Source organism: Excalfactoria chinensis, chromosome 2 (assembly GCF_039878825.1).
Source record: "Excalfactoria chinensis isolate bCotChi1 chromosome 2, bCotChi1.hap2, whole genome shotgun sequence".
In the NCBI taxonomy this organism is placed as follows: domain Eukaryota; kingdom Metazoa; phylum Chordata; class Aves; order Galliformes; family Phasianidae; genus Excalfactoria; species Excalfactoria chinensis.
The window spans coordinates 74,263,159-74,335,247 of NC_092826.1; positions in this window are offsets into that span (position 1 = coordinate 74,263,159).

Consider the following 72,089-nt stretch of genomic DNA (forward strand, 5'->3'; position numbering starts at 1 on the left):
GGAAGATTTTTGTTAACTCTAACAGATGTGACGAGCCTTTATTTAGTTTTATTTTATTTTTTGCTTACAGAAAAGAAATGAACCCAAACAATTACAATTCACCAAGTAATGTGAAAACTACAACATAGTGTTAACTATAATTGTATTTAACATTATTAAATGAAAACTGAGACACTTGTTACTTGGGGTCATGTAAATTTTGAGGATACTTTTTAGGAAAACTGAGGTGCTTAGACAGAATTCAATTTAATTCAGAGTTTCCAAACTATACCTTATTTTCCCCGGTATTTGAAAACAGAAATAAATTAATTCATTATTCTTTTTTCTACTAGTTTGTTCACCAAGTCGGTTCACTAGAGTGTTGAATGACACCTACAAATAAAGAGCCAAACTTTCGCCAGCCTGTGAGTGGGTTGGACTCAGCAGGCAGTGAACTTGTGAGTTCTCTGACACCATTTCTTTTTTAGTCAGGAAGAAATGAAAATGAATATCAGGGACTAGAGTACTGTCACCAGTGTTAATCTATTCAGAAATCTTCAGATGAGATTTTGATTTAAATTACTACCATCATTTTCAGTGGCTCCGTAGCATACATTTATGATCTTGCATGGATAATGACCTCACATCTTCTCTATGATGTAACTGTCTCGTAATTAAATATTTAAACCATATGCTTCAAATATGCTAGATATTGGTTAAAAGGAGACAAAATATACTTCTTGGAAACAATCTAGATTTCTGTGTTTACAGTTTCTCAGTGAATTTAGCTAATGGTTTTTTTGTTTGGGTTTTAAGTTTCTCTGTCTCTTAGTGCTGCCTAAGCAGAATTTGGGATGGTTTTTTTTTTGTTTGTTTGTTTGTTTTTGCTTTGCAAATTAATAATTTCTTTTGCCTAAAGTTTTTTCTATGTCTCACAGTAGAACTCAAAGTAGAAAGTAGTAAAGGCAATGTGAACAAATTTGGCTTATCATTTGGAGAAAAAAAAAAAAAAAAAAAAGGTTTTACTTTTGATTTGTTTTTCTCCTACACCATCTTACCCTGTATATACCCTGTATAAATTATCTCCAATAATTAAGGTTTCTCTAGATAGTATTGTTTTGTTGTTGTTGTTGTTTGCTTATTTTGTTTTGTTTTTGTTCTGATGAACAAACTGAGATCACAAATAGAAAGTAGCCACACAATAACATAAATACTATATCTACATTATATTAGGCTATGTACATCTTTCCAAATAACTTATTGACACCATTTTACAATTTTTTCAGGTGCTTACTGTTTGGATTCTTTTCAACCAAGCAAAAGCTCTAATACAGAAATCTCTGCAATGTTACATTTGGTCTCCCCATATCCAAATTATACCTTTTCAATATTCTATACCTAATCTTAGAAAAACTAGGCATCCATCCTATCAAATTTTGAGCATCATCCACTTCCTCTACAGTGAAAAGAGTGCCTCTCTCAATATCCAGTCTGACATGTCAGCTTTCAGACATACAACTGCTTCTGTCCTAACTCAACTAAAGTACTGAAAACTTCCAGTCAGCTCTTCTACAAAGTGCATCAACATTTGCTACATGGTCTTCATATGCCTGCACTCACCCAAATGCTTTTGTCAGATGTTCTTCAGTTTCAATAAAACAATTAAGAAAAAAAAAAGATCCATTGCATTTGCCCAAGCATTTATGCTCATGTACATATTTGACTATGTATATATATATATATACACATACACACACACACACACACATATATATGTTTCAGTGCAGTTTCAATACTGTTATTGACATTATAAAATCTAATTTGTTTCCAGTATTAGGTTCTTATGGCAGAGAAAATCTCCTGGCTTGCTTTTGTTAAAAATATCTAAAACCTCACAGAATAATAGCTGTTACAAAACTCCTTTGATTTTACATTTTCCTTTTCACAGTCTGTTGCTGTACTCTATTTCACAGGGCAATGCTCTGCTGAAAGCTGTCACTCTAAGAAGCAATATGATAGTTGTCAGTGATATCCAAAGAAGACTGAATAACATATACATATCTCACTTTTAATGTGTCCTTAACACATTGACTTTCCTGGCTGTAGGAGCTAGTAAAGAGAGTATCAGCATAAGGTAAAGCATAGCTCCTGCTGGGTGACCAAACTGCATGAAATCTCATGCTTCACTAATGATGCTTTGCATACCAGCTGGCCAATGGATCATGAAAATGAATCAGAAATACAACAGGGATTTATTTTTTATTTTATTTTATTTTTTTTCAGTTGTAAAATTCATAAAGAATTAAGAGCTACTAGCTCCTATGCTTTCAATAGATAGTAGTTTCACTGCTTTGCTTTAGCTATAAAAGAAACAGTATAATGTTTATGCCACAGAGAATGCACCAGCTATCTATTTAATCAAAATATCTCTTACTTTAGGTAAGATATTTACTCTGTCTTCTTCGTAATGTGGATGTGGCATTCTATATGATAATATCAAAATAAAATTCTTCCAGTCATATCCCACTGTGAAGCTTTCACCTCTTCACAAACTTAAGTCAATGATTTATGGTATCTCTCTGGTTTTCTTTTTAAAGAAAAGGAGAGGAAAGCATTAGAAAACCTGGGGTTTTAAAAGGAGAGTTCTTGCCACCTGCCAAAAATCAGAGTTGTCAGGTATTTAAAATTAATCACCTCAAGAACAGGTTGCTCACTGATTCCCTTTGAAACTTTTGATGTGGTGAGTTGACCTTGGCTGGTTGCCAGGTGCCCACCAAACTGCTCTCTCACTGCCACTCCTCATCAAGTCAGGGGAAGATAATCCAGTGAAAAATCTAATGGGTTGAGATAAAGACAGGGAAATCAGTCATCAGTTACCATTATAGGAAAAATAAACTCAACCCAAGGAAGAAGAATTTAATTTATTGCTAATTAATAAAAGAATAGGATAGAGAGAAAAAAAAGCAAGCTAAAAGCACCTTCCCACCTCCCTGCATCTTCTCAAACTAATCACTACTTCTGATCCCTCTACCTCCTTCCCACTCCATGCAGGTGCAGATGGATGGGGAACAGAAGCCGCAGACAGTCCATAATCTCTACTGTTCCTACATGGTCACTCTATCCTTGCTCCAGTGTGAGTATCTCCTGTGAAATGCCATCCTTCTGAAACTGAACCTTCACAGGCTTCCCATGGGCTGCAGCTCTTCAAGCACTGCTTCAGCATCACTCTATATACCACAGGGACTGCCTTTCAGGAGTGAAATTCTCCATATGGCTCTCCATGGGTGGCAGCTACCCTAGCCCTCCCACCCCACTGCAGATTCCTCCCCATGGGCTGTAGCTCCAGCCTGTGATACTCCTGAGAGGGCACCCACAGGCTGTGCTTCCTTCAGGCCTCATCCACTGCCGTACTGCTGGCTCCTCTGTAGCCAAACATGGAGATTTCCTCCACACAGTGACTGTGTGCTGCATGGAACAATCTGCTCCTGGGAGGCAGGGAACTTCTGCTCCATGCCTGGAGCAACTTTTCCCTTCTGCACCGACCTCAGAGTGTAGAGAATTGCTTCTTTCAGCATTTTCTTAGTCCTCTCTCTCATAGCTGTAGCACAGCTTCTTTTTACCCACTCTTAAATACATGCAACCAATGTCAGTAATTGCTCACTGGCTCAGTGGCTGCTCACTGGCTCAGCTCTGGGGCAACTTCTGGTCTCTGCTCACAGAGATCACTCATGCAGACCCCTCTCACCTACCCCTCGCTACCAAAACTTTACAATGCAAGTGAGTTACAAATGTACACATCAAAATCTGCTGCCAGTTTGCTGCACGCAAAGAATAGACCCACTGTAGCTGTTTGATGAAGTTTCAGTTCCTCATCTGTGAGTTCTTAGGCACTGGAATGAGCTGCCCAGGGAGGTGGTGGAGTCATCAACCCTGAAGTTATTCAAGGGACATTTGGATGTTGTGTTGGGGAACATAGTTTAGTGAGAGCTATTGGTGATTGGTGGGTGGTTGGACTGGGTGATCCTGTGGGTCTTTTCCAACCTTGGTGATTCTATGATTCTATGACTGCAGTCCAGAGAAGGGTATTATTCACAGCCCTTGGGAAGAGAAGGGAAATTCATTTTTTCCTACATAATCTATATACTATTTACCTGTGCGATGTCATAGTTTTACATTCTTAGATTGATGCCGCTGTATTTATTTCCTTTTTTCCCTTCTTCCGTGCAGCGGCCCCCTGCAGGCTTTGTCCCCCTGTCACAGGCACAGGTAGATTTTAGGTTAACCTGTGACAGCGCAAGTATGTTTGACTATATGTTAGAACTTAACAAAATCACAAAAAAATACAGAAACCATCATCTCCTCTCCATTTTTCATTGGAAGGTGTGTACTGTCAAGCAACAGCTGATTTGTGCCAGTTATGTTTGTCTTGACTATGAACAAAAGTTCTCAAAATTAGGATAGGAAGTCTTAAGAAAAAAACAAGATATGAAATATATATAAATATATATATATATTCTATATAAATATAGAACAATATAGGATTGCCACACAGATCTCAACAATTTACTTTCATTTTTCCTTCATCCCTTACTCAATGTTCTCATGAAACTAGAATCATGTCCTTGACAATTCTCAGGTCAGATCTGGATAAGTTGCTTTCCAACATCATTGTTTTCTCAACTGCCCAGAGTTTCTGATCAGTTAAACTTCTCAGGGAAAGAACAGTCTGAGAAACTTTACAGATTCCTTTAGTTGCATCAGATCCTTTTTTTTTTTTTTTTTTTTTTTTTTTTTTTTTTTTTTTTTCTGGCATTCAAATGAATTGAGTCACTAAAAAATAAAATAAAATAAAATAAAATAAAATAAAATAAAATAAAATAAAATAAAATAAAATAAAATAAAATGGGCAGAGCTGGGCAGAGCTTGTTTTTTCTTTCTGGGAAAAGGAGAGAGTAATCAACTTAGAAATGTTTTAAACATCAACCAGTTGTTTTTGTCTTTGTTTTTCCTTTTGGTGAACTTGTTTCAGTCCTGTTAATCCTCTAGGGCTTTGGGAAATAGAATTTTGGAATAGGATTCAAAGTTTCAGATACTACAATATTTTCTTGCCTAAAATCAGGAAAGGAAATATTCCTGCCATAAAAAGGAAGAAAAAGTAGTCTTTACAGAAATTTGCTTTGCTTAACGTCGGCTATGTATATATAAGGATGATAAGCACCACATAATCTGTGCTATTATTCTTTATTTCTCTCCTCTGCACCCTTAAACCTGCAGTAAACATTATAGCTGGGCTTCTGCGAATGTATGTCTATCAATCTACATTGTATTTAGACTAACACTGATGCGCCTTTTTTTTTTTTTTTTTTTTTTTTTTTTTCCTATTTGATTTGGTTTGGAATGTAAGAAAGAGAGATGTAGAACCCACTTTTTGTTTGTTTGTTTGTTTTTGTTTATTTGTTTTTGTTTTTGTTTTTTTTTTTCCCTTTGTTTTTCCTCTGTGAGAATCTGAATCTGAGCATTTACATTTCATATTAAAATAATAGCTATTTGCTTTTCAGTGTAGCTATCCAATACATGAAAGGATATTCAGAGTTCTTTTCTGTGTCTTATCTGAGGTGTAAAACTATACAACTATAAGCTAAGTACACTGTTCACACTTAATACTTGTCAGGAACTACCCTTCCATCCATTCAGAACTGGATAACAATGAAAGTATCAGTTAATGTAATTTTCTGTTCTTCTGTTCTTATTGTGAACAAAGAATTAAAAACCAATACGCTCCCAAAAAACAAATTGTCAAGGATCAGCATAATTTTTTCTGTCCTGCTTATAAGAAACAGAAAATCAACCTTTTAATTTTTTTTTCTTTCTTTTTTTTTTTTTTTTTTTTTTGATCACAGAGACTTATGAGGCTCTTCCCCCTGCTCTGATGTTACTGCCCAAGAACACTAATGAAACAGCTTCATTCTTTGAGTAGAGGTAATATTTTCAAACACATCTAAATAACTAAGAAATAAGATTAAATTTCAATTACACTAGTAAACTAAAGACATTTTGCAGATGTTTAGATGTTTTAGGCACACAAGGGAATATAAAAGTCTCAGAGCCCCAAGGGGATAAATCTTTAGAGTCCCTCTTAATATTCAACAGCATACTACAGTGATTTTAAAGATATCATAGTATCATAGTATCGTGCGAGTTGAAAGGGATCTTAGAGATCATCGAGTCCAACTCCCGGGTTTCGAGCCCCCTGTGTAGCAAAGCGGCACTTCTACCCCTGCGCCACTGGGGACACACAGATATATATATTTTTTCCCTTCTGGGATAATTTATATTTTTTTTAAAAACGTAAGTCTAAGCTGTTCACTATTTTTGTACATGCCTTTCCAACTGAAAAATCAAACATGATCTTAGTTTGTTTTAGTGAATGTTTCTTCCCATCCAAAAAAAAAAAAAAAAAAAAAGAAAGAAAAAAAATCTAGTGGAAAAATATTACTGATGTTTTGCAATTTAAATGTATATTATGTTATTTTGGAATGATGGGAGCATGACCAACCTGTTTCTGACTGTTCTGACAATTTGCTGTCAGTGTCTTGAAGTTCTGTATGACCAATGTTTAATTTGGCTATTAAGGCTATATTTAACCTATGCAAATGATAGGATAATAGTGTTTTTGAGAAGCTGCACCTCTCTTTGAATGTTTCACACCTTTTCAAAACAACTTGAGATGTAAGCCAAATATATATATATATATATATATATATATATATATATATATATATTAACTAGCTTGTAATTAATCTTTGCAATGCTGGCAGTATTAAATGGTGTCTGTACTTTTAAAATTGAATTATTTTTCTTAGAAAATATTTCCAAACTGATTTGGGGTGAATAAGAAATGTTCTTTCTAAATATAGCACCCACAGAGTACAGTGTTCTAGAAACATCTCTGGCAGTGTTACTTCAGGTTAGATATGCTATTGAGTATTTTGAGTTAGGACTCTTCTATCACTGCTGTCTTTCAATGTGAAGGACACTTCTTATTTTCTGCCATTGTTTTTAAACAATTACATTTTTAAAAACTTGACTTAAAATATTGATAGTTTTTGTATCTCGGAAATTTAAATTATATGGCAAGATCTGCTCTTGATCCTTTCTTTCAGCAAGTAGTCCTGCTGGAGTTGATTTAAAGTCAAATGCTTACTTCAATATTGTAAAACTTAGTTTTTCCCTTTCTTGTCAAAATGTCTTAACATCTAATTTTAATCCAGCCTGCAGTAACTTTAGTCAGTCTGATGGTAGTTTAGCTACTGGGGCCATGAGAGTTACCTGCACTCGTGTCCTGAGCAGCTAAATCAGTTAAAAATTGGCGTAAAATTCACAGCATTCTTGGAAAAGCCTAAAGGAATACATTTAAGCACTTTGTAGGTTTTGAACATGCATGAAAGAAAAAATCTACAGGAAAACTACAAGAAATATCCATTTTCAAATAGGTTATGTTGAAGACATTGAAATAACTACATTCATAAACAATGAAATGTCAACTTCATACAAGGTGACAGCCTATTTGTGGACAGCACTTAATGAAGCTTTGTCATTTATGCTTGATTATGCCTGATAGTTCCATCCTCCTTAGCACAGATTTACATTCCTAGACTGGAACTGTGAGTCTACAAATGAAGTTGTAATCCGAACTTTAGGAGAAGCTGAACTTGATGATCCTTATGAATCTCTTTCAACACATGATATTCTTCAATTTTATGATTTACAAAGCAGCTGGAAAAATGTTATGATTAATAACACATAGAACTTAATGTTGTAGTTCTTTCAGAGATGGAAACAGTAACCAAGGATAGTGCTATGACAGTACCACTGGAAATAATTGTTAGTAATACTAAAACCAGTAATGATAGTTAAGTAATTATAAAAATAGGAAGGAGATATACAAGTTAAGACAACTCATTGTTTGTTTAGGACTGGCTTAGATGAGTTTATCTGAAAAATGATTTATCTGAATTCATGATTTGCTTTAAAGTGCTACGCTGCAGAGGAAAATGAATGTAGTGTACAACATAACACATGATGTAATATGGTGAACTTGCTTGACTTTCTTTTTTTTACAAGCATCCCCAACTTCTTTTTATATTCTGATCTGCACTTAAGCAAATCAAAATAATTAACATCACATATATGTTCTTTTACACCCTCACTGTTAAGAAGTGTTAGATTTTTATTTATGTTATACTATCACAGTCTTCATTCCATTTTGCTATTCACATTTCAGGTAAGATAGACACTAATATAATGGTTGTATTATTTATCTCTGTCACTGGTATAATAACAGCCTTAATAAAAATTACAAAAAGGATAAAAACTTGGACGCTAATAATTACTCCAGTCACATTTAACTCACAACACAATATAATTCAATGCATCTTTATGCTATGTCCTTCATGTATTCATATCACAGAGAGAAATACACAGAGCTGTCAGTAAGCATAAGTCAAGCTGAACGAATGGGTTTTTAATTTTGACTGGAAAATACTGTCAACCCACTGCTCATGATCTCATGCAGAAGGACATTGCAAAGGCATACAGTAGTTGAAAGCCTTTGAACCAATGGAATCAAACTGGCTGGGAGGAAGAGATTTGAAGATGAAGCAATGCTATCACTATATAATGAGAATAGGCTATATTAATCTGCAATAAAGTGAATAGAAATGAATAGAACAAAATAAACCTCAGAGGCCAAGTTAATGAAATGACTGAAATGCCCAAGATGACGTTTTGGGGGATATAGAAAAATCTGAATAGCAGCTGGTTATATCAATTAATGAGTGAAAGCTGAAGACAAGAGGATCAAAATGCTGAAGTTGTGAATAATGGAACTTGTATCTTTGTGACAAATGATTATAGAAAATTACCAATGTGGGAAGAATAAAGAAAAAAGATCTTTCTTCAGAATTTAATAACTTGGTAGGTTTCATGTACACCTATTACATACTATTTATACCGACTCTTGACATTGTTTAAGTAGAGCAGCATTTCTCCATGATGATCAAATCTACGTTACATAGGACTTCTACAATATGTAAGGTAATATAGAAATCCATCAATTTTCTCTACTGTTGTTTTCATTTTATGTACTTTATCTTCCTACAGGATTGCTGAATTCTAGAAGAGACAACAGATTGAAGTGTCATTTCTAAACACCTGGTTTATGATGCTTTTGTAAAAGGGATGAAATTTCAGTCCCACTGAAATTAATGATAAATTGGACGCTGCATTCAGAGGGGTACAGATTTTATCCATAACAGCCTTAACAGAATACATACACAAGCTTAAATTAATTCTCTCATTAGGAATGGATGAACTACCGCAGGCTGTGATTTGCTTCAGATAAGCATCCGAAAAATTTGGCTGGTTTTCCAACTATCCGTATTAATTGGGAAATGTGTAGGAAATCTCAGGAGAACTGGCTCCCTTAGGAAATTTTCTAGCAATTACTGCATCTGTTTAAGTGAGAAGAGCTATCTGAATTTTGGCAGTTTCACTCCAGTATTTGTCAGAATCCAGAAGAATAGTTGCCAAACAAATATTTATTTTAACAGGAAAATATTGAGAATACGTCTCTAAGTACAATATTAATCTGTATCATTTAGATATTGAGGTGTTCACATTGATTTTTTATGTCTCTGAATTGATTTTTAAACTCAAATCTCCTGGGAGAATTATTTGCTTAAAGCTCATAAAAATTGCATAGAACACTTTTACTTTGTTTTCCGTAGGTGATTCAAAAATTATATACTAATTTCTAAGATGTAAGACTTATTAAGTCTAATTATTAAGATTCAACTTAGATTCATCAACCTCAAGCCCCCGAAAAAATAATGAGTAACTTTCCAAGAGATGCAGAAGCCCAGAAATTGCCAATGTTAAAGCTACCTTCAAAATCTGGATACATCTAAACAACCCAAAACAATTAATTTAAATTGAAAACATCTTCATATATCAAGAATGATATAATACACTGGGATCTTGTTTTACAGTACTGAGATAAGCTGGATCACTTGCAGCTCCTTTTTCAGTTCTCTATAAACAAAATAAATTCTCATGTTATGAGGAAACTCCAGCCATAGGAAACCAGGTATGATCATTTCACTTCAAGTAGAATCCTCTCAGTATTTCACAAAAGTGACGATTTTCCCTCAAACTGATCCTTTACATATGGTTAAGGAGAACCAATGTTAACTTTTAGTGGTGGACAGATTCTGATGTAGCAAACAAGTACTTGGTTATAGCCACCTCCTTCCAAACTGTAATTTACACATTGATTAGTTTGTTGTAGTATATCAGCTTCTGCTTATCACAATGAAGTATCACATCTACTGACTTAAATATGAAGCTGAAACTTTAAGAACTGTCAATCAAAATGCATGGGATAAACAAAAAAACAAATAATAATTAAAAAAAAAAACAAAAAACAAAAAAAAAACCACCCAGTTTCTTCAGTTTAAATCCATTGTATAAAATCTTATAAGCTAGTCACCAAAATGTAACAAACAGTGCTGCTACTACAAAGACAAATAATAATGAGTTTTTCTCTATCTCTGACCCCTTGGCATGAAGGTGATATTGAAGTATATGAAAAAAAACAAACAAACAAACAACAACAACAAAAAAAAAAAAAAACAAACAGAAAAAAGACATCTTATTCTACTAGTTTACAAACCAAATCATGAATAGAAGAAGCAAGGAATTATATCCATCAGATTTGTTCTTCTTTGTGTGACTCAACTATACATAAATGATTAACAAGACTTAGGCTTGATAGAGCTACAGGAATCTGGAATAGTTACTAGATAACCAGCATTTTTTTTTTTCTTTTTACATTTACAGACTGTCACTCAGCTCAATACACACACACAAAACAAATAAACAAACAACCAACAACAACAACAACAAAAAAAAAACAGTCAAATTATTACACCATTTGCTCAGATAATTCAGACAAATAGGCCAATGAGACTAGCAAAGTCAATGAAAATGAACGCTTAGTGTCAGGCACAAAATTCTTCAAAGTGTTTAAACCTCTATCCAGTTTTCATAAAACATAGACTAGAATTTCAAATAAAACCAGAACTTTTAGCTAAAGAGAATCTGATGTTTGTAGAGTAGCATAGCTTATTTAGTTATACATTCCCATAGAAACCATATTGTTCCAGCTTTGCCAAAGATGTGAAGCAACTTCACCATCACTTCTTGTCAAAGATTACCACACTTTCCACTCATATGTTCTTACAGTAGCAATAAATAAATAACTTTTTCAATATTAAGATCATTGTCTCAAGGTAACAAAAAATTAACAATGATGATAATACCACATTCAAGACTGAAGCAGTGTTCCTGTGTTTGGATTAATGCATAATATATCTTCTTGCTTGAAAAAATGAAATGTTTTGCTTAGAGTTGAATGAAGAATGTTACTGAACCTGAAACATAGGCTTTTTTTTTTTTTTTTTTTCTCCTGGGAAAGCTAAACCTTATTTTTGTCACTATTTCAGTTCAGTCAGCAAAATGAAAGGAATGCAACTATTCCAAGACAAGTATTTTGGAAATAAACAGAAGATTTCTGTTTATTATTTATTTTTAAATACTTAAGTACTAAAAGTGATAAGGCTTTTATCTCCATGCTCAGGCATTTAGTTATTATCTGTTTGTAAAATGTACCACCATGTTTATAACTTTATTCTTGGCAATAACTTTGTGATTTGGAAGTCTGTTGACAGAAAACGCAAGCAAGAAGTCTGAGTATTGAAAGGTTTAGATAGAGGGATACATGTATTAAAGGGTGTTCAGAGGGAATTAATCAGTCATAGATCTAAGCAGTGAGACTCTTTTCTCCCATGTGATGAAAAGTAGGTTTGGTCACATACTTCAGTAGGCATGGGGTGCTGTACAAATATTTGCTCATCTTCTTTGAGATCAATTTTTGCGGTCAGTGTGCATTTTTGAATTAGTCTTCTAGTTCTGCAGTGATAAGATTTCAATATTTCATGAAAAGTTGCCTTTAGTGCCATTTTTCAGTGTCCATGCTATTGATCAATAACATCACGAGATCCAGCACCCTGATGCTGATTTTAACGGTGCACTCTGTTGGGTATGTTACTGATACTTTAATCTGGTTATCTTGATCTGGAATTAGTAACGTATTTTTACAAAGAGATGACTTTTAAATGGTTATTAACCTGCTTTTGAATCAGCCAAAAGTTATGCTGTGTGAGATCTCCAGCCTACCTGTTTCATATCATTGAACGTGTTTGCATTCTTACATGCAGCTCACACTTGAAGTTAAAACTTTATCAGATAATACTGTTCTTGTTAAAACTATTTGTTAAATCCACTGAGAGCAGTGAGGTTCCAGTAGAACCACTCTTCTTTTTAGAGCAAGATCCTTCTCCTTTTTGTGGTGGTGTTGAAGATACACACAGAAATTCTGACAGCAAACACCTCAGGAGGAAGTCTCACAAGTGAAAAACCACCTCTATGTGAGATAAATATATTCCTAGAAATATATATATATATATATATATATATATAAGGGATTAATACCTTTCAAGAAATAGGAATCTCTTTAGCACAAGTTTCTCCTACATCTCAGATGACATACATTTCTGACTGCTCTCCATTTGAACAGAACAAGAAGCCTTCTTTGTCACAGAGTTTAATAATAAGATTAGTTACTCCCTGAGAACACAGCCCCTTGTTCTAGTAGATAGGGATGGACAACAGAATAGGCCATGCATAATCCATGATGAGATGGTTTTGGACCTACTCTGAAAGTTGAATGCTCAAAGGTCTGTGGGGCCAGATGGATTGCACCCTAGAGTGCTGAGGCAGTTGGCCTTTTAAAAGTTTGGTTTGATTTTTATCATCCATGGTTTATTATAAAATAATTTTATTTGCACTATAGGTTCCTTATTTGTGTAATACATATACTTACATGAATTGCACATGAAAGATACAGCAAGGTTAATGAAGACCTTTAGAGCTAAGTCCTCCATTCTCAGGAATTAAAAATTGACAGAAATTAGTATTACATTTACCAATATGAATTGCAAAACCAGAAAACTATTTTGAAGAGGATTCTCTCCTTGTAGTTATTTTCTCAACAAGTTGACTATTTTTTTATTTTATTTTTTCCTTTGAAACCACATGAGCAATGTTTGAAAGACTCTATGAAAATCTGTGTGCTGTGTTGTGGGCTAACATTGTTGTGGGCCTTTGCATAGCATGGCAGTATGACTAATCCAGACAACAAGCTTATTCTCACTTGACCTCTATCTCTTCTGCTCTTGAGATATAAGCTGAAATATTGATTAATTGATCTGGTAGTGATGGCATATAACAGCTGGCATAGAATTCTCTGGTTTGTGCAGCTTGTAACATGATGTGCACATGTGAGGAGCTTGTTGCTACCACAGCTCTTTATTCAACTTTGTTTAAACTGGATCTGTCCTCAAAAAATTTCCACTAGTCTGGCCAAAGGCCAAAGAGAAGCTGGAGGATATCAGTAAATCTTTTTTTTTTTTTTTTTTTTCCTTTTCTTTTTGTAAATTGCTTACTTACCATGTGTACATGTGTGCCTTATTTACCATGTGTACACCCATTAAGAAGCATTTCTTATGTCAGGATACACTTTACTGTGTGGGGTGAGTGACAGACTTCCCTGGTACAGAGGTCCCTGGAAAGGTTGTGAGATATTTCCTCCCAAGATCTACAAAAGCCACCTATATTTTGTCCTGTGCAACTTGCTCTAGGGGTCTCTGCTTGAGCTGGGGTAGGACCATATAACATCCACTGTTTGTGAAGGACCTGGCACACTTTTTTTTTTTTTTTTTTTTTTTTTTTTTTTTTTTTTTTTTTTTTTTTTCTTTTTCTTTAGAGCACTATCCTGCAAATAGAAGTGAATATTTTTGACAGATGATTTTATTCTAAGTAATTATTTTAACAATAAAAAGGCACTTCAGAATATTTTGATAGAGATAATTGGACACACATACATCCCAGCACGCAAATGAAAGCTTAAAAGGATTTGCCTTCTAATTGAAGTATTGCTTCCTTTCTGGAGGTTTCTGTTTTGGCAGCATGATTTAGCTATGAGTCACAGTAGTATAACACACAGTCTGCTGCTTGCATCTCTGAAACATCTGGACCCAGGCAGAAGGAGTTTCTTGTTAATCCTGAATAGCTTGTTTAATAAATTACCAGAATATTCTCATTTTAGTGTGTTGTTCTGGCATGCATAATTTAGACAGAAAGGCACATTTAACTGAGAAATATCTTGTAAAATATTGGAGACTTTTGGATTATTGGCCAACGTTCTAGAGAAGATGAATTAGCAAGATATCAACTGTGCTTTATTTTCTATGTTAGCATCTTCATCACATTTGTTCAGAGTGTTGACAAAACAGCCTAGAGTAGCCACAGTAACTACCTAATACAATGTAATTGCACTTGGATAACAACAAAGGTGAAACTTTCAAGAGAAGGTTATTAAATAACTAAAAAAAACTGGTTCCTTTCAACATGCATACATAGTAACTGGCATATTTTATAAGTGTTGCTAATAATTCTGCACTTTAAAAGTCTTGTTGGGCTTACGGTTTTGAGATGTACTTTGCTAAAAAGACAAAGATTATATTGTAAATACAAATCATTTAAGGAAAAAGTATTAAAGCTGAAATGGATTTAAGGACATGTCTGAGCAAAGATCTGGTTAAAATTTAAGTATCTGCATATTCACTTCTACCACCAATTTGAAAAACAAGGAAGGTTATGAATTCATAAAGGTTCTCACTAGGCTTGCTTTAATTGGTTACAAGATTCTGGTACAAGTCTTTGAGGAATAGAAGATTCTTATATATCATAATGGAAATTGTTTAAAACAAAACAAAAACAAACAAGCAAACATTTTTATTTTAATTTACAAGTCAAAATTAAACGAAATTTTCAACTGCAACTAATTGAATGAATTTCTAGGTTTTCCTGTTTTATAATCAAAAACAGGTTCCTCTGTTTTTGATTATAAATATATTAACATATTCAGAAAAGTCTTTCATGAAGAATCACCACTGGAAAAACAAAACCTAATGTGATTTATGAGCTTGAAATAGATTTCATTTACTTTCAGCACACCTATCAGGTCTTCATTTATGAGAGCCCAAATATTTCTGGCATGTCTATATTGCTGAAAAAAAAAAAAAAAAAAAAAAAAAAAAGAAAGCCTTGACCTTAATGCCAAGGTCACCAAGATGTTGGCATCCGCCTTTCTCCATCAGGAACAGACTAGCTATTTCCAGAGAAGTCTTTAGCTGTGGATCTCAAGTGGGCTTCCTTCCTTCCTTCCTTCCTTCCTTCCTTCCTTCCTTCCTTCCTTCCTTCCTTCCTTCCTTCCTTCCTTCCTTCCTTCCTTCCTTCCTTCCTTCCTTCCTTCCTTCCTTCCTTCCTTCCTTCCTTCCTTCCTTCCTTCCTTCCTTCCTTCCTTCCTTCCTTCCTTCCTTCCTTCCTTCCTTCCTTCCTTCCTTCCTTCCTTCCCTTCCTTCCCTTCCTTCCCTTCCTTCCCTTCCTTCCCTTCCTTCCCTTCCTTCCCTTCCTTCCCTTCCTTCCCTTCCTTCCTTCCACCAGCAGAAAATGTAAGCTAAGGAGAAAAAAACAGTGAAGCCAAATAGGCTGAAATTGCAGATGTGAATATCCCAATTGGTATGCAAATAAATTCAGTGTTAAAAAACAAGGAAGAAAAAATGCACACAGTTGGAGACTAAATGCTTAATTCAACATATTAGTTTTAGACTGATGTGATGTTTTTTATTTCAGTGGTTTCATGCTGCCATGAAAGCACAATAATGAAGGTTAAACCTCAAGCCTGAAATTTGTCTGTGACGAAGGAATCCTGGAAAGTCTATTGTAATGCTTGAAAATAGTCCCATTTTCAAAAGCCCCCAAGTTATTAAGGGGACTGATCCTATTTGTTTTAAGGAAGTTTAGATTGGCTGTAATATGAATGACAGTCTCAATCTATTCTGACACTGATCATGTATATTGAAATTAATGTATTGTGAATTCAGATTATTTTCTTTAATTTCCAAAGTAGGTTTTTTTTGTTTTTGTTTTTGTTTTTTTTGTTTGTTTGTTTTCTTTTTTCTTTTTTCTTTTTAGGCTGAGCTCAGGTGAGGAGTTGAGTGCTTAATTTTCGAAAAAATGTTTTGGAAGGCAAATTAATGTCTGTCTTCCATATTTACACAATTTTTTTATTTTATTTATTTTTTTTTTTTTCCTACTTAAGTTACAATGACAGACTATACAATACAATGATTTTGCGATACAGTTCAGAGGGTTGTTGTCATAGCACAGTGTATGGCTGGAGGCCTGTAATTAGCAGTGTTCTGCATGTGTCGGTGCTGTGATGAGTCTCATTTTACATCTTCATCAAGATGGAGTCCTCCCTTAATAAGTATACTGATGATACAAAGCTGAGAGGACTGTCTGACACACCATAATGTTCTGCTGACATTCAATAACACCTGGACAGACTGAAGAGTTAGACAGGGATGATCTGGATGAGATTTAACAAGAGCAAGTGTAGAGACTTACACCTGAGGAGAAATAATCATATGCACCAGGACAGGTTAGGTGATGACCTGCTGGAGTGGAGCTCTTCAGAGAAGGACATGGGGGCACTGGTAGATGACATGTTGGCCATGAGCAAGCAGTATCGGTTTGTGATCAAGAAGGACAATGGTATCCTGAGGTGCAATAAAAAGAGCATTGCCAGTATGTCAGTGGAGGTGATCCTCTTCCCCTCTGCTCTGCATTCGTGAGGCCACATTTGGAATATTGTGTCCAGTTCTGGGCTCCCCACTACAAATAAATAAATTAATTAAAATAAATTAAAAAATAATAATAATAATAATAAAAAATACAGGGATCTCCTAGATGGAGTCCAGCAGAGGGCCACAAAGATGACAAAAATATTTCCTTTATGAGGAAGGACTGAGTAACCTGGGCTTGCTGAGCCTGATGAAAAGACCAAGAGGGGATCTCATCAGTGTTTGTAAATATTTTAAGGGAGGTAGGAGGTAAATGGATGAGGCCAGACTTTTCTCAGCTGTGCTTAGTAATAGGACAAGGAGTAAAGGCCTAAAACTTGAACATATGAAGTTCCTTACCAACGTGTGCAAGAAATTACTCCTTTATGGTAAGGATGACAGAGCACTGAAACTGGTTGACCAGAGAGGCTGTGGAGTCTCATTCTATGGAAATATTCAAGACTTGTTTGGATGCCTACCTGTGTGATCTACTGTAGAGAACCAACATTAACAGGGGAGCTGGACATGATGACCTCTTGAGATCCTTTCCAGAGCCTGTGATTCTGTAATTTCTAAACTTCTATTTATCGTTTTTGGGTGTACAGATTATGAGCAACTTGTATGCAGTATCTTCCCACACAAAGGGTATACTATAAAAGATAATATATCTTTCTGCCTTTGCATTCCTATGGTTGTCACTATGACTTTCACAGTTTTCAGTATGCTTGCTAACTCTGAACATACTTGAGGGCAGGGAGTTCAGAGGATAATCAGCTAAGATCTCTGGAATCAGTTAAAAAGGCAGACTCATGCAAAGCACAATTTGACTAGAGCCTAATGATTTTGCTTTCATGCATTAAATTCAAGATATTTAAATTATAGCATTTCTAGGAAGATAAATTTATTATTTCTTTCATCATAAATTTGTTGTGTGCTTCTGCTTAATGTCTGAAAAAAAAATCTTTAATTATATTAAATATGACCTATATATTTAATTATGAAATTAAAAATGCTTCAAAATGCTCTGTGACTATGCTGCAACATTAATAGGAAGATAAGACCATCTTATAGCCCTATGAGCATTTCTCTAGGTGGATTTCAGTTTTAGTAACTAAGGCTGACTTCAGTGGAGTTTCATTTCAGTATGTTAGGCTTTATCTGGCAATAATGTATATATATGTATATGCACTGTTGGTGTGTACAGTAATAAACTCTGTGGATTAAATGCACAGGTGAAGAAGCAGATAAAATTATCAGACAGAATCACTGTAATATGTTGCAATTAAAAAATTACTGTTACTGTAACAAATGATGTTTGACGAGTTTTTAAATTTGCTTTTCTAGTTTTTGGTTACAGTAGCAAAAAAAAAAAAAGAAAGAAAAAAGATACAGGTTTGTTTTTGTTTGTTTGTTTGTTTTGTGTGTTTTTTTTTTTTCTGAAAAACTTAATATTTCTTTACTAAGCATTTCAGAAGAGGACAGAAGTAAGTATCCAATCTTAACTTGAGTAACAATAAAGATAAAAGATTAAGATCTTGTATTTATGTCATGAGTGTTTGTTATTTCAGAAATTTCAACTGAATTCTCTAAAAGACCAGTCACTTGGGTACTGCTAGAGTAAAATGACATTCTGTAACAAACATGGAATATCTTCATTAGTTTGATATGGAAGGCTTTATTGAAAAATAATTTGGTTATTGAATTTCCAGTCTTTCAAGGACTAAATGGCTAGAAATATAAATTATATAACAGAAAGATAATGAAGTATTCACTGTAATTAGGAATGTACAGATATATTTAGAAGTGATGATCAATCAGAATAATTTATATTGTCTAGTATACATGTGGCTTACTTGTTATGGTATCTGATTACAAATTCTACATTAAGATATTAGAAAATACTTGAGTCAATTTATATTACTTTAAGTCTACCTTAAAATAAAATTTCTACTCCTCCTTGATACACAAATTTCATTAACTGAGATTCTCTTGCATGTGGGTAAAGAAAATCTAAGACAATTTATGCAACTATCTGAGTTTCTGACTTACTTATACTACTTTAAGCTCCATAGGTATGTTTGTGTCTAAAAAACGTTAAAAATACAGAAATCACGCAAATGTTTGTAAAAGGCACAGAAAGATCAACAGAGAATATATGCTCTCTGAATATCAGCAAACAAGACACATGCTTAAGTCTTATGTTCGTTTTCATCTTCATGGTATGAGAAAAAATACTGATGTTAGTTGAACAGAAAAAGTTGTCAGTGTACTTGTACATTGGTAGCCACCATTAAGATAACTTGTCAAGAAAAAGGTAGATGATAAACTGACATAACTAACATTTGTTTTTAATTAGTTTCATTGTTGCCATTAAGAAAAATGAAGGCCTGGAGAGAGTTCAAGCAGTGATGAGCTATCCCACTGTAATTACCACAGCTCCCAGCAGGGTCCTTCTCATGTGATTAACACCACAGCAGTACAGCTGTCCTAGCATGTGTCTATTTGCCAGAGTCACTGAAATAAGGTAAAGGTGCTGACTGAGAAACACAAAAGTTTCCATTAACACTTAAAATACTTTATTTTTACAGCTATATTTCATAACTTCATGCATACTAATTGCTGAAATATGCTGGGAAAAAGTACTAAGGAAGAGAAAGAAAGTCTGCAAATGATAAATCTATGCAATATAAAAACAATTTTCTGGAGAAAAAAAAAAATATTTCACTTAGAAAGCAGAACAAACATAGTAAGTTGTAGAAATAAGTCTAATTTTTAAGAACTTAAATTGCTTACTATTCCTGCATTTAAATAAAAGATAAGTTTTGTTCATGTGTAAGTTGGTACTGGATGGACATCAGACAATAACAACTTCACTAGTAACTTCTTTAGATGGCTGAGGCTATGAATAATTTACTGTGTTAAGGAAGGCTTGACTTCTCACCCAGTGATTATTAAGTGAGATCTTCAAAGCTACTCAATCACTTTCAAGTTTTCTTCTGTACAGGGTTATTTAAGATTTACTTCACCCAACTCTAACCTACTTTTCAGAAAGTGTTTCCTTTCCACAGTCTCTCTGGTGCAAAAGTAGTTCCTTTTCTGTTGGTTTTAAGTCTGATTTGACAAAGGTGAACAAAACTTTTACCTATCATCTTTGATATTCTGTGTATCATGAAGCCTGATACTCATTCAGGAGACTCCACAATGACCTACAGTATCCAAAGCAGTGTCTTAGTAAAACTGCAACATACCCAGCATCTAATAAACTCATCACATACTCTGATGACAGTACAATTTTTTTTACATGATGTTAAAAATAATCCTCATAACTTTGTTATCTCAGAACTTTTTAACAGGTTATTGATTCCTCTTCAAGGAATTAATTAACTAAAATTTATGAACAAGCATCTGTATTTGTTATTTTGTCAATAAAATGTAATATACTTTAATTCTGAAATTGAAATTAACTTTTTATAATTGGCACATACTATAAGTTTCATTCCAATATAATCTGATAGAACATTATTTCATTAGGTCTTTAGTTAAAATGAGGTTATGTAACCTCAAGGAGTGTTTTGCAAATATCTGTCTACTGTGATAGAGTTTAAGAACTGAAGTGTCAAAAGCATTTGATATATTTTCAGCACTGAAAAGTTTTCAGTGTCTGTTGTAGCTATTCATGTTCCACTTGGTCTGAGTTGATGGATTTTTAGAAAAGGAAAGAAAAGGAACCTTCATTTGTCAGAATTGTTTGGCTGAGATCTTTCTTTAAGGAAAATGACTGAAAAAAGTACTCTCTTAAGAGTACGAACCAATCGAAAGTAAGAGGTTAAGAGATTGTGTTCCTCCTTAGAAATGACAAAAAATAAGTATTCCATTTTCCTTCCATTTTTTGTTTCAGTTTTCTTGGATTCCCTTTTCTGTGCAATTCTGAACTATGTCCCGATAAGATGATCAATACTCTCTGTGAAACTATTAAAGTGAATTATGTAAATATATTTATGGTTATCCTCTGTCTAAGAGTATTCCTAGTCTGGCATATTAGTGTCTTTCTAGTTCCAGTGATCTGCTTTCAGGGCTTGAAAACTGCTCTCCATGAAAATACAGATAGTGTTACACTAATGGAATGAGGGGCACAGCTGAGAGGCAGTGGTAGACAGCAAAAAACAAAAACAAACAAACAAAACAAACAAACAAAAAACCAAAACAAACAAAACAAACAAACAAACAAAAATTATCTGATCAGTAACTAGAAATATGTAAGGCAAGGGATACAAAGGGATGAGACCAGACTCTTCAGAGATGTATGCCATAGGACAAATGGAAATGACCACAAACTGAAGCATAGGAAGTTCCGCACAAATATGTGTAAGAACTTCTTCACAGTAAGGGTGATGGAGCACTGGATCAGGCTTTTCAGAGACGGTGTGGAATCTCCTTCTCTGGAGACATTCAAGACCCACCTGTATGCCTACCTGTGAAACCTGAACTAGGGTGCCTGCTTTGGCAGGGAGTTGGACTAGATGATATCTAGAGGTCCCTTTCAGATCCTATAATTCTGTGATTCTGTGAAAAGTTGGAACACATATTTGTGTCAGTTTCTATCAAAATCCAGCCTAAAATTCACTCTCAAGAATTAATAATCACCTAGTTTCCCTGCACAGTGGAGAGTTAGTTCATGTTTTCATGGATAAACTTGGTTATCTCAAGTATTGTCCCCCCAAACACACAAGTAATGAGCTTGATATTGGCACCTTTTGACACATACACAAGAGTTTTGATTTCAAATAACTGAGAAATATTTCAAGGTAAAATAATTACAATTTTTCTACAAACTGAATATATAACCTGAAAAGAGAAAATATTCCATCTGGATCAGAAGTGAGCTACTGTTTTTTCTCACCTCACCAAAACATGCCACATACACTGTAAATGGTGCTGGCACAGGTGTGCAGCAGATGAATAACAAACTGATTGGAGAGTATAGCACTTCTGTTTCTGTAATTCATTCAGCCATTACTGCTCATCTTGCATATTTATTGGAAAATTATGCAGGTTTCTACTGACAGATTAGCTTCAGAGGTATTTAAGGACAAAATATACCTCCAATTACCCTTCTGCAGTCTCCTGAAGTCAGTGAGCCTGGTTTAGCTTTGTTGATGAAACAGCATCCAGAACTTGGTCCAGCCTCATTATATTTGGCATAGAAGAGTTACAGTTGAAGCTTCAAGCTCATTTCATGTTCAGCTTTTGTTTCAGTAGTTTGTGTTTGAATTCTCTAACTGACTGACAATTTAAAGCAGAGAGACAGAAATCTTGTCTCACGGAAGAACATGACAAAACACATACTGATTAAAATTAGTCAGAGGTCGCATCCTAACATTAATCTATCTTGCTAAACCAAAAACTATACTTTATTAAGAGAAGGAGGAAGAATGTTCTGTAAGCCAGTTACTCCACTGATTTTTTTCTAATATTGATTATTTATTTATTCATTTATTGTAGGTCATTGGATAAACTCTCATATGATAGGTTATCACACCACAAATGATTGGCTAAATGTCTTACTTTAACTTTCAGAATAAATTCACTAAATATTAAAAGTTTTTTTTTGTTGTTTTGTTTTGTTTTGTTTTTCTTTTCTTTTGTTGTTGTTGTTGTTTTTGTTTTTTTTTTTAAAAAAAGTTCTGTGTCTTCTGCTTGGGTCTACACTAATCATGCTAAGCTAACTAGTTTAAACAAACAAACAACAACAACAACAAAAACCTTAAAAAAAATAACACAAAAATGTAAAAGGATTAAAAAGGGTCTAAGATCATTTTCTCTGGCCGCTGGGGACTTTGTGAGAGGACAGAATAATCTGACAGTCTTTCTGCATTTTCAAATTAGTGGTGATGGAATGAACTGTAGATTGATGATCATGTCTTTGAGCAGAACACTTTATATTTAATTCTTTCATCAGTTTGTACTAGCTAATTATGTGTGAGGAGTTTTATTCTTTGCTTTCAAAGACTTGTCAATGTGTGGGATGACAGTATTGAGGGATAGAACAGTTCTTTTTAATTGCTCCCAGCACTGAACATTCCTTTGGGCATGGCTGGGATCTGTGATAATTTGATTCTCATTGCCCCTGACTACGCACTCACAGGAAACTGAAAGATCCCAGTCAACCCACCATGCTGTTTTGCACAAAACTTTCAAGATAATGCTTCTGTTTTAAAAACAGAGGTACTGATAAATTGCTGGCAATTTTGTCATCTATGTTACAGCACATGGCAATCAGTAGGCAGCAAAAAACTGACCTCCAAATGTTTCCTGAACTCCATTACCTTGGGGCCATGATCTCTGCCCTGAGGAGCATTTTCAGCCTGTCCTAGTAGGAAAGGTGTTCCATCCTTCGGGTCATTATTGCAGCCCTCCTCTGAGCATGCACCAGCAGGTCTATGTTTCTCCTGTACTGAGGAATCCATATCTGGATGCAGATGTAGAGGGGCAGGATCACCTACTGGCCACACTTCTTCGCCCAGGATACAGTTGGCTTTCTGGTCTGTGAGGGCACATTGCTGGCTCATGTCTAGTTTCCCATCCACCAGTACCCCTTGTCCTTTTTTGCAGGGCTGTACTCAGTCTTTCATGTCCCAGCCTGGATTGGTGTCATGGGTTAACTTAAAATCTACCTGCACCCGCGACAGGGGGGGCATTCGGCCTGCAGGCCACTGGCCCAGAAGGAAAAGAGAACAGGGAAAAAGAAAATAAGTACAGCGGCAACAATCTAAGGGGGCACACTTATTTACTAAATACTATATCAGAATACAGAACAACACAATATAATACAATATAATTGGAATTAAGGCTAACGAATCAAGTAAAATAGGAGAGAGTGAGTCCCAAAACTGAGAGGCCTACTGTAACTCTAGGCAAAATGGCTGGAATGCTCCCACACGGCTCCCCCCTGGCTGGCAAGGTCCAAGAAAGTAAGTCCAGCACTGAAGTGAGATTATATAGAGTCCTCGTCATATGACTGACCGTGATGTTCTCTGGGACATTCAGTCTTCTTTCTGTGAGCAGCACATTCGTCAAAATTATCTATGCTTAACATGATGTTATGATGTGGAATACTGATAGCAAAATTACAAAATTGCAAAACCATGACAATTGGTAATGGATGTTACCTCAACCCAGGTACAAGACCTTGCACCTTGGATAGGTTGAACCTCATAAGATCCCCTGGACCCACTACTTGGGCCCATCTATGTCCATCTGGGTGGCATTTCATCCCTCTGGTGTGTCAGCTGCATCCCACAGCTTGTCATCAGCAAATTTGCTGAGGGTGTACTTGATCCCACTGTCAATTTCATTGATGAAGACACTGAAGAATATTAATCCCAGTGCTGACCCATTGTGACCACTTGTCACTGATCTCCATCCAGACTTTGAGCCATGGGTTACTGCTCCCCAGACTCAATCCTGCAGCCTGTTCTCTGCCCATTAAACAGTCCACCCATCAAAATCATATATTTCCAGTTTGCAGAGAGAAATGTTGTGGGGTACTATACTATGTCAAAAACCTTACCAAAGTTCAGAAAGATGACATCGGTGGCTCTTCTCTTGTCCACTGATGCAGTAATACTATCATAAAAGGTCACCAGATCAGTCAAGCAGAATTTGACCTTGATGAAGCCATCTGGCTCTCCCCTATCACCTCCTTATCTTCCAAGTGCCTTAGCATAGCTTCCCAGAGGATCTACTCCACTGTTTTTGCTAGCACAGAGGTGAGATTGGCAGACTGGTAGTTCCCAGGGTAGTTCCTTTTAACCCTTCTTATAAATGAGTTTGTTGTTGCCTTTTTTTCCTCTCACCAGGGATTTCATCTGGTTGCCATTACTTTTCAAATATCATTGGGAGTGGCTTGGCAACTACATCAGAGTTCCTTCAGGACTCTGGGATGCAAAACATCAGGACCTATGGATGTTAGGTTCCTCACGTGGTCACAAACCTGATCTTCACTTACAGTGGGAAGAATATTGCTTTTATAATCCTTTCCTATCAAACCAAACATTTGAGGGCTGTTTGACAAGTAGTTATCAGAGAAGATCAAGGCAAAAAAGTTGTTGATTTCCACATCATTCTCCTTGTCTGTTTTTACCAACTTGCCTGTGTCAGTCACTCAGGGGGGGGGGGGTTTACACCCTCTTGGACTTTCCTTTTCTGGTTAAGGTATCTCTCTAGAATAAGACTTCCTTGTTGTTGTCAAGTTTAGTTCAAGCTGGGCCTTGGTTTTTCTATCTCTACACAGCCCAGCAACTTCCTTGTACTCTTCCCATCACACCTGTCCCTGTTTCCATTGCCTGCACATTTTCTTCTTGTTCTTCAGTTTGACCAACAGGTCCTGATTCAGCCATGTCTATCTCTTGTCTTTCTTTCCTGACTTGCTGCACCTGGGAATGGATAGCCCTTGTGCCTCTAAAGCATGTATTTCACATTATCTATCACATACTGTGAAAAAATTAAGTTCTTCCCATGAGTTATGTCTATAGCAGGGTGTTTTTTTTTTTTTTTTTTTTGTTTTTGTTTGTTTGTTTGTTTGTTTTGTTTTTTGTTTTTTTGTTTTGTTGGTGGTGGGTTTTTTTGAATTCAAATTTTGGAATTTTTTGCTGAATTCAGAAGACTAAAGCTCCCAGTAATTTTGAGCCTCACAGTATAATCTCCAGTTTGTAATGACTACGGTGAACATCAAAAATTGTCAGTGTCCAAAGAATTGTCTATTATTTAAATGTTATTTTAACATCTGTTATTTCTCTTGCTAAAGAAGATAATTATTCCATGCAAAAGGGAATAAAGTAAATGGGTGAATAAATAATTGAAAAAGCCTAACATTTTGTAAGCAACGCACTTTTTCAAAGTACAGAATATTAAGACTTTGGTTCTTTTGAACAAAAAGAGAGATTGCATTTGCTGGCAAACTTATAGGATAAGAAAAGACCAAGGCCACATCACCAGTATCTATTTTTCATATTGTTTAGCATCCTACTGATATTTCAAAGGAAATGCAGAGACCAGTGACGAGTCACTTTCCCAAGTGGAGAGCTTTTAGAAATTTGTTTAGGAAGAACACAGAAAGATTGAATTATCTGGTCAGCAGGAGAGACTGATGAAGGGCTTTACATGGATTAGAGATACTGAAATGGACCTAGCAATTGTCTTAAGGGTACACATTTTGTATGCAAGAAGAGGAAGAAAGGAGCTGATGGTATGAATTTCTCTTACAACTTCTTCAAAATCTTCCACCAAGTCAGCGTTTCTGCTAACAGCTTTTAAGCAGTTAGGAGGAACTTTTGAATCATTATTCTAACCTGGAGCACCTTGGTGATGACAAGTACCTGCAAACTGCTACTATGTTATGCTGAAGGCTGTTAGCTGTGTATCAAGCATTCTGAGGTGTTCTTATCTGAACCTACACAATTGCTTTCTTACTGACTTTTACCAAAGCCAAAAGAAATGTTGATTGTTCCATACACAACAATTTACTGAAAATATCACATTTAAAGTTCATTTTATGGACAATCATGTATAACTACAGTATCTTCAGTTTCAGGCAGGGAGGAAAACTAAAGGAGGTGGTGGGGAAATAAATGAGCAAATAGCAAACAGAGCTCTTTCAAAAAAAGATTTTCCCACTAGAAAATGAGAAAAAGACTCTCTTACTCACTCTTGTACTTTTGGTATAGGATAGTTCATCACTGCAGTTTGAAGAGCTGAGATGTAAAATAGATTGAAATGCTGTTTGCCCAAGAACTAGTATTAAAGGTTATTTAAGCTTGCTTTCATTCATTCCCTAGAGACTTTGCCTTTTTTTTTTTTTTTTCCAATACCTGAGTTTGTACTTGTGTCATTTAATTACGTAGCAAATACTGGTGTTGTACTACAAGTAACTCAGGAAAATCTGCAATCTCAAAGCACGTCTCTGTTCTTTATTGGTGATATCATGTCAGGGTATTGCAGGGGCCAGTGGCTCTCTAAGGACAGAAGGTATACCCTAATGGGCCAGGTAGGGCCAAGCTTGCAGAATCTGTCCTAGTGCTGCACTAGGAGCGGAGTACATTGGGCACTGGGGCAGCCCCAGTCCCCATGAATTTAGCCTTGCATGAAGCATAGTGAATTATCCTTACATGATTCTCTGATTCACCAGTGTAGACTTGATTACTGCATAAATGAAGGTATTGCTTATTTTGAAAGTGAAATTTTATTTAAAGAGAATCAGTGCATTGTGGTTCTTTTTTTTTTTTTTTTTTTTTTTTTTTTTTTTTTTTTTTAAAAAAAAAAAAAAAAGATGTTTAATTTGACACCTGCAAGACAGTCACATAACACCCTGGAGTTTTCCATATCATTCAGTGTGATTAAACTATGGATTAATTTGTTCCACAGTCCTCTTATCAGTGTATTCACAGTAAAACTTCCGGCTTCCATGCTTGTGTTCTGGCTTTTGTAGCCCCTCTGGGTTTCCTCTGGGGCTGTGGAAGCTTCATCATTGATGTGTTTTGTGTTTATAGATAAAAACCTATTTGCAATTCTTTGTTATCACAGCTCCTGTCTTGTTATCGCAGTTCTTGTCTTGACAGGAGAATGCAACAAGTGACTGACCAAGTGCTGTTCTCTTTCCTCTTCACACAATACGCCAATTTTCAGAGGAAAAAGGGTAGTATGTTCACATAGATCCCTAACACTTTCAGAAAAAAATCTGAAAGCTGTATGTTTGGTAAATTCCTCAGCTGTTATTTCTGTTCATCTGTACCTTTTTACATTATGTGGAACAGTGAGTTAGACACATCTTGAATGGAGAAAGCTCTATGTAGTATTTACATATTGCTCCAAAACTAAAGCCTCCTATTTATTTCCATGGAAAATACAACAGATAAAAGGAGCACGACCATACTATTTGTTAGAGCAAATTCTAAGATAAGAAACTCTATTTTTCAACAGATTCACTGCTATTATGTATGCATTTTCATTAGTCATGAATAAGAACCTGCATGCCACACTTGTAAAAAATAGCACCCAAAAGAAGACCTACTGTAAGTGTCACCACTGCTGAAATGCATCACTCACCATCTCACTGTGCTCACATCCACTGTTTGGTCTCCACAAACATTCAGCAAGCATCAATGAATGTCAATGGATTCAATTTCTTCTGCATGGAAAAATTCAAAGATACACCTTTGATTCATATGCGTTACCATGTCAGACACTATTTTGTCAGATTGCATCTCTTCTGCTGTCACTCTCATGGCTACATAATATAATGGGATATTAGGGGGAAGGTTCATCCTGTGCTGCCATACCACCACCATCTGCCTCTGATGACATGGGCCAAGATAATAAGAGGTATTACTTTTGGAGCAGTCCTCATACAGTTTGCACCAGCTGGGAATCTTCCTCCACATGTTTTACCATTTAATAGAAAAAGAAGCAGTTTGAACTGTATTTGCTTACATAAGCTTCTTCACTTACCTCAGATGTTTACGTTTTGGGCAATTGAATTAATTGCCTGGAAAAGACCACTCTCAAAACACACACAGCAGGTGATTCGTCAGCTTAGTTTACATTAATTGCTTTCTTTGCTGCTTCAAGAGTCAGCAACACACAATTTTTTACAATTAACTTGTCTTGTCACAATGATTACTAAGTGAATCTTTTTTGTCTGGGATTCCAGAGCCAGCTGATGTGTTTGGTTTTGGAACTTAGGAAGTGATCTCAGACATACGTGAGTCTATCTGATCAAAACCCATGCTAAATAAACATTGACTGGACTGGTGTTTCCTTCAGCTAACAGAATGAAAAGGACTATGCTTAGTGAAAAGGTCCAGATGATCACAACTGCAGTAGGGTATTTTAGATGAGGTCCATATTCAAACAAAATGTCTAGGTTTATTTTGGTTTGTTTGTTTGTTGTATTGCTTGTTGTTTTATGGCTTAGCTCATTGGCTAAGCAGTACAATTCAGCATGTATCAGGATGCAGATGTCCACAGCTGTGACTGGGCTGTGCATGCTCTTTCAGATTCTGCAACTCACTCTACAAAATATAACCAATAATAATAATAATAATAAATATATATATATATGTATATATGTAAACAAAAACACACACACACAAAACAAAGAAAAATAAAACAAAAACCAACCAACCAAACAACAACAACAACAAACAATTAAAAAAAACACACAGGTACATAAAAATGGAAGCAGTAGAAATGAAATACTTGCCTGAAGTGATGTTTTTTTTATAAACAAAAGGTATGTTCTAGTATTATACACCTTCAAGAGATTATCCAATACAGAGATTAATTTCAAGAAAGTATCTGACCAGTAACTTTCCATACAAGTGTTTCATCTTCTTGACCTCAGTGAGATGCAACCATACATTTGAAATGCAGATATATCTGACTGCTTTGCTGAAGAAAAATGCACACACAATTTAATGTAGGTCTTAGTCTGAAATTAACATTTGATCTTTATTATTTCTTGAAATAGTGCTCAACAGAATGGCTGTTTAAGGATATCCAAAGGTCTGTATAATGAGATTTGTGGTTACTTTCGACTGTACACTTCAACTATGATTATTCAATATTTTATTTCTCTAGCAGTTTTGGTGATATGAAGTGTAAATGAAGAACTGTTCTGATAGGGAATAATGTGTAAGTTTTTAAAAGTCTTCATGTTGGTATATCTGGCTCAGCTTCATCAGATCTGTATAGCAGGTATTTTGTAAAAATACATAGATAAGAAAGAAACAAAAACAAATGAGCAAAACTTTTCTAAAATAGTTTCATTATAGTTGTACTTGCGAATTAATGGAATAGAAAAACGTCTACTTTCCTCCCCAAAATAGTTATTTGAAATGTAAACTATCATTTTAAAGCTCATCATTGTAAGCTCATAAAGACAAATATCCCTCCTGCCAAATCTTTGATGTTAATGTATCCCCAAACAAACAAACAAAGAAGAAAAACAAACAGCCAAAAAATAAACCAAACAATCAAAACCAATATGAATTAGTCACTTTGCATTATTTCTGTTGTTTCCAGTTCTCTGATATATACATGTAAAAATCCTAATGGAATTCAAATTAAAGTAATTTCCCAGTCATGGAGAAACTTTTCTGTGTTCATGTGCCTATTGGAAGTTAGTCTTTCCAAGCTAAATAATTGTTTACAATGATGTATTTATAGATTTATAGGAAAAAAAAGAAAAAACCAAACACAAACAAAAAACAAACCAAAAACTAAAAAAACATATACTATCCAACAGTTATAACATATATTTAACATTGACATTCATTGTGAGAAGAGATGAATTGCTAATGAGCACCACTGCTTCCCACGATAGCTCTCATAATGGCAAAATCATCTCCCTGCAAAAATAAAGCATTTTCTAACCACTACAGTTAATTAGAATAAAATATAACCATATTAATATATTTCATTTCCAGAAGTACTACCTTTTTAGGAAGGAGCTATTTCAATTCTGAAATATATAGCCACCAGGAGTCCACAATATTGTACCAACTATTTTTTCATACTTTTATTTAAATAAGCAGGTTGAACAACTTTGATTCAAAATAGTTTAATTATTCTGAAGCACTTCTGGAAACAGAACAAATGGTAGTTGAAGTTCTTTGCAGGTTGATCTGGCTCTGCTGGAAGTTGTAATTAGTAAATCTGCAAAAAGTGTTGTTAAATTTATTTTCTTCATCTTCGATATACTACAGTTTATTACTGAACCTATTATTTATGCACTCCCTTGGGCCATTTAACATTTGCTTCAGTTAATGAGAATCTTCATCTTAATTAACAATACTGAAATGCCCTCTTCCACCCTCCAACTGGAAAATGAATCAAGCCCTCAGAAACGTACCCCATTTTGGAGCTATTAAAAGCAAAGATTTTCCATTGCATCATTTTGTGTTATCATCAAAGCTTCATGAGAGACACAGTGAAATTTTATATATTGTTCATATCTTAATTAAAAGCATGAGCTAATATTACAAATCACTATGTGATTCAAAGTGAAGTCCATTTGAATGTTTTAAATGAATGATAATGAATTTTTGAGATTTATAGAAATCCAGAATTGTATTTCACAGTATCGAGGTCAAAGTTCCAGAAGAAACAGTTTCAGATCACCTTTGTGTAATCATCAGGAACTGTGACCAGATTATGCATGAATGTAACCCTTTAGTTCAGTTCAATTGAACCATGTCTTCTCAACAAGATTCTAGTGAAGTGAAAACAAGAGTTTAGCTTCCCAGCCAGAAGCATACAGTAACCTTTTGACCAAAATCAGTTCAACCAGAAATCTATTAAATGTATAGTCATTTTTATTTAGAGAGAGAAAGCAATGTTACAGAAGATAAAAACCTTAAAGAATTATCAAGTACTTTATTATTATTTGTAATTTATTGAGAAAAACGAGGAGGGGCCATCTGAAGAGCTGTAAGAAGTACGTGGGTTTTTTCAGTTTTTTCTGCTTTTCCCCAATATACTGTGGCACCTGCCACTATCTGTGTAGTTATGTGATATGCACAACAATCACACCAGGGATGAAATAATAGAGTCGTGTCTAGAGATGGCTCCTGAGGGGAAAGTGGCTTTATCTTATGGTAAAGGGTAGGTTCAGTGCCTCCTTTACATGTGTCAGACTTAACAGATCTGCTGTGTAAATATGTCTGAGTTGTGACCTTTTGTCCAGTAAAGAAATTCCAAACAAGTACATTGTGCCAGACAGCTGACATATTGCAGCATTGTACCAATCAATTTTTACTATTGCATTTGTTCAGGATTTTATGTGGTGGAACATTTTGTTTCTACCTTAGGGAATTGTGGTACACAGTGGAAAACGGATGTAGCTTTATTTGTGTAACCTAAGAGGAAGGTAATAATGCGCACATATAGTTGCTTTTAATAAGAAATATGTTTTTTAAAGGTAAATACAGAGATACGCAGAAAGGGAAAAACAGGAGTCTGATAAATAATTTCTCCATGTAAATTACAGCTGTAAATACTGTTGCTCTGCAAACTGAATCAAATTGTTTAATTTGTTTATGGTTTTGAACATTAAGGAGTCTACTCTGTGGAGAATGACTTCAGGATTCTGATGTTTATCAGAAAGCCGGTGTGTCCTATGCTGCATCAAAAGTGAGGTGACCAGTAGGGACAGATACATGATTTCCCCCCTCTACTCTGCCCTCATGAGGCCCCATCTGGAGTACCGCCTCTGGGTCTGTCTATTTCTACAACTATGTCTGGTTTTGTTTGTTTGGTTTGGTCTGGCTTGTATAATGTTGGGGAGGGGTTGCATTTCTCGTTTGGTCTCATGTGGAGTTCTTCAGTTCTTCACCCATTAATACCTCAAAAACTTCAAAGAACAATTACTTTGTCCTTTGGGACAGTTTCCTCTCTCCAGTAAATAATTGAGACTTTGCTAAGTACATACTACAAGTCTTACTGAAGGGGGAGATCTTTGCATTTATCCATGCTTAAAAGAAATAACAGTGTAACCTCAAATATCTTGTAAAAAAAACAAGATTTCTGACTAAGATAATATTCAAGGTGTATTCAAGCTACAAAATATTAAAAAAAAATAAAATAGAATGGGATTAAGTAATCAATTTTTTATCTACTCTCACATCGTAAATTCCTTATAAATATTCTTTAAAAACCTGTCATGGTTTTGCAATTTTGTAATTTTGCTATCAGTATTCCACATCATGACATCATGTAGAGCATGGATAATTTTGACGAATGTGCTGCTCACAGAAGAAGACTGAATGACCCAGAGAACATCACGGTCAGTCATATGACACAGACTCTATATTATAATCTCACTTCGGTGCTGGACTCCTGCACTTGGATCCTGACAGCCAGGGGGGAGCCATGTGGGAGCATTCCAGCCATTTTGCCTAGAGTTACAGTAGGCCTCTCAGTTTTGGGACTCACTCTCTCCTATTTTACTTGATTCGTTAGCCTTAATTCCAATTATATTGTATTATATTGTGCTATCCTGTATTCCGATATAGTATTTAATAATAATAAGTGTGCCTCCTTAGATCGTTGCCACTGTATTTATTTTCCCTTTTCCCTTTTTTCCCTTTCCTTCCGTGCAGCGGCCCTACGGGCCCTGCCCCCCTGTCACGGGAGCAGGTAGATTTTCGGTTAACCCGTGACAAAACCTCAATGCCATTAAGAAAAATAGTGGACCATATTTTTAGAATTAGTAAGATATGTTTTACACTTCATCACTTTGTTTGTGTCATTAAAAGTCATGTTTTTGTGCATGGAAACCAGTGTATTCCCATACACAAGAGAAATTGATGGATTAACGATCCTCAGTGTTTACCTGCAGTTTACCACCCATTACCCTCTTACCATGTCCTGAAAACCGAGCAGTTTCTATATTACATTACGTTCTTGTTCAGATGGCAGGGCAAGAGGAATCCGGCTTGATACTTTGAGTTGCATATTCAACAATTTTTTAATTTACTGTTCCTTGTCCCTTAGATTATTGCAAATACTTATTTGAGATTCTGTGATCTAAGGGAATTTTACATCTACTTTTTCTATTTATGTATGAAGTTTGAGTTACATTTCTATCTTCCATAATTAGCAGTATTTTTAAATAATATTTATCACTAATATTTATTTATTTACAACTTAAATACAAGTATTCTATTTAATGTTATTTCTTATAGTATTTTTTTTAATATGCAACCTGCTTTAAATTAGGATAAAGTAATTTTTATTTATACTGTATCTGATTAAAGATGTTCAGCATAAGGAATTTCCACTCACAGTTATTAAAAAAGGCCCTTTAAACACGCAGAAGGAAAAATGATATGGATTTACTCCCATTAAAAATAAAAAGAGTGTTCTCATTGATAAAAGAGGGATCTAAAAAGAGAAAGATAATTGTGTATCTTTAAAACTTACAATAAAACAATCTACTGCCTTCATAAGTTGGCAGTATTTGATTCATGTTAGGTTGTTTTATGATTATCTAAATGTGGAAGAAGTAGCATTAAAATTACATTACCCTAAATTTTCAGGGTAGGATATTCTCTTTATCTTTGAAAGTACTGACGACAACAAATCCACATTGTTCTACATTTAATTGGTCAAGTTGCCTTAAAATAGCTAGTCAGATAAGACCAAAATCTTGAAAGCTTTCCTCAACCATAGAATAAATGGGGGCTTTTTTTAAAGCCCTTTAGAGCTAAAACTATGGACTTCATTTGTTTTAACAGATTACAGATTTATACTGAAAACAAAGCAAGCTAAATTGAAATGGTGAAATTCCAAGGAGTCTTCTAAAACAGATCTACAGATTTATTGTACAGAACTTCTTTTATGCTGAGAAAATCATAATATGAAGTTCAGAAATGAGTTTGAAACAATCATTTCCATGCATTCCTTAAATGATTGTTATCTAAAACATAAAGGTATTTTTATGACAATGCAGCATACTGGGAAAAATACACTGATTTTCTTTTTTAATATTTGGATCCTGACTCAAGAAAAGTATTATTATTAATATTGTTATTATTATTATTATTATCATTATTATTATTTCTTAAGTTAGGGCACCGACAAACATAGGAAATTTCATAACTATGTTTAATCTTACAACTTGGAAAACTAATTAAACTGCCTTCAAAGGCGTAAATCATTCAGATAGGAATCCACTGTTATAGAATATATATCCCAAACATATTTGAATACCAAATCTTGTATATGCTAATATGAAATAATTAAATTCTAGCCCTGTGAGTCTGGACTGAAATTGTTAAGAAAAGAATTAGAATTTAATTAATTTCTAGTGTGATCGGAAATTGTTCAATATTTTTGGGAAATAGCTGTCATCTTGTAAGATCAACGCTAAATGAATAAACCAAACATAAAGATTCATATTAGTATCAGTTATCCAGTTCATATGAAATGCAAAATGTGAACTTCTGGAGAATTGCTACCAGGTTAAAGATAGGACAAGATCTGAATTCATTTAAAAAGGGCACATTAATTGTTCTCAATCATGACAGCACTCAAGAAGAATTTCTCAAATGTTGTGTCACTTTCCTTGGAGAGATTTTACATCTAATCTAAGTTCTGCTAGGTATTCTAAACTAGATAATATTGCTAAACTAAATGAAGTATAGCTTCTCTTAAATAATTTAAGTATACTGCAAATATAACATTTAATAAGGCTAATACATAATAACATTGAATAAGGTAAGAGAATAGAATTGTAGATTATTATTATTATTATTATTATTACTGTTTAACTTTTCATTTAGACTGATAAATTTTTATTCTTCTAAGAGTATAAGCATTAATTCATTGTATTTCTAAATCTAGTTAATTATTCTATTTTCTATATTTATAATGTAAAATAAAGGTTTATTTATAAAAAATATTGCTACTGTAAGTAGCTTACTAAACTGTAATATTCTCAGCTCCATTTTTATCAATTCTTTTACTTTCTGTATGATTACTGGAGCAGTCATTTTATATAACATAATTTCCCTTCATTTTCAGTATGACAAAACAAAGGAGATCAAAATAATTAAGATTCATTCCTGTAGTATAAGAAAATAAAGAAAGCATTTCCTGATTTCCAAACGTCATGCCTTGTTTGGACACAAAATAATTGTTTCTAACAGCAGCGACTGTTTCCTTTCTCAAATATATTGCAATCAGTCGTTTTCTTCTACATTTCAAATATTAATAGCAGCTTTGTTTCCCTCCTAGTGATAGTAACAATAACTGATCTTCTTAGAAATCAAGAACAAATCATAATATTGAAGAGGAAATTCTTTGTTAATTACGAGTTGCATGCAACGTGTATATAAATATATATATATTCTTTAATGGCTTCTGTCTCTTTTTAATTGACTGTATGGAAGTATTAGTTTTCTACCCTTTCCTCTTGCTTCTATATTATCAAGATTCTCAAAATAGGTGTTTTTTAGGTGTTTTCACTTCCTGTTAGTCTTCTTTACACACACACACACACATATATATATGCATGTTTGTACGTATATGTATATGTATACACATATATATCTAAATATAATACATGCCTTTGTATATTGGCGCATCTTTTCTATTCTCATCATCACTACACTTTCTGAGGAGCTTATTAAAAAGTGATTTCAGTAAGATTACAAAGGAAGAAATCTATATCAGAATTAGCTATTGAATCCTCATCTCCTGGTGGGATCACTGAGGACTATATCCAACAACAAACAATCCTACATTCATAATATTTATATATACAGTTTTATTTAATATTTGAAGTGCTTCATAATGTTTTTCTCACTGGTGTTAATGTGTCAGCTTATTATATATGAGAGGAAATTTTGATTGTCTCAGAAGATTACTTTATTAATAGTTCTAAGCCTATCACAAAGAAAAGTGTTCTGTAGTCTAGGTGATATCCTCATTTCTTGGCAGAAAAAAATGTTTGTTATCTGTCAAGTTGTCTGCTTAAAATCTAATGGCAGCATATCTCCTGGTTGTTTATCTTCATTCTCTACAGGTCCCCAGTTCTGTACCAAAAGTAAACAAGAGAAAAATATAAATCTTTCAAGAGAGATGTAGTCATGGTAGTACACAAATAAAACGTGCAGGAATTGTATTAGAAAAGTTATGAGAAAAAAGTTATGATGTTGGTTAACTCATAACTCTCCAAATTAAATTTAACAGAACTGAAGGTTGCTTGAATATCTGGTTTCTCAAATGAGGGCACTCTTTCAGTAACATTTATCATAAAGAAAATGAAGTTTCTGTAGCTGTTTGGAAATGGAAAGCTGAATATAGAAGGAAAAGAAAAGAATTACCTTAGAATTAGAAATAACAGACTGTATAAAAAGAAAATGCATGTTCTAACATAGTAATGAGCTCATATAGGATGACATTTGTTGCCTTTTGCTATACCATATGTTGCATGTAAAGACAGTTACTTTCCATCATCTCTCACACTGAAAGTGAAGAAAAGCTTTGTCAAATCAACAGATCTAAGGGCTGTGACAAACTTCACTGTCTATGTGCAAAAATGTTGGTTGCCCAAATGAATATCTTGAGTAGAATTTTAAATATATTCTATAAAGTTTTAGGATAATAAATGTAGGAAAATGCAAAGGGAAAGAACTGTTCCTTTTCCAAGCAGGACTGTATTTGACATCTTTGTTTTGAAGATATATTGCTCATCCATCACTGAGTATTGCCACAGTGATGATATATTAGTGCAATACATTATCAGAATAACAATATTCCTATGATGCATTGCTAGCTAGTACCAAGCTAGCTGGTATGATTTGGTTGTGAAGACTCAGCACTGTTCATGACATTAAAACAAATTAAAGACACTAAGTTGACTAACTGATTTGACATTGAATACAGAGTCAGCCTCTCACATGACAACAGCATAAAAGGTGAGCCTGGTTTATTAAAAATTAAAAACAGCATCAGAGCTTTTTTTTTTTTTTTTTTTTTTTTTTCTCTTTCTCTTACAGGCATATGTGATTTTTCACAATCTAGGCATGAGAGAAAAAAGTTTCTTCTTTGTGCAAGATCAATTGGGCAGATCTTTCTCAGTCAGAACAAGTTTCTCTGTAGCAAACTTCTTAACTTCTTAAGATGTTCTTTTTGTCTTAAAAGTTCTTTCTAAAGTAAAAAAAGAAAGAGAAATACAAGTGAAAACATTAAACAGAAACAAACAAACAAACAACAACAACAAAAACAACTAAGAAAGAAGGTAAATTATAACCCAGAAAATCCTAACTAGCCATAAACTGCATTAGTATGACCTAATGTCAGAACTGATATTGCTAAGGCTGATCTTAAACCATTTCTATCATATGTCAATGAGCATTTAGATTTTTATTTTTTTTTCATTTTTTCAATGGACAGTTTTATTAAAGAACACCAGTGATTCATAAAAGCAGTAAGATAAAAACAACACAATATCAAGTACTAACCAGTAGGTTTTGTAAGTTATGTATTCTACTATAGAGTCATATGGTCATTCTCCTTTCAAGAGAGGACCTTTCTCTGTCCAAGGAAGAAGGACAGAGAGTTAGGAGAGGAGAAAGAAAACTAAAAAAGCAAGATAACCAGTGTGTCTGAGCTTTACTGTATTAAAGCAAATTTTGCCAACAGTATTATGCCAGTATAAAAATGATCTGTTCTCATACAGTAAAGGGAAGGTAAAGCAGAACTTCTAAATTAGTTGAAAGAAGAAAAAAGGCTGGAAAACTAAAGGGACACCATGAAGAGCAAAGTGGTAAGAATTCCATTAATTCAAACTCAAAGGCCAGTCTAGATTCCTAATATTTAATAATTTAATTATCTTTTTTATTTCCTATATTTTCTGTTCTATAAATTTATATAAATGTATTATGTCCTATGTGTAATATAATTTTCATCAGTTGACTAAAATATTCTCTAGCTCCTATTACTCATATTTGATTTTTGCTTATCTGCTCTCACTTAGATGGTAGGTTCTTACTGCACTTGATGTTCATTTATATGAAGCACCAGAGCATGATCTTGTTTGAAGGAACTCCTGCAGTGGCAACAATGAAGAAATATTTGTTTTGGTAAGCTGAAAAACACACAGTTTGAAATTACCATTTTATCAAAAGTTGGAGGCCAAAATCAAATGAAAAAGCTAAAGTGCAAGGAATACAGATGGGTGGAATGTGACTTTTTGCTGGGAATTTATTCTGTATACCAGAAAGCATATATTTTCATTACAAACTTCACCATACTTACATGTTGCAATACAGGCAAAACTGCAAAATCTATTCAAATACATGCAGTTCAAGGGATACTACATATTGGAGCTGGCACTGAACTCTTTATCAATGTCAGCTTTGTGACAACCTTTGATACTGCACAGGGATTTCTTAAGTCACTTAGAGGTCAATATAAACTGCTCCTCTCTTTCAGAATGTAACTTCTGGTTGATTTCATTTCAGTGAAAACTGAGCAGCAAAAAGGCTGTGGTTTGTATTCCATTCCTTAGAAGATCAGAGGTTCCATGAAAACTTAATAAACTAAGTACAATAGTATTAAAGTTAGCCTAGATGTTATTGAGAAAATAAAATCAAGCCTGGTATCTCAGTGTTTGTCCAAACTTGCCTAATAACTTTGCTATTGATAGTTACAAAGTTTTTTCATAATCAGAACCAGAAATATCACACGATCCATTTTTGTATAAAATAATTCTTTACCAGCTTCTTTGGGAAATATGCTGTGACCAGAAGTACAATGAAATTATTTTTACTCTTCTAGGAGAGGAGACCCCACCTTTCTCTTAAGTTCATGATTAGTGACCCAAAAGTAAATTGCCAAAATTCTGTGTGTGTTGAGAAAAGTACAAACATGACAAAAACATATGTATATAAATATACTTTGGATCACATCTGTTGTGAGTTCGTAACATTATCCTAAAACATGTAGGAAGGGTTCTGGGAAAGGTCCTTTATCAGTAAGTTCTGTTTACAGATCCAGGAATTATTCTAAAATGCTGTCCATACAACAATCTAAATGTGTGATTCAGCTTTTGGGTAGTATATGTGTATTAGATTCAAAGTGCTCCAAACGTACGTAAGTATGCACAACAGCCTGGTGCTCAGATCACACTGACCAGATGCTGAGATACATTTGTAACTTTTTGTGTTACTTATATAGATTTGCTAGCCCAAATATGTTACTTGAGATGAAGTTGTGGCTTTGAATAGTTAGAAATACATGCCCACAAAATAGTAGTTCCAAAATGTAATGAGGGCATCTGTGGCTAAAGATGCAGGTAGCATGCTAGTAGTGTAGGCAGTGTGCTTAAAATGACATGACTTTTCAGTTTCTGAAAAGAATTTCCACTCTTGGAAGTTGAATAACTTTGCATTTTGAGCTTTCTGGGGAATAAGGTCAACAGGAGGATGGGCCAGAGTAAAGAACTGCTAAGACAACAACAGCCGTAGCAACTGAAGCAGAACCATGGAATGGGGATATGAAGAAGCATTTTGCCAGATGTCCCATGATGACATGATTTATGCAAGGGAGGACTCGGGGTGTGGGAAGGGTCGTGTGTGCATGCGGTTGCGTAGTGGGTGTACATGACACCTATGTGTGGAAGCCATGCTGGTATATAAGCTGTGTGATGCAGCAGTAAATTGTGAGAAGACCCCATGGCATCCATGGATGTGTCTCTTTTTTTGGACTGCCAAGGTTCGGGGATGGTCTGGTTATTTGATGGCAACGTCAAGTGGTGACCCTGATGTGATGGATGTAATAGTGTGAATGTGATTTGTGATTGTGGAATCTGATTGTGTTGTGATTGGAAAGAGCTAATGGTTTTAGGTCCAGGCAGAACAGACGGTTTGGGTCTGAAAAGAGTAGAAGGTTTCGGGTTCGGTGAATTCTATTTTTTATCATGTCAACAGGATTTGTTAGGGAGATGGTAAAAGTTTTAAAAGTGCTGTCGAGAAACACTGGAGGTGTCCTGCAGTAGCACAGAGGAGCTCATCCAGTGGATGATTCAAAAGGGGTTAATAGGCTCTGCTGTGCAGACAGTGGACTTGGAGAAAGTCCAGGCGGCAGGGGTGGAATTACTGTCTTCTGCTGGGACAGGGAGTAAGATGGTGTTCCAGCATATCCCAGCTGTTGGGGTTTTATGTTCTTGCCTTCAAAAGATCTGAGAGCTGCAGAGCTTTTGGGCAGCTGCAGCAGAGGCTGTGTGCGGATCCCCTAGGGGGCCATGTGCCAGCAAAGTAGACTTGGATGAGTTCAGTTTGGGGGGGGGGGGGGCGGGGCACAGGGAAGGGAGGAATCAGAGGACTTCCCTACTAGGTTACTAGCAGAACTGCCACACTTTTCAGTTAATTCTAAGAACTTGGCTGAAACTATGGAAAGAAGTGAGAGCACTCAGAGAGCTACTCGACAGACCTGATAGTCCATTGTCGGTTGATAATGAAAAACTGCGCTCTTGAAGGGGATGTGTTCTTAAGCCTGGCAGATGATGCTGAGCTGCTGATCTGTCCGGTGCCTCAAAACTGTCAGGGGACTGGATCCTATGTGGGATCCAGTACAATATGTTTGGTCTCATCTCAAGGCAAAAAAATAGTATCCAGCTTTAATAGTGACTGGGACTTTTTGCTTCTTACTTACTGGTATTGCTTTGTAACCTGTTATACTGCAGATAACAGTAATGTGAAATAGTGGGAGAATTTCCTGTGTTACAAATGCAGTCTCAAGAATTAGATTTATTAGGCATTATCCAGGCTGTTGTTATCTTAGCAGTTCTTTACTCAGGCCCATCCCATGGTTGACATTATTCCCCACCAGAGTTTATATATGAATCACTAAGACACAGTAAATATGACAGTTCTTTCTGTCATTTTTTGAGCTGCATTTTGGAAAAGCCTATCTTAGTAACTATGGAGAAATTACTTCCACAGAATAAGGAACTGCTATTGTGTGGTCAAAGTAAACAAACAAACAAACAAACAAACAAACAAAAAACCTGTAAATGATGTTTCTAAGTTTGAAGTTTCTTTTCTCTGTGAAACAGAGCAAACAGAAAGACATTTGGAACATTACATTGGGAAGTCAGAAGCTCACATTATTTGTCCATAGTGAGCAGTTATGGAATACGTTATCAGTAGAAAGTAAGTCCTGAAAGAATAACTGCTCAAGAACTCAAATGACTGGCATTTTAAAAATTGCTAATAGCAATGATGTCACTACTACTTGTTCAGCCATGTGGGACAAAGTTTTCCATCCCAGGATGATCAAAATGAAGAATATAAGTTAAAGTAGTTTTCATGACTGGACATTGATGAGGAGCAAAAGCCATACCTGTGTAAAATCACCTATTTACTTAGAGTTAGACCAAACACAGAACTGATAAACAGTGTGATATTACAAAGCATTTTAGCTCTTGATGCAAGGCAAAAAATACCTAAGGACTGACATCCTCATTAAGAAAGCTGCAGCGTTTGAGGCACGGACTCAGATGTGAACGATCCAAATCGTTTATTACAAGTTCTCACATCCCTTATATACCTTCACAAGTTGTTGTTTTCTAACTTTCCCGTCTGCCCTTACAACTTTCCCAACCACCTTTACATGTCAACAAAGCATTCTACAAAACACTTTTCAACTGTCCATGCAGGCACATATCCAGTCAGAGCTGTGAGACCCTTCTTCTCCTTCCAGAGGTGTCCTTGGTTCTCACGCTGTTTATCTTGCTCCACAGCTGCTGCTCTGAACAGCTTTTCTTGTATTCCCACAGAAAGCTATAGAGAATAGTAGAAATGAAAGTATAGATACATCAGACTGTATGGATAGAATGCAGAAACTCAAGTAATGAGAATAACTCCAGCTTCCTACTCTACGCTGTCAATATGTTTAAATAAGATATTCAGGAATCTTGGTGATTATCCACTCAATTACTTCCATTCACAATTATTTCATCAGTTTCCACTCCCAACTGTTTGACCCCATGCTCAACTCCTCTGAAAAAGAACATAGCAATTTAAGCTATTCACCATTTATTTGTTTGATTTGGTTTTGTTTTGTTTTTTTTTTTTTTTTTTTTTTTTTTGGTAATTGATTGACTGACTGATTGATTTGCCTAGCTGCATGCAAATTACCAAGACTGATGTAGCTTTGTATATATAAGATGCTATTTTACAGCATCAGGTACTAAATAACAGAAGAAGAAAGGGAAAAGCTGTGAGAAGATGTAGGTGAGATGTGCCCAAGGAGTTTTGTTGGAGTTTTTTGTGTGTTTTCTTTGTTGTTTTTGTTGTTCATTTGTTTATTTGTTTCCTCAGCTCCACCTGTTTTTAGAATTTTTTGTTAAGGGAAAGAATTCATTGGATTATTATTCTCTATTGCATATTTTAGAAACTTACTAGACATGGAGTTTTTATTAATTATATTTGAATTGATAGCATTTAGTAATATAACTTGTCTTCCTAGGATACTTTTTCTAAAGCATCTCATCCACAACAATAGAGGTCACACACAAGAATGATAGAATTTGGCAAAGAGTGATTCTCCTTAAAATTCCATTTTTGTTTATTTATTTATTTATTTTCTTTTGGCACATTCTATCCATACTAAGCTATTATTCTGAGAAAATAAGATGAACTTCTTTCTCTCTTTCACTCTCTCTTTCACCTTTCTTTCCTTCTCTTTCTCTCTCTCTTTCTCTCTTTGCCTATCTTTTAAAATAAAGCAAGAGAAAAGGTAAAATAAAACAGGCAATCTCTTCTAGTTTGATTTCTTTGAAGTTACTATGAGTTTTGTCCACTGCATTTGGTTACATCAGGAATACTATTCACAGTGTTTTAGAACAGTATTCTGTGGAGTATTAAGATCATTTACACAGAAATTCTTTACCTGCTGAAATGAAAAATTACCCCACAATTTTGCTGCCCCTCTTGCTGCATTGAAATGACATGAAATTGAACTTTTTTGCTATACATCATGTATTACTGCTTTCATATTATAAGTCGCAGAGACTTTGCCAAGTTTCTGATTTTTTTTTTTTTTTTTTTTTAAATCATTATTATTATTTTAGATTAGTCTCTTTCATTTATATATCTTAAAGTGTTTCTTTGGAGAAAAAGATTTACATTCGAAGGAAGGCATAAGATTTTTTCATCATTATTATAACATCTAATGTTATGACAGATAATCCAGCTACCTCAAAGTGGAGAAAAGAGTATTCAATGGAAGTGGTAGTTGGTGGCTGATTTGAGAGAAAGGAAGAGAAAAGACAATCTACCCCCAAAATGGAATACTTCATATTCCCTTGGGAAACTAACATCTAGTGAAAATGTTTCAGCATGAGAAAGTCTAAGTGGGAAGACAGAAGTTGATGTGCAGGAAATGGACATTTTCTTTGCTTAAAACTTCTATATGCACAAGTTCAGAATTGAATAAATCTGTCCTTTAGGGGACAGACTGCTGTCTGTTTTCTTCAAAACAAGACAAACTTAGATTTTATGTTGAACAGGAATGTTCACAAAAAGCAAAAAACAGACAAACAAACAAACAAACAAAAACCTGATATAATGAAAGTTTCCTTTTTCATATTATTTTATTTGAAATCCAGGATTTTGATTTTACTTGTGAAACATTACTCACAGTTCCCCAATTTGTCCAAAGTGAATGAAAACAGTCCTTTGTCATAGATCAGATGCTGGGAATCTATATGTGAAGTCACAGTATTCTGCTTTTTTGCATTATCTGCAAATGCAACTTCTCTAACAGAATTGATTTTCAATTGTCTTTCTTGTACTTAACATCAGTGCATATAAATCCAAATTTTAACTTTCTCTCCAAGTTTTTTGAGCCCATAGATGTGCTATTTAAAAGAGTCAGTGAAACTGCAGCACATAAACATATAAGTGCACACAGACACAGACATAGAAAATCTGGGAGAATAAAAATCACATCTCTCCTCAAGAGTGATGGAGCTGTTCTTATCTATTATTATTAATGACAGTTCTGCCAAGCTCAACATTAACCTCTCTTTTGTATTTTAGTACTGATGATCACTCTAGGGAAGTTCTAATTGGAAAGATGTGTGAAATATGGCTGGGTTCCTTCCTGTCAGAATGGAAACAAAATACACTAAAGTATATAAAATGTTTCTTTGAACTTCGTTTATTCAGTGGGTTCTAATACATCTTTTCATTACATAGATCTTATTGTGGATTGACAATAGATTAAAGATGCAATGTTTTCGATGTTAAAGTGCTTTCGACAGATAAAAAGAAGTATACGATTATGAAACTGTAATTGCTTTTCAGCTCTATGTGATAGAAATGACTGAAATGTCATCCTTTCACTCACTGAACTGCTGTCATCAGAGGTGGGAAGAGATTGTCCCAGTGTATTTCAATGACATGGAGAAGGTAATGGAATAGAACATGGAAACAAAATCAATCCACAAAAATTCAGTGCTAGTATGATAAAACCGGACTCTGCTGCATTCCTCTGTGTCTTCATTTTCCAAACAGTTTCAAGGGTGAAGTTATCCTCTGTACAGAAACCCTAAGCAAGATATATATCTCAGATAAAATTCACTTAATTCTATAGGCTCTTCAGAGCTTATGCTGATCTTCTTCGTGAAGAACAGACTTAGTCTTTCATGGACATTATTAATAGTAGGATTTACTTTGAAGCAGCATTGCTCATGTATCAACAAACAATCTAATGCTGAAATGTTTAGTTGACTTACAATGACTGTTCATTTTGAATCTTATACTTCATCTGATTTTTAATTAAATCTCTTATTTTTGTAGAACTGACTAAGCCCAAAAAGCCCACATGGCACTTACCACTAACATAAGTGAGTTCACAGTTATTACTGAAAAGTTTGCAAAAGCTTGAAGGGAGAATGTGGCTATTTGAAATAACAATTATTTCTGAGACATTTGCAAACTCTGAATTGAAAATAACTCCAAATATGTTTGTGTGTTGTTGTTGTTTTCCCTAATATGCAAGCAAGCTATGCAGTGAGAAAAGTTGCAGAAAATATGGCAAATAATGACTTTTGATTAAAGTATAAAAGAACAGTACCATGCCATATAGTATATGAAGAAATCTTGAAATTCCCTGAGCCATTTGCCTAAGTATTTGCTTCTTGAGCTAAAGCATAACAGACTAGGACACGAGTTTCTGTAAGAGAGGATTAATCTCATCTAACTTCAGCTGACTGAAGGGTACATAATCGTTCTAAGCTACCATTTAGGTTCTTTCTAAAGCCAATGAGAGAGAGAGACATATATATATATATATCTTCTGGGAATAACCTCTTTAAAAAGTCAGACTAAGACAAGTAGTGTGAACTATCTTTACACTGTACTCACTCTTCAGACTGCTGAGGTATTTTAGATAATAGCACGGATTAGAAGCTCAGTTCTCAGAAAGGTGAATTTTGATTATATCTACTCAGGTATAAGTTTTCTGCAGGCTATTTGCTCTTAGAATTGTCTTTAATAATCCTTTTGGCTTAAGTATTTGGTACTGAATTTGAATGGTGTTTGTAGGAATATCAGTCAAAACTATTTTCTTAATCTGTTTTCTTGATTTTTGCCTACCAAACAATGGGTATTACGTTCAATAAAAAGCAGGGAATTAATGTTAATTATCACACTGCACAACAAAAGAGAAACTTTTATAACACTTTTTTTTTTTTTTTTTTTTTTTTTACCGAATTCAACATTTTTCAACATTTAATAGCTGTAGCATTCATTCATATTATAATTCATTCTTTTTTAAACTCTTTCTTTTAAGCAATGCAAAAATAGACCATACTAGTTCTAAAAGAGACATTATCATCTGTTGTACAGATACTCAATTACAGGCTTTTAAATATACAAATTATGTAAATGCTTATTTGGGGAGTATTTACAAAATACATTATTGACCCAGTAAGCCATAACAGTTCCAATCTGTCAGAGAAATACATATTTAGGTCCTACTTAAAATGCAAATTATTGACCCAATAGACCGTAACGGCTTCTTCAGAACTGCTGCATTCTATCATGGAAATCCATGGCTGGGGACTTGCTGCCTAATGACTTTTGTGTGAAAGCTACCCTGGAAAATGTCCTTAAGAACACAAATTTCTCACATGATAGAACATAATGGCTCCTTTTCAACAGTTACTGAGTATAGAGTAGTATTGGGTTCTATTAGACAACTAGTTAGTTGTCAGATCTCATACAAAATTGCACAGATTTTATAAAAAAAATATCCATTGGCTTCAGATTCTTCTCTAATTTACTTTAAACAAGAGGTACCAATGCAGAGCAGCTATTTTCCTAAAAATGACTGCTCATTCCTCATGAGTATGTACATTAATTTTTTAATGAAGCAACTTACTGTAATACTGAATGCAGCTTGGAAAACCAAGTCAGAGACAAATATTCTAAAAGGATTATTATAAATCCTCATTAAGCTAAGCACTTTGAATGACCATCAAGAGGAAGTACATCTATGAAAGGACTAATTTACACACTTTTAAAGGTTGTACGTTGAATGATAGTAAAACCAGGCCAGATCTCCATTATGCAGCAGCCAACATATCAGTCTCAAAGAAGTCAGCAGGTTGCTGAGTAAACATCAGTCTGTATGGGAAAAAGTCTAAGAAACTGAGGACAGTGTCAGGAGTTTCTATTTCTGGGAAGGTATGGCGATTGTGCACCACGGCTCAGTTCTGCAAGTGTACAGTTAAAAGTACATTTTCCCCGTAAAGGTGATCTATTATCACCATTCTGAACTACTAAAGGAGTTGGAATACCTTAGTAACTCTTAGTTTACAGACTTTGAAATTCTCATTAAGAGATGTTGAATAGGAATTTATATTTGAAAAGGAGTATTCTACTTTTGAACAGTTCCTACATGTAACAAGTGTACTCTTTTCAACACTGGAAATACAATTGTTCTGAGGAGATCCTTTGTAGTTATTGATTCTTTCAAACTCTTAGATTTTGTTTCTTGGGTTTTTGTCTTAAAAGAGTACAAGCATCAACACAGTGGCAGAAAACAGGTAAGAGAATGAATGAGGCACAAGCTTTTATAATTAGTTATTAAAAAACTTAATTCTAAGGCTCAGTAAATGCAATTCAAGACAAGTAATGTCATCAAAACCAAACCAAACCAAAGCAACAAAGCAACAACAACAAAAAATAAAAACACTTCTCAAATCTTAGATAATTTATTTAATTCTTAGATGTAATAAATGTTGGCTTTAGTATTATTGTTATTTGTTACTACTACCTTTATTCTAATATCTTTATCCTGAAAGTCTTCATTGTTTAACTGCCATGTACCCATATGCTACATAACTTAATTAAAATTTTGCTATTTCTATTTATGGTAGTTGTCTTTGCAAATGCCCAGATTATATACAGCATCAGTAAGCAATTCACATTTTTTCTCCTGGAAATATATGTTTTGCTGAGTTTCATTTATTATGGATTGGTCCTCACAAATTAGTAAAGAAGTACAACATATTTGATCAGAAAAAAAAAAAAAACAAAACAAAAAAACAAACAAACAAACAAACAAAAAAAAACAAAAAAACAAACCAACACTGTAATATTTAATTATTTGATAAAAGTGAGAGTATTTTTGAATTCTCCTTATTTCAAGCTGTGACACAATAAGATAAATATTGCAGAAGCAATATAATTTTGTATTTCAACATCTGAAAGAATAAATTAGAATTTTCTTTATAATAAGGGGTTTTCACATTGATTTAAGTGGCAATAGACCTTGCATATGTAATAACTGAGGACATATTTGTGTATTTCACACTGAGCAGGCAAAGAATGAAGTGATAGAAGAGAATATATTATAATTAGAAAGTGGAGTATACCTTCAGTAAATTCCTACCCACTCAAATCATGTAATAACAGAAAAGATAACCCGGCTTTCAATCATATTTTAGATTTGATCATTGAGATAAGACAGAATCTGCTTCTAAAAGTGCATTTTTATTCTTCCACTCATTTCTTGAAGATCTTGGACAAATGGAAAGCACTGTAGCCCAAAGCTGCATCCCTTGTTAGAACTGTGATTGGATGTGTACCCAAAAACCAAGTAGGTGAACTGGTGACATTATCTTCTAGCCTTTCAAACAGATTAACAGAGCTGAAAAGAGCTAATGTTTAACTTCAAAACTGAGATTAAATATGGCACTGTGTGTCTCACTCCAATTTACAGAAGGGAGGCAAAGGTTCTTTTGATATATTATGCCCAGCGTGAGATTAAGAAGAAAACATTCAAATGTTGTTTCGACCAGTTTATTAGAAATAACAGTCAGTTGAGGGGATGGGGAAGGGAGACCGGCAAATACCAAAATCAGGGTGATGGGGATGGGAAAGTGGGCAATAGAAAAGGTAGAAAAAGGGCAAGAATTGCGCAAAAGCGGGGATAGTCACCATCTGGATTCAGCAGCGTCCCGTCGCATATCGTTTTGTTGGTCTGGGGCAAAACAGATGCAGGGGAGAGCAGCAGCAGAGTGGCAGGCCACAAGCAGCAGACCAGTGCAGCACAGAGCAGGCAGTGGAAGGAGCAGCGAGGTCTCACGGAGCAGAGTCTCGGGCAGCGTTTCAAGCAGCAAGCTCAGGACAGTCCGTTGGTAGCAGTAGGAAAACAATAGAGGAATCTGAGGCCAGATACCTACCTTGAAGTTCTTCAGCATGCAGGCATCTTCTTCAGCATGCAGGTGTCACATAGTGAGGCATCTGATGTCAGAAAACCTACTTGTTCATGTAGTGAGGCATCTGATCTCAGAAAGCCTAACTTCATGGTTTGTCCATGCCCTTTTTATCCTGCTTCTTTCCTGCCTACATGACATTCCTGGTGGCTAGGGTAAGAGTCAAGTGAGTACCCCTGGGGTGGCCATCTTCCTTGAGATAAGCCCTCACAAAAGACTACTTCACGGCCATTCATCTGCAGCTTATCTCTTTCTCTCATTGACCCTGGACTTGTCCATCTGTTTCTCTCAGACAAAGGATTTCTCATCTCCTGCTCAGGGCTTGTCTGGACTTGTCCATCTTCAGCAAACTTTTGAGGCAATAGTGTAAAAAGCATGGCCTCTTACACTGTGACGGAACAGTATGCTGGAAAACAAAGCATTCATGAAAAGCCTTTCACCTTGTAGACAGCAGCACAGCAAGGAACCAAGGGGCTACGCTTGGACATTCAACAATATAAAGCTCTAAGGAACCCGGTATAACCCCACGGTCAGCATTGCTTTGTGCAGGAAGAGAAATCTGGAGATGTCTGTTCTAATCTGAGTTATTCAGTTAATCTGTGCATGCAGATGATTCCATGAAATCATAGAATTCCAGTCTCCAGTTGGAGACTTGGACACAGCAAGTAAGTAAAATACAGTAATAAAATAACTAAAACTTCAATTCTAAATCTTTGCACTTTGATGACTCCTGTGCAAGATATTGCCTAAAACTGAAAAATTCCTTATTATGTGCGAAATAAAGAGAGTAACTTCGTTACAGTTATTCTTCAGTCTAGAGTGAAATTAGCAATTGGAGATAAAAGGTAAAAAGATTGCTCAGGTGAGAGAATGCATTACTGGACTCCATGTCCCAGTAGTAAATCATTACCTTAATGTCTGAATTCTAGGAGCATTATGTATATGCATACCACATGTATAATTTGTGTTAAAGTAGATTGCTGTATAGAATACAATATAGAGCAGTCTGCATCCACTGCGGTATTCTATACTGGTACAGGAAATGGCAATCTGATTCACAAACAAGTTTTCACAGACTGCATTCTTTCAGTGAACCAGACTTAAGCCAACTTATTTTTATTTTTCTTATTATTCTTATTTTGTAAATTTTCTTTCTCCTTTTTATTTTTTTCCGAGCTCTTCTGGAAACAAGAGATTTCTCACTACTAATTCCCTTTATGCATTTTCTCTCTCATCTCACCAGGTTGCTTCTCTTCCTTTTCTGTTTTTTGTTTGTTTGTTTGTTTGTTTGTTTTTTGTTTTTGCTTTTGTTTTTGTTTGTTTTTTTGTTGGTTTGTTTGTTGTTTTGTTTGTTTGTTTGTTTTTCATGCCAGCACGATCCCTTGTCATCATTTTAAAGGGAAAATAACGTTTAAACTATTTCATACGTCCTATTGCTCAGAGGAGGTAAAATTAACCTATGTGTTAGCAGCCTGTATAAGAACCTCCCTCTATCAAAGACAGAGGGTGTAGTTGTGTGAAATCCCACATCCCCCCCAAGGGAAGACAGAACACTTTGATCAAGACTTTGATATCAGTCTTGTAAGTGTTAGCTTGCAAGCAAGCTGAGAGGAAGCAAACAGGTTGGACTGCCTTATGCAGTCTTAAGGTGTCTTAGGTTTCTTCTTTTGAAAGAGAACTCTGCCTAATGTGTTAAGATATCACTTTAAAATGAGAAAAACTTGTTTTCAGCTGATACTTCTGTTCTACTTGACATGAACCAGAGACAGCTGACAGCTACTATATGCAATTTTCTGTACACTTCTGCACTGTGACATTTTAAGGAAATTGTATCAGACCTAGTAGCTGGCTGAAATGTCACTGAATGACTATAGCACCTACTTTCTGCAAAGTGGTTGGTGTGGCTAAATTTTATCTCCAAACTCTTCAAACCTAGTTTAGCAAATTTTACAGACAGATCTCTTTGCATACAGATGATTTTTTAATCAGCCAACAACTATGTATGGAAACAAAAATGAAATGTGTCAAAAGTGATCTAAAAAGAAAGGAGAGATGCACAAAGCTAAAGTATAAAAAAAAAAAACCAAAAAACAAAACAAAAAAAAAAATGGACACACAAAACCTGACAAAAACTGATTTATATAAGTTATATATAATCAGAAATAACTTCACAAATAAATATATTTGCCTTTTTAATGTAATAATAAATAATCACTAAGTTTCCCAAGGAAATTAATTTCCTTATGTTTTCTCTCTGAGTAAATGCTGCTTTAAAAACAAACAAACAAACAAACAAACAGGGCAAAATGATGCTAGCAAATGCAAGAACGAACATAAGTACGCTTATATCTTTTACCCTTAAATCAACAGATTTTGTCCAAGGTCATGCTGGAGCACCCCAGTCGTCTTTAGGTATCCCTGTTCATTGCAGGGAAGTTTGACTGTATAGCCTTCATAGGATTCTTAAAACTCAAAAGATTCTATGATTCTATGAAAGGAATTCAGGGACAGATATTACTGTTTTTCATCATTTAAGTGTCTGCTTTTGAGGTTTATTTTATATTCAATGAGTATACTATTGACATTTGAAAATTATGGCCACAGAATCATGGATATAAAAAGGATTTTTCTTAAGAGCAAATGCACGCACACACATAAAATAAAATAAAAAAATTCAAAAGTGTCATAATTCATAATACAAAACATTGTATGTGTTACAATTCCAGAGGACATTACTTCCTTTAAATATAGCATTTGCTAAAATATTTTATTAATATGTCTTCATTATTACCACAACTATTATTCTTAATTTTCAGTCTCATGACTTGGAGAGATTGTATTTCAAGATAAAGAATTATATTTAGAGCCACACATATTTTTCTGTTAATGTTAGCAAGATCACTTTGTTTTAAAGGGAGTTGATCGGACCCCATGACTGAGAAAAGTATTAAAATGCTGAAGGCACACTTCTTATCCCCAGATATTGGGCTAAAGCAAAAGTGTCTGACAAAATCTGCATTTGTCAGTTTTTCATTGCAAGAAAGTCTCCACTGTGTAATTGCAACCAGATTGCAGGTTGAGAGGCATCAACAAACTGGAAAGTCACAGGAGAATTTGTATGTCTCCTACATACACTTATGTGTGAACAATAAGAATTCAACCTTGAAGTTGAAGCGAATAGTAGAAAGCACTCAGAGCTTTTTAGTTTTGGCATCTAACAAATGCCGAGTTTGGGGAAAGATTTAGCTCAGAAGATACAGAACAAATGTTAATGCCCAGTCTATTTTGACAAAGGTACCTCTGTTGATCAGCGCTGCTAATCATTTCTCATAGATCTTAGTGCTAACCCAAAATTTGTGAAGGCAGAAAATTCATTTTAAAACTACTGTAAGAGATTTACATGAAAACAAACAAACAAACAAACCATACAGAATTCATTTATTTAAATGTAACTCATCTACTTGTTTTTCTAATGCCTCAGGGAAGACAAAAGTAAACCCTTTTGGATATAAAAAAACAAGTATTTATATGCAGCATCTGAAAGAGTTAATTGAGTTATCTCAAGCCTAAATTTTTAAGATTAGAGGAAAATTGTCATCCTGAATTCCTTAATAGACTTCTTGCTTTTAAAACCTGCTTCTGATAGACTGTGTTTCAAGTATCCTGATAGATCAGTACTATAAATCCTTAAATATATTATTAATAAGATCTTTTCAATGGGCACAAAATAGCTAGAATAGAACTTTCATCTGAGGTGTTTGGAAAGATTTCAAAACCTCTGAAAATTGTGCTTAACAAAAATGGAATGTGCTTAACAGAAAAAATATGTGTGGCTCTAAATATAATTTTTTATCTTGAGATACAATCTCTCCAAGTCATGAGGCTGAAAATTAAGAATAATAGTTGTGGCAATAATGAAGACTTATTAATAAAATATTTTAGCGAAGGAAGGAAGGAAGGAAGGAAGGAAGGAAGGAAGGAAGGAAGGAAGGAAGGAAGGAAGGAAGGAAGGAAGGAAGGAAGGAAGGAAGGAAGGAAGGAAGGAACTTTACCTTTTATGACTAACAGGAGCATCAATAATTATTATTATTCAATGGAACAATGTTGTAAACTTTGTGGAAAATATGTGGCCTACTGATTGTGCCAAGATCACTGTAGCATATTCTGCAGGATAACGAGTAGTTGTCATTTGGCAGATTTGATTTCTAGTAGTAATACAAGTGAAAGCCAGTGAATCAGTGAAAGCTTATTTTCTTTACCTTTCTATCTTGATTAAAAATTACACATTTATATATATATAATAATATATACATATATATATTTCAGGAACATATTGCTGTGGTCATAGATTTTTTTTTTTTTTTTTTATTGTTTTTTATTTGAGACTTCATGAATTTCAGGAGCAGTTGTGGGAAAGAAATCCACCCCGGCCTGATCTGGATGCTGGGGTTTGCATCTCCCAGACTTCATCTCCATACAGCTCTCTGACCTCCAGAGCCTACCTCCTCTGTCAGGATCTTCTCTCCATCCAGAATCATTATCTCTATCTTTCAGGAATTATTTCTACTTTTTGAAATTCTTTTCCTTCCAGGCCCCAGTTTTCTAAGCAAAATAGCCAGCAGAAGCATGGTGCTTGATATGCCTCCTGTTTAGCTCTTCTGTCTCATTTCCATCTATTAGCTGGAGTATTCAGGATGTACCATTTTTGTTTAATTGAGATAGCAATATTTGCAGTCAAGTCATGTTCACTGGAACGAGAAAACAGCAGGCTTCTTCCTGACAGTTCAGAAGCTTAGTTTTGGTCATTTGACCTCCACCACACCAGACGCATACACAATTGTCTGCCACCTGTAAGCATTCACAATTCAAGATGCAGTTTTTCCCATGTAGCAATCTAACAACTTTACAAAACATTTGAACATATAGTTAAGGATTCATATTTAACATCATCCAATATAATAATAATAATAACAACTTGTCAAATTTAACTGTCCTAGATCATTCCTTTTTTCTACATCAGATTGTAAAGCCAATTAGTTTAATAATCATTTTAAGAAGCAGAAATTTGTGATTATGAAAAGAATGTGTACCCTGAAAATAAAAAAAAAATAAAAAAATAAAAAAATCCCCAAATGCAAAGAAAGACCTATAAAAATTCTGCAGTATAGCATCAATCATTAAAAACTCAACAGCCCAGAGAGTAGTAAGGAAATAGGAAATCTAAGAATCACTCAACTCTCCATCTATATTCACAGAAGGTATAAAAATCTATATTCAGCTGTGTGATGTATTGCAGTACACATTGGGATGGATTCCAGAAGAAAAATATTCTTAGTCCACTATTTTTGAGGTTGGTATCATGTTCAGTTTTAAAAGACAAATGAAAGCAGATGCAGCAAGTTGCTGGCCAAATGAAGCCATCTTCAATAGTAGGCAGGATTGCTATGACAAAGTTTTCTTTCCAGCTAAAGACATCGACTTACAGAATTTTAGTTGTGATGTCTGTTTTTCAAATGTTCAGCAATTGGAGATATTGATGTAGAATGGTGTTTCACCAGAGCAGGATGGATGGGAAAACAGGACAGAGAGTCTCGGGAAACATAGGCACAGTAAATGATATTTGATATTGTATTAGGTGTTTCCCAAAAGCCTATGGAATGATAGTTACAAAATGTTGTCTGCCACAGCTTACGTAACAAACAAACAAACAAACAAAGGTTTTTTGTGTCTTAACTTTTAACTGTCTGAATAAAGCTTGATTTCTTGATGAAATTAACACCTTCAATCTTTTTAGCTAAATGTTATGCTGAAAATTATATCTCCCTAGAGAATAACCCTGAAACACTAATAGATGAACATATTTTGCAATACTAAGTTTATAAGAGACATGCTGATATTTTCAGTAAGCCTAGGTTACATTGTTGTAGTTTGCATATGCATATAATCTGAAGATATGACTCAGAAGTATTTTCTATTTTTTCATTGTATATAACAGCTGGATTTCTACCGATAGATAAGTATTACAGTATAGAATGTTGTAGATGCTAACGAGGCTGAACCTTGTAGTACAAACATATAGGCGGTAGCGGGGCTTTTTCGGGATGTGACGGTGATAGTAAACCAGCCTCTTCCATCCCCTATCTAGTGATGTACTTTGGGCGCGCGCATTTCAAACGTGCCCTAGGGGGCGTAGACGAAGTAGTAAGGTATATAAGGTATTGATTACTCCTAATAAACGCCATTTTGCCACCTTTCTTGATGAGTCACGGTGGTCCTTTTGGCCCTAGCGAGGGTCTCGCTAGCACCTGGGCAAGTATGCGGTTTGGATTATAATTGTGCACGGCAACAATAGAAATAGGAAAATGAAACAATCTCCTTGGTTAAAAATGTTATCCATCCTTCAGTCTGCTCTGATTTTATACAATGCATGCGTTTGAGTCATTTTTTAAATGATTTCGTCACTTGATCTGATGGGAAGTCTCCTGCCCAAGAGAGGGGTTTGGAACTCGATGATCTTTCAGATCCCTTCTAACCCAAACGATTATGCGACTCTATGTTTCTTTTTGAATTTATGTAATTACTAAGTGACATCATTTCTCTTTTAATTAGTTGTAGGGAAATACAGAATGCATCAGGAAGAAAAGCAAGTATGGTCAGTGTAGAAATATTTTAAATGAGTGTTATATTAAAGTTGTACTGAAAAATTAGCTGGCAAAACACTCTGGTAAATCCTCAGCAGTTCTGAGACCAATTTCTGAATTACAGACGGAACTGTACCTACTCAGGTAGCATGGGTAAATTTTGTGTTCAATCTGATCAGTGTTGAAAAAATGATAAAAGCTTTTGTATCAAATGAATAAATAAATAAATAAAAATCACTGAGACTACTAATGATTTGAAACATCATGTCTCTGTCATACCTTTTTACTTGTTAGGTAAATAAGACCCTAGCATCCAGCTACCAGTTTGGATACCATTCTTTCTTGCCTGCTACTTGCAATAATCACAGAAAGGGAACAGTCTTCCCCTATGTGCATAGCAGAATGCCTTTGAAATTCATTCTTACAGGTAAATGCAAGGCCCCAAGAGAGGAGCTCATAAGATTCTGTGGAGAATCTCAAAGGAGATATTAAGAACTAGCCTGGAAAAGCTGCCAATATGATGTGCTGCCACTTGTTGCTTTAAGAATAAAAAACATAAATCAGTTCCTCAGAGACATAAAAAGTGACTTTCATGCTATCTCTGATCAGTTTTGAAAAAATGATACACACAAGTTGAAGTTTGGCAGGTCTTGAAAAGTTTTCCACAAAACTTGGCCCAATTTATTTCTGGTATGAAAATTATTGAGGTGAATGAAGCATGAGTTCTCATCAAGTTCAAGCCTAGAGAGGGCCCACTCAGTTTTTCCTTTTATACAAACTCCTCAGCCACCTGAGTTGTTACTCTAAATTATTTTTATAATAACACAGTTTTTCCAGTCAATAAATAGCATGGAGAAGAGAAAATGTTATTGTCTGGTATTTGTGTGTGATGGAGAAGGTGGAGCTCTGCAACACTGACTCTTTTGAAAGGATTTGTCCTTCCTGAGATGCAGCAGTGTCAGCCTGCCTCCCCCACAGCAGACAGCTCACCTCTGCAGAAGATGCCAGAGCTGCTTGAATTCTGTACGTGTAGCTTTTTAAAAAATGCATGTTAAGTAAGTTAAATCAAATAGTTGGCAAGATCTCTGACAACTTTCAGGTAAACATTTCAAAGTCAAAGAAGAGATGCTTGTTTTCTTAAACATTAATGGTTCATAAACACCTTAAGCTCCATTTTGATTTTGAAGCAATTTTATGCCAAAGTAACTCCATCAATTACTGCTGATTTACATCCATGTTTCCCTACAGTGTCCTCTAAAGTTCAGCTCAAATGAAAAAAAAAAAAAAAGAAAAAGAAAAAAAAAGAAAAAAAAAAAAGACTTTGGCTTAGTTTTATATGTACTTTCCCCTCACACCCCTTCCAAATATATGTGTATGTATCAAGATTCATTTTTAAACCAGAGTTCATAGTTTTATGTAGGAGTACAGCACTTGAAATTTCAACTCAGAGATCTTTTTACATAATAAACTTTGCCCAAACATACTGTCTCCCGTCCTTTTCTGATGTGATCTATTTCTGTTTTATATAGGTAGATAGTCAGATATTGATATTTTACTATCTCACAATTCTGTCTTAAATACTGTTAATAGTTGTTCCAATTATACGACCATCATGATCCAGCCTCGGTTACATTTTGAAGTTATGAGAATCTATTCTTTTTTCAGTTGTGTGTGGAAATGTTGAGTCACATACAATGACAACTAGGTACAAGAAAATATGTGGTGAGGTGGGATGAGAAAGAAAATATCTTCTTCCTTCTCATAATTTCCACACTACATCCCTTTCAATTTTATTGAGTGTAAATACTGAACATTACGTAGACTCCACATAACTTCTAAACTCTTCAAAACAGAGGCAATATACAAGCAAGTAGACTACAGATTAATCACCTTTGCACTCTCTTTGATAGATTGAGACTAATGCAAATGAGGGAGAACATTGTGCATTTAAAATAAGAACATAGGAGACAGTGCTTTGTTATATCTGTGGGCCTTTCCACTCCTTTCTGTGCCCTTGATTACGCTCCTTAGAACAACACTTTTATGTAACTGAGTATATATGTAAATATAGACTTATGTTTATGAAATTATATTTCATTCTGCTCATGCTTCAAGAAGATTAAGAGAACAGCACTGTTCTGAGATTACATACCGTTTTCTCAGTGTTCTACAAATTTCTATGATGGGTTGTCTACATACAGTGTAACCTCAGGTCCACATAAAAAAGATCTCTCTGCAAAATATACTTCATAAGTTTATTTCTGCTATATATTAGCTTACTTCTAGTTTTCTTCTTTATTTCCTTCCAAAACTGTGCTGCTTGAAGAGCTTTTCTACTTGGTACTCACTAATGTAGTTACTTGAGCTGTAGCTTAAAAAATGACATCAGCAATATCCAGTCAGTGATATTAACTTTGCAACACAATTCCCAATGTGAACACACTTTCTCAACAACAAGCATATTTATTTACAATTTAGCTTAATCTTCTTCTACAGGAGATTATTCACAGTTTAAATTATACTCCCATGTCAATACATGTCCTTGTGTATCTAAGAAGGTTGTATTCCCTTTAAACAAAGTGCTTTAAATTCATAAAACAAAAGTTCATTGCAAGATTACCTACAGTCTTGAAGTTAAGACTATTGTTGCCCATGCTCACTTTGTGCCACAGTCTATTGACCCTGATTGTGAGTGATGGTCCATTTCCCATGAAAAAACTGAAAATAAACTTATCTTCATATCTATCTGTTTTCCTCACACCCTCCAAAAAAACACAAAACAAAAACAAAATAAAACAAAAAAACAGTTCAGGCAAAACCAAAAGTACCCTAACTGTATCTGCAATTGCTATCTCTGATACATCTTTGATACCCCTTTTTAGTATGTGCTGCCTAGTCTTGTGGTATGTATGGCAAACTTCCTCCACCCTGATTCAGTGTAGATGGGAATTCCTATAAACTAGCAAAATAAAGAAAAAAAATAAATAAATAGGTGAACATATTGCTTTGAGGATGGTTGTCAGGGCTCTGAGGGCACTGCCAGGCATTACTGTCTCTGTCCAGCCCCGCTGAGGCCTCACTCATCCTTGCTCATGGAAGTAGGAGCTTCACTAAGGGTGAAGCATTAAGAGAACCTGGCCTCAACTTTGTTTCTATCTTCATCCCCTGGATGGACCCTGGTTTTTAGCTGCAACCTTTTTTATGTCCCCATCTTTGCTGAATGCATGGATGAGTGGTGTGCCTCTTGTCATGCCTAGGGCTGCTGAAGGACTCTGACAGACACAGTACTCACCTCTGCCCACTTTTGTCAGACTCTGATGGATGATGCCCATCACTGAGGGCACTACCAGTCTTGAGGTCACCCTGGGCTCCTGGCATCATCCAGGGCTCGTGGCTTCCCACCCCTAAGAGATCAATTAGCCATCATTGTAACCTGATGGTGATTAAGCTGCACAATGATTGCAACATTGCCAAATCATATACAAAATATGTAAAGAAGAAGCTATGAGAAATGAGTATAAGCATGTAGTGGCAAGAAATGAATTTTTCTCATCAGTGCTAACGTACTTAGGTGCTGCTTACATTGCTTCAATAAGAATAATGATCTTAGACTAACCATTATATATGTGCTAATCTGCAAGTTCCACAGTAGAACTGCAGTCTTCCTAGAAATTGCATGATGGCAGCAAAAGTGGTGAGAATTTGTGGAAATTTCTCTATTTGATACTCTATTGTCTGATTGAACTCCCACAGATATCAGCAGAAAGATTTCAACCAGAGCTGAGTGTTTGATGCCAATAGCAATTTATTATACTTTTATTTACTTGTCAGCGAATGAAACTCGACTCCTATTACCTACTGTGCTTTATAGATACTGCATGCTGACTACTGCTAAGTCAGATTTTTCTTGTGTTTTCAGTACACAGCTAATTTGATGACAGCTGTACTATCTATTTCACATACACAAACTGAAGCACAAGTCAGCTGAGTTTAGCCAGCTCAAAATGTATTTCCATCCAAATGTCTAAAACACTGCATCTCCTAAATGCCATCATTTCATGAATTTTCTACATATTCCCACTTCTTGAGAATGAAAGATATCACAACATTTGGATTTAGTAATAGATATTTAATATTTTCCTCTACTGTTCTTTTTCAGTAACAATTACTGTCACTTTTAATGTGGAAAATTAAGAGCATATGTGTCTAGAATATAGTAGCCTGAGAACCCTGTGATATTCTAAGGAAACATCTACATTCCTTTTTTCTGAAGAGATTGTTTTGCTGCCACCATTCTGGGGTATTTAAAATAAATAAATAAATAAACCTATGTTGATGTAAGGTATACAAATACACAAAATATTTATCAATTTATATGGCATGAATATTCTTTAAACAAATGATCTTCAAAAATGTAGAAACACTTGTCCTCTTAGTATCAGTACAGTCTCCAGTCTGCTAAACTCTATCGGATTTAACAGATCAAAGGCAGTGTGAGACTTCAAGATTACCCTGGATAGCCACATTCTGGTCTCTCTTTGCAAATTGCATATTACATATGTCCAGAGATCTCTGTGTGATTCTCTTGTTCATTCCAGATTTGATTTCTTTATTAGTGAAAAAATGTCACTATAAGTATGTAGACGCATTTCAGTTTACACCTTTTTCTTCTTACATTGAAGGATTTTGGCATTTCAGAGGTTCGGTAGATTTTCTTTCTGATCTCTTTCAACAACCCTTTCTTCTATAACAGAAAATGTTTGCCTGCTTTTTAAAGTTATTGGTATTTATTCTATTCAAGGTATGAATGGGATGAAAAAAGGACAGAGATAAGATAGAGACTGATATTCAGAGACAGTAACATGTATGTCACTGACTGGGGCTATGCTTTGAAGTACAAAATAAATGCATGCAGTAGAAAGAAAAAGTGAGATTTTCCTTTTCAGAATTGAAGAGAGTGTTTTCAGTAATTCTAATAATTATTTTAATTTGTTTCTTTTGGTTGAGGTGTTCAATACTTAGTACTCTATAAAAATACATGTAATAGTAACTGACATATAATGGCTTAGAGGCATTTCTTTCATTTTATGGTCAACATACATCTCAGAAAATTCAGTGAAAACATAACAGTAAGGATGCCCGCAGGGAATGTATTCTGAGAGAAGAAATTAATTCCTCACAGCAACTTGAGAGACATTCTCAGTACTCCAACACTGCTGATGGGAATTGTAGCCATAATATGGCAGTATAGGGGTATAAATCATAGCAAACAATTGACACTGCTATTTCCATGGCATTTGTAGAACTGTAGAATGTCTTGAGTTGGAAGCTTTTAGAGATCACCTAGTTCTAAACTACTCTCATGGGCAAGGATACCTTCTATTAGACCTGATTGCTCAATGCCCCATCCAACATGGCCTTGAACATCTCCAGGGATGGGGCATCCATAGCTTCTCTGGACAACCTTTTCCAGTAGCTCACCACCTTCACAGTAAATAATTTCTTCCTATTGTCTAATCAAGATCTACTCTCTTTGGTTTAAAACAATTATCTGTTATCCTATCACAGCACCCCCTGGTAAGGGTTTTCTCTCCATATTTCCCATAGGTCTTTTTAACCCCAGGAAGGCTGTTACAAGGTCTCTCCAGACCCTTCTATTCTCTGTGCAGATATTTATACTGTCCTGCATGGTCTACTTCATGTTTGCTGTTTTATCATTCATTTTGTTGTTTTCCCACCAACAACTGTTTATCAGTGCTGGGCATTCATCAAGACATCTGTCTTTGCCATTCAGTCTCAAGGAGCTTAAAGGCATAGCATTATCAGAATTTATACTGATCTCCCCATACTTCTCTTCATATAATTATTTTGAGATATACCAATGGCATTAGCCACCACTGGTAAATGTTATGATGAAATGAATGATGACTTTGATGAAATATGATCAAATTCTTTCATATAAAAGTACAAATCCTTAAATCTCAGGCTTACATCTGAGAAAGACAAAGTTTTTTTTAGTGTAAAAACTGGAATCTCTTGCCTTCTAAGAAAAGAATCTCAAAGGAACTTTGTGAGATACAAAAGAAATATGCACAGCTTTTGGTATGTCCTTACCAAGCTTTTTCCCTTGCAGTTCCACCCAAAGGTTCAATGTGACTGTCTCCAACCTTTGAAATGAAAAAAGGTCTTAACTATAATCAAAGTGGGAAACGGGGATCAAAACAGCTGCTGGAAGCAGCTATTGGAGCCTTTATATGTGTTTGTTTGTTTGTTTGTTAAATTAATTAATTTCATGAGTAATGTTTACAGAATTGTTCTCTAATGAATAATAATAATTTCCATTTGCTGTTCCTCATTCTAATCTGAGCATGCTACCTCACAAAGGAATCAATAGTTTCATGCTATCAGACTTCTATCCAAACTCAAGGTATTCTTCTGGGAAGAAAAAAAATACAATAGAAATAAGAAATAGAAACAAAAGTTTAATAAACCACTAGTTTTCAAAAATGTCAGATGACCACAAAATTTTTGGCTATAAGTCCAAAATACGTCTCTAATCAAATGTATACCCAACATATACATATTTTCCTTCTTTTCCTTCTCTTTTTTTCCGAAGTGTGACAGTTATCACCTATCTTCAGAGTAGTTTCTATCCTAAAATCTTTTGGATTCTGTTTTTCACTATGTCACTAGCTTCTTAAGCAGTGGCTTAGAAGAGACTACATAAGAAGTATTTCTTGGTTACTCCCCTTTCCAATATGCTTTTATCAAAGTGATTGACACACAGATTTATTTATTTTTTTTTTTCTTTTAATGTTTTTCAAGGGATTACATTTATTATTCTTAACTCTAATTTGGTATTTTGTAGATGAAGGGGAAAAAGTTTTATATAATTTTCTTCTTGCAAAAGTGCTTTTATGCTTCATTGATGCACTCTTCAGCTTTTGAAAAACTCCAAATTTCCTTTGTTGATTCAGCTTCTGTCTTTCTTCAGTTTACTTAGCACCATGAAACGGTATGTTTTCAAGAACTGACTCACTAGGCAACTAATCATTCTGAGGCTGATGACATATTTTGCAAATGTTGTATTTGCTGATTACATTATCCTAAAAATTCAAAAATAATAATAAACCTCCCACACAGCGTAGTATAAATGCTTTCTTTATTAACTTCTTGCTGAAATTATTCTGACTCTACATTTATATTCTGTGCATCAAAAGTGGAACTTACGAAGATAGAAAAAATTCCATTTGTAAATGGAATGACCTATTATTAGATTTTTATTATTATTATTATTTTTTAAATATGTGTTTTATACTTTGTAATTCAATCACACTCAATAAAAAGGAAAATGTTCTTACCAGGTTATGAATTGCTTCTCAGATACTGACTGTACCACATGGTATTCTGGGATGTATATTTATCTGAAAGTGGAATACAGTGAGATTTCTGTTATACTTCTTTAGTGCTGATTTCTAGCATGCTATTAAACATACCATATGACTATTCCTTGCTAAGGAATGAAATCTAAACAAATGTTTGTCAAATGTTAACCGAATCTTTTCTCACACTTCATTTATTTTAGTACAAATGAAATATAGAATTGCCCTCTGCTTTCTTCTGGCAGAAAAGACTATGTCACTGTAAAATATAGACTGAATCTACATAGTCTGAAGAATAAAACAGTAAGGTGGTTATAGAAAACCTGGACATGTCAACCACTGTTGTAGAGAGGAAGTCAGTTAATGGACGTCTGATGGTATTGTGTAGAAATTATGCAAACAGATGATCCCTTCAAAGAGATAAAAACCTTCAATGTAAACATACCTAGTATGCATCTTCATTTTATTATTCTCTTTCATTTTTATTTTATTTTTGAGATCTTTCTTTTCTTATCTGCTGCAAATAGCAAACTAAATTTATTTGGCTTATTACAATGATAGTGGAACAGCACTATGGTTTAAAATTATCATATTTATATACTAAGTCACCCTAGAAAACTCAACAATTTAACATATTATTTATTGCATAAACATTACTTCATATCTCATAAATATTTAATTTATATTTGTAAAATGAATGCAGTTACATGTGTAAAAAGTTTTTTCGTGCAGGGAATTCAGTTCCCTATGATTACAAGTGATGTTATTTTAACACTAGTAGCATTTTTGCCTCAGCATTTGTATTGAGTCAAAAGAACAGGACATCAAGGTATGCTTTGCCCTACCTTGGTCTGCACGGACTTGATCTTGTTTTAGCTGTGATAACAATTGTCTAATAAACATCTTATTGTTTCCTAACTTGTTTTTATTTTGCTCTATGAATACCACATATGCTTCTTAAAGTTGTGACCAACCTCAGTAACAGTTGTATAAGAAATAATAACTTTCATGCTGACCTTGGCAAGGTCAGTTTCCCACTTTCAAAATGTAAGATAGCAACCAACAGTAGGGAAGAAGACTGTTCAGAGAATACATAAATGCAGCTTGATACTGGAGAACCCAGTATCAAGAAGGAAGGGACCCCAGCACTGGCATGGAGTTGCTGTTGGAGAAGATCCCAGGACCTGGCAACCCACACTGCCACAAAGTGGAAATGAGATAATGGTTTCTGCATATCACAGTTTTAATATGGTTATTTATTTTCTTAGTAGTTTGGACTATGACTGTTAGTAGTTTTGAAGTTGAACTGCTAAAAACTACGCAGTGCATTTTAATTGTAAATACTTTATCTGGACTATATCTTACCTCTGTAGAGGTACTGGCCTTATATTGTGCCAGAGAAGATTCAGGTTTGATATTAGGGAAATTTTATTTTCAGAAAGAGTGGTGAGGCATTGGAAGAGGCAGCCCAGAATGGTGGTGGAGAAATCATCACTGGAGGTGTTCAAGAAATATCTAGATATGGCTCTGAGGGACACAGTTTAGTGGTCATGTTAGTGATGGGTTGATGGGCTAAATGGTCTTAGCATTCTCATCCAGCATTACTGATTCTGTTTCTGTGATTCTATACAGAACTAAGAGCTAAAACAGTCAAAATCCCATAATGATATTTTGAGTGTAGTGAAAGCAACTCCCTCTTATAAGTCCTTCTCACAGGGAATAAGTCTTATAATGTTTGATTTCCTTTCCATACTGTTATAGAAAAGGCTGTTCTGAAACTTCACTTCTTAACTTCATCTAATTTCAGCCTTACATGGTTTACAGTAATGATCTCTTTTCAGTATTGGTCAGTCCAACTTTACATGCCCAGGCAGACTCCAAGCACTGCTGATATCCTGGAGTGCAATAACTTTCTTAGTTAGAAGTTATTCAATTTCCTCCTCAGAACTCAGCTTCCTCAGGCTCTTCCTTTATTGTAACCTCTTAGTGTTTATTCCATGGTCTGGTTATAAAAGTACCCACTATCCATTCTCAGTCTTCAAACCAATAAACAAGCCAGAATCTCTTTTTCCCCTCTTGTACTCTAGGCCTATTTTGCTACTTAAAAGCCTGCTAGCCTTTCTAGATAGGTGTTTCCCAATGGAAATTACTCATTTTGAACCTGAGTGGTTAGAACTGAATGTAATATTTTAACCATACAATTATGAATAAATACTACGTGTCCAAGATAATACTCATACACCCTCACTAAGGTTGAAAATGGATGGCTGTAGTAACACATTTTCCATTTTAATTGTAGTCCTATAGATCACCATTATCATCTTCACAGAAAACTGGGAAGATTGCTTTAACTTTGGCTGTTTTTAAATCCCTATTTCTCTAGTCAATTTGAAATTCATTCAGCAAATTACATAGTTTTATTTCTGTATGCAGTGAAAAATTTCAAAATATTCAAATTTAATTTACAGAATAAATTTTGAAAAGTCAACAATACTATAGAATATTACAAGAGTAAAAAAAACCCACCACCACCACCAAAAAACACCAGCACTTCCACCATCACCGTCACCACCAACATAACACAAAAACGCTCCCCTGGTTTTCCTGATTAATAGAATGGGAACTTCTGCTTTTGGGGCTATAGGAACGTGCTTTATACCACCTATGAACTATGGTCTTCAAGTTTAACCTCCTATATATATATGTATTTATATTGTATCTGTGCATAGCCTGCAAGAGACAAACAATATTGAAATACTGTTGTAGTGGACAATATTATGATACCTCAAGCAATTGTTCTCATTGTATTTCCAGTGTGCCAATGATTCAGTGAGATTATGCAAAGCTATCTGAGTGGTACTTTTCCATGGTTTGTATTTACACTATTTGGTAAATAACACCACTCTCAGAAGTCCCAACGTGATAGCCCTTCATTTAACGTCATCTTACCCTGTCTCTATGATCTCTGGTTATAATCACTGTATTACTTTTCCAAAAATGATTCAGAAAGTAATCCTTTATGTGTTATTCAGAGTTAAACATGATGAAGTCTCTGTTGCTCGTTTGGAGAAATCAGATCCAGACTTTTTCTGCTGCCAATGTCTGATAGATTTTATTCAAGAAATAATAAAATGAGTTATTTGGATTTAGAATGTTAAGACACAAAACTGGGATATATTTTCAACTGAAGAGAAATTTTGATTAATGTTTTCTCTTTAATATATACCTATGGAATTTATCAACATCAAAATGGACTTTTAGACCTGAGGCTGTTTTACTTTAGGAATGCAAATTTGTGAATTTTTTTTTCACCAGATTTAAATCTACCTTTTTACTTTTTAGAAGAAGATGAATTATTACTGGTGAACAGTCTCTTGCCCTGAGATGTATTCTGCCCATACTAATGAATCATGATAAAAGTTATTTATTTGTCTCTCTTTTTATGCGGAGACTCCTTCCATTGTTCCCAGTGTAACACACCTAGCCACAGCAGTATTTCTTCTGAAGTGTCTCACAGTGTAAGTAGTTGAGCTATTGTGACACGGGCTAGGGCATGGATTTACAACACATTTAAATTCTCAGGTTAAAAAGGGGTAACTTCATGGTGCACATACCATGAGTTAGAATATTGACTTGGAGAGTAAACAGAGAACAGCCTGCACACTATAAATACAATTCTTGGCCTGCCTTCTTACCTAAAAAACACTGCACATATCCTCAGTAATAAAAGCTTGCTTTCTCTGTGATTCTCTCTGTCAAAATCCTCCCACTCTTCCCTAAGAAAAGAACATTATTGCTTCCTGTGGGCTACCTGAAATAAAATCCCTCTACATTTAACTATAGCTGGATTCTTCACAGTGTGCCTTCGTATCTTATCTTTAACGCTTTATTCTCCCACTGTGTTTCCACAGTAGCATCTTGCTTTAAATGCAGCTATTTGGCAAGAGATGTAGGGGTCTTTTTTGGTTGACTTTTTTTGTTTTGTTTTGTTTTGTTTTGTTTTCTTGCAGTAAATGATGAAGTTGGTATGAAAATTGTATCTAAGTATTTCTTTAAAAAATTGTTTGGGGTGAGTGTCTTTATTTTTACTTTTTATTTTCCTCATTTTAATCTTCCTGCTTCCCTTTGTTGTAATTATTAAGATGATTTTATTTTTTTTTTGTTGTTAAATTTTCTATGAAAGCACACCTTGAAAACTTTTATACTGCTTTTATTTATTTATTTATTTATTTATTTATTTATTAGAAAAATGAAAGGAATCCTTCCAAAGACATAGCAAAAGTCCACATTACTGAACTAAGTCTAACTCTGAGTTAAGACAAGCACTGGCAGAAGCTAATTTTATAAACCATCAGAAGATAATGATTTTCCTAACACTTTTTGCTGGAGATTGCTTGGAATAAATGATTAAAAGGAACAATGCACTTCTTTTAGTGAGTGCTAAGTGAACCAAAACTTCAATGGACTTCAGTAGTTTTGCCTAAATAATTTTTAATTTCCACATAAATCAAAGTGAATATATGATAGCTAAGAGGAAGTTAAAAACAAGTATTTTTTTTTCTCATTTGCTTGACTGTAAGGGAGACATGATAGTTTGACTTCAGCACTCACAATATCACTGAATTAACAATTTTCAATTTGATTGGTAACGTGTTTACTGTATTATGTATGTGGTAGAGATAAAACATGAAACTGCAAAGAAATTGATAGGTTTCTGCTTGAGATGTAGTGAGTTAATTTGATCTGGGAACAGGGGAAAATAACTTTGATAGATTATCTGCATGATATTTAAGGAAAAAATATTCTGATAAAGTAATTGATAATTTTCAGGACCATAATCACTTAAACTAGAAGTTCAGTTCTGGAACTGAAAAACTGAACCTAGTGCAGCATGAATAACATGCAGTGATGGATGTAGTAGGGGAAGAAGAAAAAAATATATATACATCAAAGGTAGAGTTTCAGCAAATCAATCTGGAAGGCTCTTTCTTGTCCTTACTGGAGTAGAACTATGTTTGTGATGTGTTTCTTGTGTAAATTGTGACACTGAAGCTGGGGAGATGTATGCCTCTAGTCAGATGTATAGAAGTGTGATTTTCTGTGAGGTAGATCTGTTTGTCTTCAGCTGCATGCTGTTCCTTGCAATACACCTGTGGCTCAGGGGAATTATCTGGAGAAGGAGTTATTTCTGCTTTGCTTGCAAACAACTGTACAAAAACTTTTGGACAGTTCAGGGTGTAGCAAAAAGAAGAAGCTGTGCAAAACACAGCAAGAAACGGAACATCAGGCAGAAAGAGGGATTAGAGAGAAAAGTGGGGAACAGTGGCGCATCTCAGCAGCAACTGAGAAAGGCAGTATTCCTAGGAAACAAGACAAATTGTGAAAGTTTTCTACAAATTACTTGACTAAGACCAGTGGCAAGGATTTACTTGCAAGAATTTCAAATTAAAAAATATTTCTGCATTTTGATGTTGAAAACAGTCATAAAAGAATGTCTAAGCTCACGGAATTTGATGCTCTGAACGACTTGAGTTCTACCACAAGGACACACACAGAGTTTATTTTATTTATTTATTTATTTATTTATTTTCTTATTTTCATGTTTTCTGTTAGGGACACTAAGTACTGGACACCTGCCTCACTCCAATTTATAGGAGGGAGGGGAGGTTCTTTGATATATGTATACCTGGCATGAGGTTAAGAAACAACAGTTCAAATGGTGGTCTGACCAGTTTATTACAAGTCTTAGCCATTTAGGGAGATGGTGAAGGGAAAATGAGCGATCGGAAAGATAGGAAATATAAGCAAGGAATCTCTGTAGAGAGCAAAAGAGATAGTCACCACTGTGGGTCCAGTGAGGTAGGTCGTAGGTCCTTTGATCTCAGGAACTCGTCTGATCACTGCGGGGGATGGGAATAAGCCAGGAAGCTCCGCAGCAAGCAGGCCACTGGTGGGGGGAGAGGGGGGATGACAATGACTACGACATGAGACGGAGGTGGGGGTAGGGGGTTCTTCCGAAGAGGTTTTCCCCTAAGGGAATTCTCCATTAAAGCTGTCTTTGGGAATTTGTCTCCAAAGTCCCTAGTTTAGTGAGGGGCTTTTATCCCCCATTTTTGTAGGGTTTTTTTTCTTCTTCTTTTCTATCAGTTTAGTTTGACATACCTGGGCCAACAGGCAAATCAGCAGGGAGTGGTGCCTTCATTGCCATGCAGAAGCATTATTGCCTTTTGCAGTGGTCAGCTCCTTCAATCTGCACCCCTGAAAAAGACTGCTTGTCCTGCTTCTGCTTATCTTTACAATCAGAGGTACTGAGGGATGGTGACACCCACCATTCACCCCCCTAGATAATTAGCAGTTGTCATTCAGAGTCTTATCACCGGAAAGGCCTCACAAAGCAAGCTTTGAGACAGAAAAGAAAAACAGTTTTCTCTTTCACAGCATCCTAATCTAATGCAAAGCATTTTGTATTTTAACAATATTTATTTTTAAAATAGTGGAAAAAATTCTGTTCAGTTCAAATGATGTATGCTCCATAAACATACTGAAAATGTTTCAAAGAGGGACCAAAAATAATTTTTCAGAGAGGAATCCAATGTAGAAATTACCTCTAAGAAGTCTGTCCTTTCAGGCCTATGAAGAAGTTTCCAGCATTTTTCTTATTAACAGAAGTAATATTGTAACTATGGTAACTGCAACACACACATAAAAGGTAACTTGGCACTATTCCTAGCAAAATATATATGTATAAGTCTCTTAGAAAACTTAAAATGTATGCTAGTAAAATATCTCCCAAACCCAGTGTTGTCTCTTAAATTTTAGTTACATACAAGAGTAATGCTTAGCATTTATTACAAATGGTCCTTTATCTCTTTAATTTTTTTTCTGGAAAAAAAAAAATATATATATATATATATATATATATATATATATAATATTATTATATATATATATTATTATAGATTATTATATATATATATATATAATATATATATATATATATATATAAATCGGACACAGTAAAGTCTTAAATACTTCATTCCAAACACTGAGTGATACCAAATGGAACCATGCCATTTGTAACAGAAGAGAAAGGTAGATACTATTCACACATCCATTACAATTATGAAATCAGGAACTGGGTAAACAGGGGCCTTTCACGTGAAGATTAAGTATCCTAGGCTTTGGGGAAAATTGAAAGGCAAAGACCAGTGGTACATGTGACACTTTTGCAGTCAAGACAATGGAGATGGGCAAATATAAGGGAAAGATAGCCAAAGAAACTGCTTTTGACTGGTCTGAGTGAAGGAGCTGGGTCAAAGAAGGAAGATCAACCTGAGAAAGAAAGACTTCTAACTTCATCCCAACGACCACTGGAGCAAGACACCTGCTATCAACTGCGCATGCATCAATAGGAGGGATGGCATGTAAATGAGTTCCCAGAAAAGCAATGAATATGCTAATGATTTATTGGAAATCTGTTGAATATGTATGTACTTACCCTTTATCTTTCTGAGGCTTCTATCTATCTATGATAGGAGGAATGATCCCCCATGTGCCCAGCACTGAATAAACACATACCTGTTTTATAACCTAGTTTTGGTTATAGAGTCTGATTCCACATGTCAGTTATCATGCATATATTCAGTGATATGCTCTTAGAAGAGATTATAATCCCATCTGATGCTGGGCATTCCAGAGTCTACTGTGTGTTTTGCATTCTTTCTGTGTTTGTTTTTTTTTTTTTCTTTTTCATTTTTTTGTGGGTGAAAATAAAATGAACAAAGAGGAGTGGTTGCCTTCTAAAGAGCCTACATTGTTATTTATGAGCTGGGAGCACTGACACCAATTTATGTGCAAAAATTGAACTGTTAAATTCTCTGGTGAAATTGCTTACATCCAATGGAAACCTATTGATTTTTTTACCATTTACTTCAAGGCTGCTTATTTCAAATCATCTTTACTTTTTGTTAAGTGAGTTATTATCCATCGGCAGGCTTTATTTTATTTTATTTTATTTTATTTTATTTTATTTTATTTTATTTTATTTTATTTTATTTTATTTTATCTTGTTCTGTTTTAAGTAAAAAGCCTAGAGTTAATTAATTGATTAGTTTTGATAGTATATCACAAAGCATAATTTATTATGAGTGGGCTTCTTAGATTTCTTTAACCTTAGTCAAACTCAAAATCAATTCATATCATCTCCACAGTAAAGCCTTCACAATAAATAAATACATAAATTAAAATAAATTTCCCTGCATTAGGAGTTGTTGTATCACGAAGAGCTAAATTTCAACAAGATCAAATGTCACTTTCAATTTTGCTAATAATATTAGTTTATGCTCCTAGGTAGATCCACAGCTTGATCAATTTGTCTAAAACAGGAATAATAACAAAAACAAAAACCCTACTAAAACAAGAAAAAAAAAAAGCAACTCATAAAGACAATAGGAACAGAGGTATAGCCTTGAAGACATTTCAAGGATTTCAAGCATGCACTTATATCAACACTAGTACTGCAATTAATTGACCAGTTTAAGTAGATTACATTTTCAATAGGTGCTTCAAAAGAAGGCATGGGAAATGTTTTGTTTCAAAGGAATTTAAGGGCTAGCAGAGAACCTCAATTGAGGTTTGGAAGCTATTTTTACATACAGGCTCATAGGCACTGGTGTGCCTCGTGGGTCTATTCTTTGTCTTCTGAGCTCAGAATCATTTGGGACTTGTAAAGTCTGTACATGTGTACTCTGAATGACTTTTCCATCCTCAGAGAAGGAGAAATAGCAGAAGGAAGTAAGAGTGAGAATTTCTCTGAAGATCATGTGAGAAGATGGAGAAATTAACTCTTCTCAGCCTGCCTGTTCACCAGCTAGGGCTCAATCTCATACCTTTGTCATACTGCAGGCTTACGCAGTTGGGA